At 23.1% G+C, this 64279-nt stretch overlaps 1 protein-coding gene and 1 pseudogene across 6 annotated transcripts; both read left to right on the top strand.

Annotated features, from left to right (window-relative positions):
* The first annotated feature begins 367 nt into the window (after nt 1–367).
* Nucleotides 368–36314, top strand: lig (ubiquitin-associated protein-like lingerer). Of its 6 annotated transcripts, none has more exons than XM_011505546.1 (15): nt 368–489; nt 4374–4545; nt 7319–7679; nt 8864–9124; nt 11582–11769; nt 13805–14017; nt 15649–15969; nt 17985–18401; nt 19354–19569; nt 20059–20257; nt 21545–21750; nt 22540–22749; nt 24767–24886; nt 27712–27984; nt 35793–36314. In XM_011505546.1, the coding sequence occupies exons 2-15, from the start codon at nt 4426–4428 to the stop codon at nt 36039–36041; spliced, it is 3354 nt and encodes a 1117-aa protein (XP_011503848.1). In that variant the 5' UTR covers nt 368–489; nt 4374–4425; the 3' UTR covers nt 36042–36314. The 6 variants fall into 6 exon arrangements, with proteins under 6 accessions (XP_011503848.1, XP_011503847.1, XP_011503851.1 ...); XM_011505545.1 differs by having other exon boundaries at nt 21542–21750; nt 35793–36313; XM_011505549.1 differs by lacking the exon at nt 35793–36314 and adding an exon at nt 34799–34837 and having other exon boundaries at nt 21542–21750.
* An 11704-nt stretch (nt 36315–48018) lies between these two features.
* LOC105366939 (E3 ubiquitin-protein ligase MIB2 pseudogene) lies at nt 48019–49307 on the top strand (annotated as a pseudogene).
* The last annotated feature ends 14972 nt before the right edge of the window (nt 49308–64279 follow it).

A 64279-nucleotide genomic window follows, 5' to 3' on the forward strand; every position in this document is an offset into this window, starting at 1 on the left:
AAATAAGAATTTAAATATAAATATAATTTTGAGAATTTGTATTAATATTATAAAAAAATTTGTCACCCTTTGTAAATTAAACATATATTAGTTATCTATTATTTTATTTTACTTTTATACTTCTATACTTTTATCAGTTCATTTAAATGTATGTAATATAACGATAGAACTATATGTTTAAAAAATATTTATTATGTTTTAAATATTTATTTTAAATAGAGATTTCCATTTCTAATATTTATTTCTTATTTTGTATTTCTGATTACATATTTTTTACGTGAAACTGATAAGTAAGAATTATAGAATATAGGAGTATGGAATGAGGTCACGTGATCAAGTTGCAATTTAAGAGCGCTCTTAATCCTATACTTCGAGAAAATTTTGTTATTTTACAGTTTTAAACGCGGTTGAAAATTGTTAAAACAAGTTTCTAAAAGAAGTATTTGTATTAGCGTCCTTTTCGGATGCTAGACACATTAAGAGTATTTTGTAAGTTATTTCAAAATATCGTTTGAACCTTTTTATTTTTTAAAGTCTGTTGTTGTTTTAACCCAACAATACTTGTCAGGTGTTTCTTAAATTTACAAATGGCGTACTTTATTTTACGTGTTTTCTTTAATAATAATACAGCTTTCTTAAAACTATATCATTTATATATTTTCTACACCATTAGATAATTGATCAAATTTCTTTCTTTTAGAATATTATTTATAACTGTACACTTCATATTTCATAGTTTAATTTTGTTAATACCATATATTCTATTAAATATTTTAATGATAATATTTATTTATTATAGGATTTTGTAATTTTTTGTCGCAAGCTGTTTTTTCCTTTTTTTGTTTTATTAAATCTGGTTTTTTATTACAAATATTTATATCTGATTTTTTTCTAGGTTTTTTTCTTATATTTATATTCTATTATATTTATATACGTACATATATTAAGCTTGATTACACTAAAATCATTCGGAGTTAAATTTTGTTATGTAAAATATAGTTATTTTGTGTAACATAACCTTAGAAAGTTGTAAATATTTGTTTATATATATTTTTTATAATAAACCTGTAATATATTTATTATATTTTTACATTATATTAACCTTTAATTTAAAAGGTTTTTTATGATCTCTTGTGTTTAATGATACTTGCATATGTTGATAAAAATTAGATTTTTTATATTGATAATTTTATAAAAATTATACTATTTATTATATTTTAATTATAAATATAAAACTATTATTTATGTTAAAATTTTATGTATTTATATATTCATATTGATGTCTATGATATATGTTTATATTGAAATTTAATTATAGTTTGAATAAAGTGTTTAAATAATCAAGAAATATATTAAACAAAATAATAGATAATTGGATTATATTCAATATTAAAATGTTTTTCAATTTTCTTTTAAATACAGATAGTAATCAATTTACATTTTAAAAATTATTTTTAAAACGTGAGATGGGCCTTGCTTTAATGAAAAATATTGAATTTTTGGTTTAAATTTAAAAACATTCATTAAATGTTACAAATTGCTATTTTAACTTATTACAATAAATATAAGAATAAGAATATAATATTTTTTTGTAAGTTAATAAAATTTATTATACACAATAAAAAAATTCTATAATTTAATATTATTTTTATAATTTAATCGTTTAATTTGTTTTAGAAATTACTGTAGTTTTGATCATTTATATATAATTAAATAGAGCTGTACTTATAAAAATTTATAAATATTTATAATATTTATAAAAATAATATATTTAATATAAATATACTTATATATTGAATTTAAGTAAAATTTTAAATCCATTAAATACGTAATGCAAATTATTAAGTATAAATATATATTTGAAATAAAAATATAATTAATCTTTTTAAATATATTTTAAAATCACATATAATTAATTTAAGGGTTCCAGATTTATATTCAATTTTGAACTATTTTAGTACATAATTTGGTATGTGTTACTTTTTGTTGCATTCAAATATTATTTTTATTCTTAAGTGAACAGTGTATCACCAAGCTTTAAAGATTAATAATTTTCTACATGGCCAGTAATTACGTACTATATTATAAATATTACTATGTGTAATTTCAATAAAAATATCGATAAAAAGGTATTTAATAATAATGTTCTAATGATTAAATGACAATCCTATTTTTCAAAATAATTAGTGTTAAAATTGTATAATTAATAAAATTTTGATAACAAATATATAAAGTAATTAAGAAATTTTATTTGAACATACAATTATAGTTCTAATCTCATGGGAATATAGATCTAAATATTTTATAAATTATAACTTGTAAAATATAGTATATAATTTTTGAAACATTAATTTATTTATTGTGAAATTTATTGTTTTAAATAGTCATCAGACTTTTACTTATCTAACAGAAAAAAAATATCATCAAAAAAGAAAATCTATATCATCTGTAAGAAAAATGCAACTATTCTTTGTTTTAATACTGAATTAGGTCAGCTATTGATCACAAACCAAATGACTTACTTTTAATATTGTCTTTAAATGTTAATATGAATATTTACAATACTATGCAATTAATTTAACAAATTATTTGAAATATGTATCATTTTATTTTGTCATATAATTACTTTCCATATTAATGTAAATTTCTATTTTTTATTAAAAAAATTTGTTAAGATAAAATAATTATTGTTTTTTTTTTTTTAATACTGTGTGTACTTATTAAATTTTGGAAATATTATAAATTGAAATAATATATTATTGATATAGTTTTAAAAATATTAATTATTTTTAGATAACATAATTATTTATATAATTTAACTTACATGTTTCAAATTTTTTAATTGATGTAATTTTCCTGTACTTTATTTATTCAGTCGCTTTCCTTTTCTATATTATTTATAGTAACAATTTATGGTTTTTTTTAACATATTTGTTAAATGTTGTCGATAGGTATCTATTTATAAAAGTTAGTACTGCAAACAAAATTAATTTTGTCATGCAAACTTTTGGATTCAGTCATCAAAATTTTTAGTAATATTTTAGACTAAATTTTTTCATATATATTTTATATTCAAAATTATTTATAACAATAAATCAGGTGTATAATATCATCATATGATTGCAATCCATTTTTAATAATTACTAAGTTAAATGATTAACTAAATTGTGCAGGATTTTATGAATGATTAGTTCAGGTATTAATAATAATTGATATTTATACTAATTCTGTAGTTGACTTGATTTCTTGAGTTTATAATTCAATAGAAGATACAAATTAAGTTTGTTTGAGCTTATTTACTGTTTGTTTCATGACAGTTTCATCTTGTTACGTTTATTTTTTCAAGTTCTTTTGTTTTTTTTTTTTTATGCTCCCTTGTCAAAAGTAGTTATTTCATCAAAATAGTGGGGGAAGTGTTTAATATTTAGTATTTTTAAGAATTTTCTAATAAATAAATTTTAACTAAAAAATACTTTATATACATAAATACTTTAAAGGTTTTTAAATATATATATATACATTTTGAAATCAAATTCATTAAAGCTTGGCAAAAATTTTTTTAAATTGTTTTTTGTTTCATGAAATTTAAAAAAATTTATAAATGAAAAATTTATTAAAAATTTTCCAAGTTTTTATGAATTTTTCATATTCATTTTGTATAATAAACAAAATTAGAAGTCCATATAATCAATTATAGATAATTTTATTTTAAAACTTTATTCATATACATAGATAAATGAGTACTTTTGAAGAGAATTTAAATACTAAAAACGTTTATTTACAACACAAAAAAGTATGAAATATATATGAGTATTCTGAAGGTAACTTTAATAACTGAAAGAAGTCATTTCAATTAATTAATGTTTGTCATTTATGCATCGTAAATGGTGAATAAAATACTTTATTTCAATTCTGAAGCATCAGAAAAGGATGTCTCAAAAATAATCAATATGAAACAAAAAAGCAATAGCAAAAATATTTTCAGAATTATACATTTATATATATATATATATATATATATATAATTTAATTTTATAAATCTTAATGTAAGTTATGAATAAAATAATTTTAAAAATCACATTAAAGGCTTCTAAAATCAATGTCGTTAATATTAAATTTTATAATTATTAATATTAACCTAACTATTAACTTAAGTTCTTATAAATATTTTTGAATATAGCCTATATTTTTTACGAAGAAAATCGATTTATTTTTAAATCATCACTAAAATTAACTGTATTTGTGTGTAAAAATAGAATACAATATTTATGTTTGTATGATTTTTATTAGCAATAAAATATTGCTGTTAATTAATTACATGCAGAGATTAAATAATACTTCTGATTAATTATTTTTTGTCTTTTTTGTTTCAGACTGTATATAAAAGGTGTACATAGTTTAAAAATCTTAGATTTACTTTAAAAAATGAGTTCTTGTAATAGATCTTTATCTGCTACTAAAAGTAATTCAAAAACTAAATCATTACAAGGAAAAGCAGATCATCAAATTAAATCTTCAGATTTATTAAAGTGCGATAAATTTCAGGTAATATAATATATGCCTCATTTGTAGAAGAATTTTAAAACTCTGATTTATCATATCAGTTGTTAACGTCCATGTAAGAATATTTATATCATAACGTTGGACTAATTTTTGGAAAATCTGTATAATATTGAATCCATACGCGTAATAGATCTGGCTAAAGGTGAGATCAATACTTATGAATAAGGTGTATGTGCAAAGATTAATGTGCAAGTGGTTACCAAAGTAAATCATAAAATGAGAATTAAAGTATGCATAATTTTAGTTTCTCTAACAAAGTTCTTGATTTTAATTACAAGATGATTACTTATAACTTTAATTTGAATTACGATGTAATAAGATCTCACTGATACTGTACAAAACCAATTATCAGAAATTATTTGTTTTACACCCAAAAAAGGATTGTCATGTGTATTGTAATATCTATTCTCATGCAAATAAGTTCTTTCTATTTTTTTCATGGCAGACTACGGATCTGATTATAATTTTTTTTTTTTTAATAACATTAGTTCATATTACTTTAGAATTAAAAATAAATTTGAACCATTTTTGCACTTTATTTATACATACTTGCTTTTCTTTTTCTGTTTCTGAAAATCTTAATTTATATATCGATACAATTGCCATTTATATAATTTTATATACATAGAATACAAACTCTTATTTATAATTTTATATTGACTAAATCGTTAAGCCCAATAATTTGTCAAAATATAATATTAAATATTCTATATATACATATTTATTAAATCTATGTTTTTAAAGAAAACAACTTCTATTTCTTTGATTTTTATTTTGAATCTTAAGACGTTAGTGTTTCTTTTTTTCTTTTATGTATCTGCAACTAATAATACTACTTAAAAAAAGAATTCATTATTCAAATAAGTAGTTAACCTTTTATTAATGATTTCAATAAAAATAATTTAGAGTAACAACATGAGGTAATCTTTTAACATTTTCAGTTTTAATATCAAATTTATGTAACAATATATATATATATATTTATATATATTGTTACATAAATTTATATATATAATAAATATAATAAATATATAACATACAACTAAATACGAAATTTAACTCTTATTTCAATTTTTTAATAAGCAAATACATATAACAAATATTTGTATAAATAAGTAACATAAAATAATAAATTTCCCAATTTTAACGTTAAACATTATATAAATTTATTAAATATAAAAAATGGGTATTTCAAACTAAATATTTTTATTTAGATATTTCTATTCACTCTTTTATTTAGATTAGGTGAACTTAATAAATATTTATCATTAATGTCGTTTTCAATTTTGAAAAATTTACTTTATATTTTCAAATCTTTATTAATAATGAAATTCTTTAGTTTATTTGATACATTAAGATTTCTTTAGTCAGATTATATAATGCTTTGTCAAATATTTACCGGTTTAATAAAAAAATTTTCTTTTATAGCAAAGCAGCTATCATTTACAAATTGCGAGAATGTCATCCATTATTTTACCATTATATCTCGTTTCCGTTTAAAAATCAAATAACTTTGAATATGTATAACATTATTTTTTATTTTATTAGTTTTGAATAAATAATTAATGTAATTATTGTGTATACATTGCGTACTTATTCATAAATTGTTTTTTGACAAATTTTATATTATCACTTTTTATATCACGTACCGTGTATTATTGATAATATAATGTAATTAATACTATGTGATGGTTTGGCTGTTTATCGAATGTACTTAATTCATAATATCATAGTATTTTGATAATATTCTAATCTAGTATACAGCATTAGATATTTATTGATCGATTTAAAACTTTTTTTTACTAAATGTTATTACGAATGGAATTTAATATAATTTATAATGTAAATGAAACTTAAACGTAGAAATACAATAAAATATAATTATTTCAGTTTTCTATTGAATTCTTTTTTTTTGTATTTAATACAAGTAATTATTAAATATGATTGTAAAGTATTTTGTATTAATAAATCTTGATATACGAAATATTAAAATGTCACGTTAAAATAAGTATTTACTTCACCTAATGCTTCCATGAAGTAAAATAAAATCATCAATCTCTTTACACATCGATAGTATCTAATATACCTCTGAATACCCCATTAGCGAATGGAGACTTGAAAAGAAATGCAGGAAGCTTTACAAAAAACGAGTTAACTATTCATTGAATTTCGTTCTTAAATTACATATACGTCTTTAAGTTACTATTTTAAATAAGAATTTTTTTAATTAAAAAGACGAATTGAGTAAACCTATTAGAAAGTATAAATAGATATTTCCGTAAGTTAAGAGAACTAGTAAAAAAAAAGTTCTCCATAATATTTGAATAAAGGAGAAAATATTCGGTAGAAATAGAAAAAATCATTTTTATTTCGGTACAGAATTGTTAGTGTTGAATTATGGGTTATATAATTATGCTTAAAAAGAAATTAGAAATATTAAGGGAAATAAAGAGCATTTTGCAACAAGGAAAGAATGTATCCTGGAAAAAATGGAAATAATTTTTGGGCGATACTTTAAAGATGAAGCCATTTAACAATTTGAAATTTTTTATAAATAAGTAAAAATAATATATGTAGTCTTTTTTCTTTATTTTCAGTTATATTTTCGATTATTTCTTAATTAAATCCTGCATTTATAAAAATGTAGAATGAATCTAATAGTTAATCAATTAGATTCAGATGATTCAATCAAATATTCAATATGTATTTATTAAACTATTATATTGTAAACATTTTTCAATTAATTTTTTCGCAGCATAAGTCGGATCAATTGCGACAAACAAATATAATTGATAACCGTATAAACAGTAAAGAAGATGTTGCTTGGCAAGAACGTATTAAGCAAGTTATGGATTTAACTCGTCGATCCGAAGATGAAGTCATTATGGCATTACACGATAGTGATGGAGATTTAAATCGAGCTGTAAATGATCTTCTTGAGGGAGTTAGTCCTGAATGGGAAGTTAAAAAAAAAAAAGCCCGACCAACAGGAGGATCTAAGCAAAATTCTGAACAATCTGTTGTTTCTGATAATCTAGATTGGGAAGATAAACGGTGTTTTAACAGTGATGGGACAACTCGTATACGTGGACGTGTCAGTCATATTAATCGTGGTTGTAAGTATGAAAAAATAAAATATTAATGAAATTACTTTTTAATTATTTATTTAGATATTGTATAGTATTACAGGTTCATATGTATAATTTCTTATTTGATTTATTGAACAATTATTACTGTCTTAACTAATTTTAATTTCAACAGTAATAATTAATTTGAACTGCATTACTAAAGTCTATATCAATATATTTTGATTTTTAATATTTGTTTATAATGTAAAAAAATATTAGGCAATGTTTTATCAAAATTATTCACGCATTTATTGAAAAACCAATAAATAATTTCATTGCAATATCAATTATTTTATTTGTTAAATAATAGATGATCGAAAAAGATATAAATAAATAGATAATTAACTTACCAGAAAAATATTTTCAAAATTAAGGAACCTTAAGATTGATTATATTAGACCTATAAATATATGGAATGTTTATATATTATTTAAAAACTAATTAAAAATATTTGAGTTACAATGTGTACAAACAGTACAAAAGTATTGATGAAAGCATTTTCGAATTTAAATTCTTTGTTTTTACACTTATTACAAAAATTATATCATGTTATAAATATTTTCGAAGCATTGAATGGAATACTACTTAAATAAAAACTAGGAAATATTTCAAATAAATCGTTGTTTTAAATTAAATTTATTGTAATTTGTTTTGATTCCATTCAAATGATAATTTAAATATTCAACAATTTACTTAATTTTCTGAATAAAAAAATCACACATTAAAAAATAAAAAATGTTTAATGTACTAGATGCATTAACAACTTAATATTTATCATATTTCTGTTTAACGTAGATCAAACGTTTATATGTACAAAAACTATATCATAGTATCTATCAATTTGATATTTAGAGATTTTTTCATGGTATTTAAAACATCGTATATGAGATTACTGTTTCAAATTTATAATTAAAGATTATTCGTTTTTCATGTTAAATTTATTGCCAAGTTTAATGATAAATAATGTTATATTATAAACTAATACATAATATTGTATATTTAAAAACAAAAATTTCATAGCCACAATGCTTTTTTAATTAGTATAGTAGTTCTTATAATTAGTACAATAATATATATTTGTGTAAACTAAAGTTTTATATAAAAAATAATCATTGTAGTATTACTTGTATGATTAATAAGGATTAAATTATTTCATATAAATATTATTTTAGGGCGACGCCGTGAAAATAAAGAAAATGAAAAAAATATTGAAGAAATCAAATTTGAAACTGCTCATGGTAATAGCAGAAGAGGTCGTGGTATTTCTGGAAGATCTGGACGTGGGGGTAGAGGCGGTGGTCGCGGTTTAGGTCCTCGAACTTTTGCAAATAGAGGAGAATCTATATCTTCTAATTCACATACTTTTAATCGACCAATTGATACGTGGACTGGAAATGAAGAGCATCCAACTAATTTAAAAGAAATAAAAAAGGGTTAGTTATATTTGATAATATTCACATTTATAATAACTATATTAAATTTGTATAACTTGAAATTTAATAAATAGCAAGAAGCTACTTAACATTGGTAGATCTAAATCTATAATTAATCTATAAAGGTTTTACAATATAAAAATATTTACACTACAAAATATTTGGAATTAAATTATACTTTACTATTTTTAAAGCTATAAAATGATTTATAATTAAGTTCGAAAATGACTTTGAAAAAAATTATATCCATTTATTCAACATACTAAATGAATTTAAATATAACAATTATTTTGATGAAAATACTATACAGTATAATACTTCATTTATATTTTGTGATACTAATTAACAATAAAATTATTCTAAATGTTCTTTAATGATAATATAAAAATATAATTTCCTTCATATAATTGAATTAAAATATAAATCTTAAATAAATAATTTAGTTAACTTAATAATATTCAATGTTCTTAAAAAATATATTTAAAATTACATAAGTTAATTATTAATAAATAAAATCTGGTTTAAGTATACATTGTATAAAAAGTATAAGATATATACTTTATGCTGTAGTAAGCATTTTATATACGTAAAACATAATAAAGAAATTTGGTGTAATTTTATTGATATACACCAAATAAACAATAAATTAATTAAAAATTCTTACGCTCTTTATTAATCTTTTTGATATTATTGAATTATTCATACTTTTGATTTTAATTCGAATTTGAATCTATATTATATAGAATAGTACCTATATAAGTAAATATAAAATTTATCAAATATAGTCACTTACCTTGGATCTAACAGATTAAAAACTAAAGATATATATTTTTTAGTTAAAGTAATTAATACACCCATGTTTCCTGTTTTTGCAATTTTATCTAGATCAATTAATTTTAATAATTCATAAGAAATTTTTAACTTTTAATCTTTTATATAGTCATCTGCAGATTTATTCTCGGAATGAATTATAAAAAAATTTTATTTAAAATATTATTGACTTTATTTAACTATATATCTACAGAAATTTTACATTTACGGATAAATATGTAATATATTAAGAATTAAATATATATTGTGATATTTTGTTATTTTTTAATAGATTAATAGCAGACCCTGCTATAAATATTGAATGACCAGTTTAAAATTTCTCTGCAAATTGTATCTAAACTATTTTATAAATATGATGAATATTTTTTTATAAGAAAATTTTCTGTGAATGCTATGTTTAAAAAAATGTCTATATACAACTTTTTAATATTATATTTTAATTTTTTTATATTTATATTTTTCATTTGTCACTATACAAAAAAAAATAAACCACATTGCTTATTTTCTGTACTGATTTTATGATAAATTAAAATGTTTTTCTTTATTTTTTCCTTATTATTAAGATATTAAAAAAAATTTAGATATTAACAGATTTTTAGTTCCAATAATATATATTTTATGATACATACTTTTTGTTGCTAGAGTGTCCGTGTTTATAGTATGATGATTGATATAATTTTTTCTTATTATCTAATATAATAACAATTTTTGCTAAATTCTGGGTTTATTTTTAAACTACCTTATTAAATCACATATTTGTGTTTTTTTAATTAATTTGGCTTTTTATAATTTTCAATTTGATATTGTATTTATATACTTTTTTTTTAAATGATTTAGATTGAATTAATTTATATATCATATTTTATTAATATCTTGACATTGTTCGTTTAATTGTTAATAATTTTAATATTGATGCGTGTAATATTTCTTGGCTTTTAGTAGACCTTCTTTTCTTGTTATGTCTATGCTTAGTCTGCACGAATGTGTTAAGCATGTTAATCTAATTAATAGTCTTATTACTATAATCTTATTTCGAAAATATTTAACGACCAGTTTTGTTTTATATACTGTGAATTAAACAATTTTCAACTTTTTATTTAAAATATGTTTTGATACTCTTTTATTCACCCTTTTTTTAAGGAAAGTCGAGAAAGAATGAAACTACCTTAAATTGAAATAATTTTCAAGTGAAATAATCTTAAATTTATAGAAATAAAAAGTAATTAACCGTTTATTTAGTTTTAAATATAATTTTTTTGATAATGATATTGTTATTCGATTGCATCGGATCGTATAATAAGTATAACTATTGTAATTTAATATTTCAGTTGTTTTCTATTATTAACAAATAAGAATAATTATTAATAAATTACATAATCATACTCACAATGTTATTATATCTATATAAATAATCATGTTTGTAGCATTAAAAAATCTGACCTTAACTGGAAAATAAATATCTATTATAAATTATAAGTTTTATTGCAAAATATACTGTTTTTGTTATATATTAATATATGTATGTATGCATGCTTTAAAATGAATAGGGCATGAAAATTAATATAAAATAAAATAACTATAACTTGAAATCTGATAAACAAAGTTTATGAATCGTAATTTTTATAGATTCATGGAGTACTATAGATACAACTGAAGATTGGGATAGTGAAGAATATACTGGCTCTCTTGCGGATACCAAGGTATTCACACCCAGTACTCTAATAAATGAAAATGTAATTACTTCAGATAAAAAGAAATGTCAGGAAATGTCATCAATTAAAATCGTACAATCTTCGAATTTATTAATACCAAGCGTAAGTAAGAAAAAATCAATATTTTAACTTAAATGAAGTATGATATTTAATTTGAATTATTTAATCTATCTACGGTCATGTATTTTTTCAATTTTGTTAATTCTGCTACTATACGTACTTGTCTAATAGCATTAGAAAAAGCAAGACTTAAAGAATAAAATACTGAAGAAATTAAAGAATTCTAAAGTTGTGTGAAGTCTTTATCTACATTGTTTTTTATTTTTTTCATACTAATTCGCCCTAGTCCCCATAGATTTAGAGTTATTCTTGGATTTATTATAGCAAAAATTTCAATAGCTGAAGAGTCCTTTTTATAAATATGATTGCTACAATATTATTAATATATAAGATACATATTTGATAATCTATTTGCTGATGGATATATTGAATAAAAATATTTGAAATAAACTGTTTTATATATTAACTTAATCGTAACAATAAAAAATCTTTTTTTAAATATTGATATTTTTACATAATGGGTGCCGGAATATATTAAAATTTTATGTTTCTATTTTAATAATTTAAAGCGGGTGCTACTTACTTAAATACCATGTTGAATAGTTGTTTACATGGAGTAATCGTTTGCAGAATACAATGAAACGTCCATTTAAATTAAAATAATCTTTTTGAAGTCTTCTATTTGGTTACATGAAAAAATTAAACCTAGAATTGAAATACACTTACCTTTCTATATGAGAAATAAATATATTGATTGTGTGCGTCAAATTATTATTGATACATGTGCTCATTTTAATTCAGTATTGACATTTGAAAAGTGAACACATAATCGTCATTAAATGTTTGATTAAAATAATTTTGTATAAAATATCGTTATAACAAGATTATAATAACCACTAACTACTACTCGATGATCTAATTATACTGATATTGAAGTTTTTAACCCATTTAAAAATAGTTATATTTATTGTTTCTGAAGATATATAATTCTTAAACTTTACAATAGAAATTTATATCTATTTTTGAATACTTATATATAACATCTCTTGCTACTGTAAAACAAAATATATATATATTATTATTCGTATTATAGAAAAGCTCATATAATTATGCAAATATATTGTAATGCTCTTACAGTCCATAATCCTCAATTGAAAAATAGTTATTAATCACAATTTTTCTGTATACTCTAAACTTTGTTCTTTTTCTTCGAATTTTTTAATGACAACCTATATTGAATAAGGAAGCAGCCTTAGAATGTACTTATTATAACTAAATAACTTCAATATTACATCTGTTTGGATTTACTGTGCACTATTAAGTTACAACTTTCATTTGAGTTATGTATCTAACTATAATTGAAACTTAATTGGCAATGTTTACATAATCTGGTAGAAATAATTATAAAAATAATTAGTTTAATTCATTCATTTAATTCTAGAATGAAAATCCTATCGTGTTATATATATATATATATATATATATATATATATATATATAAATTAATATGTAGCTTATTAATTATTTATAATAAATTTTCGTACATAATGATAAAGGTAATATTTCGATTCAATTTTCTGGTATTTAACAAAGTATACTTTGAAAAATACATTATCCTTATTCTGCTAAGAAATATTTAAAAAATGCATAATATAATTATAAAAATAAATCTATATTAATTGAAGAATTTTAGAACAATAGAATAAATTAAAATGAATAATTTTTTAACTTAAGCAATTAATTTGTTTTAGGAATATATCTTTCATAATAAATTTAAATTATTAATGTACAAGATTAAAACGTCTAATATATTGATTTTATAACGAAAACTAAAATTTTAAATTTTTTGTAAATGATAATATTATAAATATTATATTTATTAAAAAGGTAACATCTTTAAAATTAATTTAATTTTATCTGATAATTATCATTGAAATATATTCTTGATTATTTTCAGAATATTAGTTATAATTATACTGGAACATTGAGTAATAATCAAAAAATTAATTTAATTACCAAAAAATATGTATGATGATTAATAGACACAATTTTAAATAATGATTTTTTCTGCTATCAGGAATCATCAAAATTATTAAATCAAGAAAATATTATTCAAGAGCAGTCTTGTCAGTCACATAAAAACATTGCATCTATTCATCTTCCACATTCACTTGATAACATGAATAGAGGAAGCTTATCAGCTGCACAATCTGAATATTTTACTCAACTGTCCCAACAAAGTAGTGATTGCCTTAATGTTAATTCTGGACATAATACATTTTTAAATGTTGTGAGTAGCTATGTATTAATTATAGTAGTAATGTATATTTAATATAACACTACAATATTACAATTATAATTAGTATAGTAATTTTTTTATTTACTCTGCAATTAAAAAACATTTTTTACTATTTGATACTATGGAAAAAAGAAATTGTTTAACAACAAAGTTTGCAAAAAATAATATTTAAGTAAATAATAATAGTATGTAATAATTATCATTTTTTGAAAATTATTTTATTGTTCATTTTACTTTGTAATCTTATATGTTATATTTAGTGTTAAAATCTGTTTTCTTATTAAACATAATTTAAAGTAAAATTATTACATAATAATTATCGTTAAAAATTATTTAAATAAAACTAACGTTATGTTTATATAATTCCATACATTTATTCCGTAAACTAACTTCATTACAATTTTTTAAGTAAATAGCAAAGGATGACCAGCACTATTTCAATAATAAAAAATTATTTTTCATTCTGATATGAATTATTAATGCACAGAGTATAAGTTGACTAGAAACATTATTGTGAAAATTAATTATTTAATACTATATATAATGTTGAACACAAACAAAATAAGTTGATAAAAATATATATATATATATATATCCAAATACAAAAAATGAAATAAACTCAAATGCAACTTATTTGACAAATAAGATAATAAGAAATAATTAAAACTTATACCTGTACTTTGAAATATGGTTCATTCAGTATAAAGTAATAAAACCAATCCATATTCACTGTAATAATTAGTTTTAATTAGCCAGCTGACAGAATTCTGTCTTCAAATTTAAATTACTTTTATACAAGCATTACACCATTTCCATAACCAAATTCTACTAATACTATTCTTTAAATGCTGTCATAATCTTCCAACTTAATTGTATTTTCAACGAACTCTTTCATTTCCTCAATTTCCTATACTTTGCTAAGATATTAATATCATTATTATTAAAGAAAATAGAAAATTCTATATTCATCTTATCTGCACGCTCGTTACATATTCAGATGCATTTTTAATTCAAAATTTCCATGTATTTTTTCTAAAATATTAAATTATAATATATAAAATTTGAGAAAATAAATCTTAAATCAATTTTATTTATCCAGGTTACTCAGTTATCAATTAAAATTATCTAGCATAAAATAAAACGATTCATTCCGTTGAATAATTAAAAATATTTACACTATGTATGTAGAATAATATATAATTTATTTAAAAAGTATATTAAAAAGAATAGTAGCATTATACATTTATACGATAAATAGATGCATAATCAGATTACTCAAAATTTGTATTATATGATCGATATTTTTAAGTATTGTTTAACAAAAATTAAATTATGATTTCGTAACACAATATCTCAAAACTAAAATATTCTTATTTTTAAAATGGGTGCATTTTAACAATTATAATACAATATATAAAATGATTTTTTTATTTACAAATTTAGTTTTCAGTTCCATTTTAAAAAAATGTATAAAGTTTAAAACATATTTATACTCATATTATAATTTAATATAATCCAACGTCTTATGTTATATCAATTAAAAAAATATATTTTATATTGTATGTATTATTGTTAATAATTGGAATTTGTAATTTAACTTATAAATTTTTTTTATTTTATAGCCGCAAAGACAAATTAAGCATCGACCACGTCTACCACCACCTTCAAAAATACCTTCAACTGCTGTTGAAATGCCGGGTGATGCCTTAAATACAAGTATTGGATTTTTAGATGTTCAATTTGGAGCATTAGAATTTGGCGCTGATGCTAATATCAATGACGGATCAAATCAAGAAAAATTCAATTCTTCTGGATCTAATTCTGGTATTTCTTGCATTGAACAAAACTCTATCACCACAAAAACTGTTGTAAATTCACTAAACTCACTATCTGTCGAAGCTGTAAAAGTTTCTTGTCAAAAATTTAATCCAACATCAAAATTGGTATGTAATTGTTTATTTATTATATCATTTATATTTGAACAACATATTGTTTTGATTTTAAATAGAATTATTGCTAATATCATTTTTAATGTGTTTACCCATTTAGTTTTATATACATTTATTTAAATATATATTTTATAAAAAACAATATAGTTGTTAATTATAATAATTATTGTTTATTACTTGATTCTTAAATATCATTTGCATTACACTTATAGATGTATTTAATTCTGAATTAAATGAAATAGGGCTTATGGCAGCAAAAAATAGATAATTTTTACTAATATTGTTCTTTAGTATTATATATTAAATATATTTCGTAATTAATAAATTATATTTTAATATTATTTACCTTTTGTAAGCATACAACACTGATTATATCTATTTAATATTTTTAAGTCTTCCTACTGATCCTTATCCTGGTAGGAAGTATGAACGATAGAGAATAAGTTTGTGTATTAATAGTTTTATTAATTCGAAAAAGTAAAACAAGCTCTGAAAACATGAAAATGAATTACCACAATACTCGTGGTTAAATAAATTTTATTAATTGGAATAATGTTCTATTTCATTAATTTATTGAAATAAAATGTATTTTATCATTGATAAGTAAAAGCGTAGATACAATGAAAAACTAATAAATATACGCAAGATGTGGAGAAAATCGTCTGACATATTAAATTATACCTAGTTCAATTTAAAATTAATTGTTATATTTCAATATTAATTAAAGTATAATTATAAATTGTGCGTATGTGTGTTGTATACAATACACGACTACTTCTATAAAATAAAATTGTATGCTTTTTTTGACATTACTAAGTCATAAATGTTTATAATAGATCGTGATTTACTTACTATAGAATACAAATAATAATAAAACCGTCTGTTTCATTATGGAAGGAAAGTGAATAAAATAATAAAGAACGCGTTTGCTTTAATAAATTTTATTGCAATTGCATTTTTATATGCCATATTTTAAATTATTGCGTTTTATTTTATATTATAATTTTGATTATTAAAATTCTATTATTATGTTGTAATATTATAGATATTAATTGTTAGTATAGTATATAATCATAGGTATGCAAAATATATTCATTTTTATCATATTTTTGTTACGTATACCATGTTTTATTTTATAATTAAAGATATAATTAACATTTTTATAATTAAATTTTAATTTTAAATACTTATATTACGTAGTAAATAAACAATATGTAAGTTGCATTAATTGTGATTTTTAATTCTTTTTTTTTTATTATTTGTTTAGAACATAGACACTAATGCAATAAATTAAGGTCTTCATTTGTAATTAAATTAATTTTAAAAATAAAATTATTTCAGTTTAATACCTACCTACTTTTTAATTAAAGGATATCCTTTTTAGCAGCTTTGAACAATCTTGCAAATATCGTGATGTGAACATATTGGATGAAACAAGAAGTGGTTTAATTAAGCGATAAATGGGAATTTATAATACTTCATTAAATCTTATTACATTAAGAATTTTTAATTAATCTAATAATAATTAATAATCCTATGTTACTTAATGAAAAAAACTGATTAGAAACTCTAATAATTTTTTGTATAGTAATTAAATTTCTAGAAAATTTACCTTTGTATAGCCTTTACAGTTCTTATTTATATTGTAAAAATCTTAAATTATTCTCCTATGCTTGATTTTTTCCGTGATATTTTACAACCTAGAATCTAGAACCTAGGGAATTAGAACAATTATCTCGGGTAGAATGGAAATGTTTAGAATTATTGCATTTAATAATAAATAATTTTAAAATATTAAAATCTTTCATATTGTCACACAATATCAACAATTTAGTCAAAGATGGTGTGAAAAAAAATGTAGATAATATGAATTGTACTATCTCATGAACTACTTATATATTTTTATATATTAATAAATTAAATATTTATATATTTCTTAATTATTATTTTAAGTATTTATAATATGAATGCATTTCAAATTATTCAATTTATTTAATTCTATGTTGTAGTTGCTTAGTGATAATCAGAATATAGCAAATGAGCACTCAATAAATTCCCAAAGTGGGTTTACGAGTCGAAATACACCAACTCAATCTATGGATATGCAGAAACAGGATCTTAATTCACAAACATCTCTTAGTAACTCTACATTTGACGTAACTGTGACATATCAGTCATCAAAACCGTCATATCCAACTTCAGTTACAGCGTGCAATTATAATGCATATTCTTGTAATGTACAAGCCAATCCAACATCTTTTACCTGCCCGACAACTAGTTGTAATTCAAATAACTTTTCTGTTATTCCATCTGTTAGTCAAACAGGATATAATTCATCTTATACACAATCATCTATAACTACTTTTAGTCAAACGTCTTCGTGTAATACTTCTGGTATTTACAATCAAACACCAACTACTAGTCAGGTGCTGTATCAAAAATCAATACAAATTATATATATCCATAATAAATCAAAAAATAGTATATATATATATATTTATAAAACTCTTTGTATTTATATAAATTATCATTTATTCATAACCATTATATAGACAATCATTATTATAAAAAGCTTGAAATTTTTAATTTTTTCAAAATATATCTAATATTTATAATCTTTAACAATGTATTTTTAATTGAATATAATTTTTTGAAAAATATAAGACAAATATATGTAATTGATAACAAATCATAACATCCATTGATTCGAATTTAGATCTTATAATTCCCAGTATTATAAGTACATGTTTAAAGCTATTATGAATGTCTTTAATGAAACTATTTTAATGAAATTGAAAATTGGAAATTCGTTTACAGATAAATTAAAATTTGGTTATCATTTTCAATTTATTTAAACAAATAGTTTTAAAATTAAAAAATTGCAATTTAAAGAATGATTAATATTTATTGTTTGAAAAGTAAAATTCTTACTAAAAATTGTTGGAATTAAATCAACAAAATGAAATATATTACGATATTTTTCCTATTATGAACAAAAATTAAAATTTAATTCTTTGTAGTTGAACCTTATAATTATATTAATTATGCGTTTAGTATATAATACAATAATATAGATGTTTATAGAATTAAAGTTAATTTAGTTCCGTGCAATTTTTAAAACTAAATTACAGCGTCTAATAACTTCGCTTATCAATATAAAGTACCTAAAACCACTGATAAATCGTTTTAAAAATGACATCGTACAAAATTAGCTTTATTTTACAAAATTTGTAAGAGTTTATTGTATTTTTATTGTATTAAACTTATATTCCTCATTCACTGTATTATTTTTGCAATATAATTATCTATAAGATTATTAATCATCTTTTACTAAATTTATTAAATAAAAATAGGAAATTTTAATTAACACTTTTACAGGGGTATCAATCAACCTCTGGATTTACGACACCAATTTCACAATATCAATCACAATCTGCATCTACTAATACTTCTAGTAACAACTCTTATATAAATACTGTATACCCAAATTCTTCTACGTTCCAATCTACAGCGCAACCTTATCAACCGTCCAATACAACATTCACATCATCGATAAGCCAAGGAACTAGCGTATATTCTAATACAGTTCAATCGGTAATTTGTTATTATTAAAATTAAATATATTGTCTTAAATAATTATTTATGGTTTACAATTTCATATTTACAATATTTTTGTACCTAAAATCAAAATACTAAAATATGTGTATATAAATGTTTGATCCACTATTTTATTTAGTTTTTAAAAATCTTGGTTGCAAAGTAGAGTAATATTTTTAATGTTTTAATAATATTGTTTTTGTTATAAAAATATTTTGCAATATTTGTGTACATTAAATTAAGTTCGTGAATATAACGATTCAGCAAAAACGTTACATATTCATACATTAATAATTTAAAAAAATATAATTTAATGGTCATTAGAATATTATTTTGAATAAATGAAAAATTATAAGTTTTTACTATAAAATCAGATTGAAAATTTTTTTTAAAAATCTTCAAATAGTAATTAAAATTATATTGATTATAATTAACAATGTTATAAATTAAATATATATATATATATATATATAAAATTTTGTGTAGGTTTATTCAAATGCGTATCCCAGTTATGGTTGTCAAAATCAAGCTGTATCTCAAGATCATAAACCTAGTACAAATAAGGAGTTATCATTTGAAAGTAATACAACAACTAGTAGTACGTCTTTAGTTACAACGACCTGTACATTAAGTCTTACTTCTAGTTCTGTAAATACATCACAGACTAAGACGACAATGTCGAATGGTAATGAAATATTTTATTGTTTATTTTCTGAAAAGTAGCTGTTTTGATTTTATATATAAATAAATGTTAAAATGTATATGCGTACACATAAAATAATATAATATTTTATCGAAATAGAAATAGTTTTTATTATTAATTGAAAGCTAAAATTACAAATCAATTAAAAAAGAATAATGCTATTTAAATGTTCATAAATACAAATCTTATATTACATCAATATATTTATATCCATTAAACAAGTTTATTTATATTTGTATAAAACTTAAATTAAATAATTATAATATTAAAATCAATAAATTCATACAATAGTGTTTAGAAGTAGATTAAGTCCACCAGTTTACTGGTGGGAGAAAAGTGGGTGAGATATGTGGATAAATGGCAGGGGTAGCGCTTCTATTCAGTATTTATCACATCTGCTTTTTGTGCTTGTTTATTGCGTTTATTATATAACTATACTATAATAATTCTGCGTTGATGATGCGAATCGTTATGATCTTGCCGTTCATTGGTAGTTTCCACGTGGTGGTAGCATGCACTACAGGTCGAGGTAGGAGGTTGTAAATCTCCGGGTCCTCTTGACGCGGTGCGCTTGGTGGTAGATGTTTACACGGAGAAGTGTGAGGTCGTAAATCTCTGGATATTTCTTCGTGTAGTGACGCGTTGGTTACTCGCTTGTGGTCTCCTTGAAAAAGTGCTCATTGGCATCTCAATCCTTGAGAAACTCTACCGAGTGATAGGTGGTTATGGTACCTTGAGCTGCTGTACGATAGCACATTAACTTGAATAACAACTATCTAGAGAGCTTCCTTTTTCCTTAACGACCCCACTGTTAGAGCGCCTATATCTTCTGCAGTAACCTCCATAAAAGATCACCTCTTCTATGGCATCTAAGATATACCGTCTTCCTTCCATGGCGTCCCCCCAAAGGGAGCGCCTGTGTTTCTGAGTGATTAGCTCATGGCTGAATACCTCTGACTGGCCCCGTGCTTGCTTTATCTATGTACTCGACAAGACAGTTAAAGCTGACCACAATGGAGGCGATTGTGGTGCTACAAGCAGTGGATGTAACTATGGCTAACACTCTTGGGCTTTCCCCAGATATTTGGGCCACTCGGATTTTGCCAGATGTCTAATAACTTGGGAAGGGTTCTTGCAATTTCGAGCATATAGTATTAACAAGTACTTTATAAATACACTACACAATTAAATAAAATATACTGTTAGCTACATATAATCTGATGAAATTTTAATTTAAAATATATATAGATTTATTTTAATTTTCAGCAGTGCCAAAAAGTTCGGTTAATGGTTTAGTACCAAATAATAATAATAGTTCAAGTAGTATCTCTGGTTCAGGTACGTCGGGAAATATTGCACCAATTCTCAGTCATCAATATATTATGGGACAAAGTGTACCATATGCAACATTTCAACAACCTCATATGTATAGTTACGAAGATTTACAATTAATGCAACAGCGACTGCCTCACATGGTTTGTTTTATATATTTTTCTTCAAATATTTATCGATGTTTAAATGTGATTGTATTCAATTAAATTAATTAACAAAATTTAGTAATGTAAAATATCTTTCAATTTTAAAATATATAAATTTGTTGGTATATTAAAAAAAAAATTCATGATAGGGCTAATAAAATTATTTTTAATATATTGAAAGCAAATCATTATTTGTTAATATATTTCTTGAGAGCTTATAGAATGTTATTAAATGGGAAAATTAACCTTTTCCAAGTGCTTTTTCCTTTTTCATCCTCGTTTTATTATTTTTTTCCTTTATTAGATTTAACATAAATAAAAATTAGGTCTATAAATAGAAAAATTAATGATTAGATTGAATTAGGTTCAAAGTTAAATAAATTAAAACAAATAAATTGTAGTTAATTATCTTAAGTGATAATGCTAAAAAATTTAAATGTGTTTGAAATTTCTTATTTGTTACATTTCAGAAAAAAAAAGAAAAAAGAAAAACTATTTTAGACAAATAATTTTGTAGTGTAACGAAAAATTTGAAATAATGGTTAAACCAATCTTAAATTTCGAAATAATGAATATTTGTTGTGATTAAATATATTAATATTTATATTTTTTATATACAATAAATACACTTATTTGTTTATCATTTTATATAGTAACACAAATATTTTTTTATATTTATAATAATTTATTTTCTAGTATACTTGTATACAACAAGAAAAAATATATGTATACAACGATTGAAATTTTATTTTAAAGTTTTTACATATTTTAATATAAAAATTTTAGCCTACAACTGGGTACTATGATGCTGCATTAGGATATCAAACAACAGGGCCAGTAACTAGTCTTGGTAATAGCAGAAATGATGCTTTATCAGGTGTACAAGGTGTTCAGGGCGTTCAACCAGTTCAAGGACAGTATACCAGTATTAATGATGCAAGATTTGCAAGAACAGATAGTAATGCGTCACCTGTTTCATCGACTATGTCTCAACAAGTAAGATAGATGATAGATTGTTAGATTTTTTTATTTATATATTTTATTTATTTGTTTAAATTAAGTTTGTATAAAAGGATTTCTTATGGTCCACGCTGCATTAGATGTTTTATTTTTATTTTCTTGTTTTGAAATTTTCTAAAATAAACGGTTTTCAATATTTATATTTTTTCATATTTTATTAGCACTGTTTATACAAATATCAATTGCAAATGTTAATAAATCATTGTTGTGGTACAATATTCAAAATTTATCACCGAGCTATTGTAGATGTTGAATGAATTATTGAATTGAATTACTGACTCAAAATTCAGAAATATTTAATTAATGACATGACTTCATTTTTATTTATTTCAAGGCTTTAATAATTCGATTCTTTTTTGTTTAGTTCAACAAATACATATTTGATTTGCTGAGTAGATTAATAAATTTATTCTATTTGTAATCTTCCTGTAATGTTTTTGAGTGAACAACGAATTATACATTTATAAAAGAAACATTCTTAATTCTTTAAAAAAAATTAATTTATATAGAATAATGTGTGTATATATATATATATATTTTTAGACATTTTTAGATGAAGTTACCATTTTTGTCATTAACAAATTAAAATAAATTTATGTGTTCAAATGAAAAAAATTAATTTTAAAGTGGTAATAATTTTGGTTACAGTCAATCAAAAAAGCAATATATTAGTGATATTTTAGAAATAAAATTATGGAGTAAAAGTTATTGAAAATCTGTCAATATTTTCATATAGAATAATAATTAGCAAGAATTTTCTTTATTTGGTATTAAATATGTAAATTAATCTTATAAACGTATCTTGTAATTTATATACAATGTTTTATGAGCTTATGGAAGCAAATAATTATTGTCATTATTTAAAATATTTAAATTCTATCAGTACCATTAAATTTTTAAAAGATATTGCGATGATATAATCAAACTCAACTACGTTGAAAATAAAAATCAATTGTCACTTATGACATACCACATTATTATTTATTTTAACGTAGCATAGTGGTTACGAAAAATTTAAACATTGGTAACATTCTGTTTTAATTATGCTAATTATAAAAAATCCATATTTAGTCGAAGAGAAATTAAAATAATATAAACAATATTAAGAAATATGATAAGGAATAAAAAATAATGAATTTTTATCTATCTATTTAAAATAATATCAAATTACATTGATATAAAAAATTATATGTAAATGCAATATATTGAGTAATGTAAAGAACAACCGGTATTATGGTAATATAGTATAACAATAAGGTATTAAGTAGAAATCTCGTTTTTGAGTGAAATAAAATTTAAAAAATTTGAATAAAGAATTTTATCACTTGCTCTTACAAGAATATCAATATATTTATATATTAATTCAATAAAATTGAATTAAATACTGGTTAACTTAAACGATAATGTTGAAATTGCAATTATATAATATTTAATGAATGTACATATATATTAAGGTTTCATCATTAATAAATAATGATGACATAATAATCAATTTATAAATAAATAGGTATTTGCATCTTTTATAAATCGTGGAATTAAGTGGTATGTTTTAAACTGGATGATCAATCAAACGATAAGTAGAAAATACTAAAAGAGATTAATAATACATCATATAATTTTAATTTAATATTTTACCGGTTCCATATATGATTACTTAAAATGAATAGTGTCTATAGTTATAGTGTATAGTATTTATGGTCTATAGTAATAGTGTCTAGTGTGGGTTTTATTCTATCCATTATTAAATTAATGGCTAACTTAACCTAATGAGCAGTATTGGCGAAAAGTTAGGTAGTCTCTTGAAACTTGTGATTTTTGAACCTAGGATAGCATTTGTAACACATTCCAAAATTTACAAATAATAATTATATATATTAATTATAATATTATATTATAAAAGTACCTTTTTGATGATTATTCGTCGATTAAAATTTTAAAAATACTTATTTTAAGTAATTTAAAGATAAATTATTTGAGTTTATTGTTTATTCAGACTGCAACACAGCATCAACAACCATTGATGAATCCAATCCCACCTGGATATGCTTATTTTTACGGAGGTGGCATTATGCCTGCTAGTGGTTTTCAATATGGTACTCCAGCAATATATCCTGTAAGTGCATTGGTTTTATATATTTATTATAAAAATCTGTAATTTAGCATTATTAAAGTTTTTTTAATGAATTACAAATAGTATAAATAATACTTTTTATAAAAATGGTGTGCTATAATTCATTATGATTATATGGGAAAGCTTTATTTCATTAGATTTTTTAATACGAAACATTTTTTCAATTTAAAATAATAAATTTTATATTAAGTTATAATGTTGAAGATGTTAATTATATCAATTATAGATTTCAATTTTCTACATAGAGATTAATACTCTTATGGAAATTAGGGGAGTACTAAATCAAATTATAAATCATAATATTCTTCGTTTTTAATAAGTTTTTTGTATTGATTTTATGTATATTTAAATATCATTTGTAATATTTTTTTTTAATCATCGAACTATATAAATTAAAGAAAAATATATTAAAAAATGATTATGTTAGTATATAAAAAATAAAGTTTTACAATGTATCATATGTAAATGAATTATTAATGGGATAGAATATAGTAATTAATTCCAAAAATAAAGGTAAAAGTATAAAAAAATTAATTTTTTAAGAATAATTAATAAAATTATATGTTTTAAAATCTATAACTGATTTTATTAAAATTGCAACAATACTTTTTAAATACTATTAATTTTTTAAAATAAAAATATTTAAAAAGTTTGATGTTTTCCAATCGTAGGCAATATAATGATAAACATAATTTTGATAATAATTTTATTAAATTCAATTACTAATATTTCATTGCTTTTGCATAAAAAATTTTTTTAGTCAGCAGTTGATTGTTGCACAATAAATATAATAATTAGTAAAAAGAATAAAGAATTTTATGGAAAAATTAAAATATACTATTTTACGAATTATTGAAATAAATTTTCATGCCATTTATTTAACAGCTTATTATATTACGATTAGTTAGCTTTTAGTTTTGTCTTTGTTATAAATAGGGATAACGTAAGAAGTGAACGTTACAGTATGTATTTATACAAACATCCCACGTCATAATGCATAATCGAATAGGCTCTATTATCTTAAAAGTTTAAATCTCTTTTATAATGTTAATACAATCTTTTAGAAGATTGCAATCAATAAATCAATAAAAGTTAATTAAAAATTGTACAACTTAGCAAATCAATTTTTTACAAAATTAATTTAGACATTAACTTCGAAACTACTTATCTTAAAATACTTGTTCAGCTTGTGTTTATAGTCATATAATATTTCTATAATTTAAATTTTTTAGAACTTTACTTTGTTTGAATGGCCGCTTATTTAATAGTTCACTTGCTTTATTTCATAAAAATGTAGAGTAACAAGGGTTTTTAAGCTTAATTTTTTATTGATAAATTATAATATTGTTCAGGATTGGAGCACTTTTCAAGAAAATTAATTCGCCGAAATTTATAATCGTTGTAGCTCGCGAAATCGTAAACATTGATTCCGAAATTTCTCGATCATTTTAAAGCTTTTGCTTACAAACGTTCTGCAATGTTTCTCCAATCGTATAAAGCTTGCTGTCCTAGAATTCTCGAAACTTCTACAGCTTTAGTTTCGAAGCCCTGTACAATTCTCCGCATAGCAACACCGGCCGTATGTTCTGATAATCAAACTCGTTCGAATATTTAAAGCAAGCACGTGTCAAAACGCACGCACTTGCTTGAGTTAACTAAGAGGAGACTGATGTATTGCAAGACAGCACTACTTTATTACTGCATTCTGGATTAAGGAGCCGCAACTTGTGTACTAAGACGTCATTGTGTCTGGAGCTACATTCTGGATTAAGGCGCCAATGTCCACTAAATCTCTATAAGTACCATAGCACGCACTATCAAGATACACTGATGTATTGAACCATTTTATATTATTCATCAAGAGAAGACTCGCTTTTAAAACACCATACGTGACGCTATACAAGGATTATATTATGACGATGTACAAGTGTCAAAGATTTATGAGCTTTCACTTCTCAGTGTAGTAATTTTCCACCTAGCACACTACACCAAGAGGACCCGGAGATTTACAACCTCCAACCTTGACTTGTAGTGCATGCTACCTCCACGTGAAAAAAAATACTAAAGAACGGTAAAATCTGAACGATTCTCACAACCAACGCTGAATCATAATTATGTATTTATAAAATAAAATTCAATAAATAGCACGAAAAGCAATTGTGTTGATTACTGAATTGAAGCATTAACCTCTTTTTATTCACACTGTTCCACCAGTAAAATGGTGGATATGATCTAATCCAACCATCTTGGTCCTTCGACCACCAAGTGACTGGAATTCCGAACAAATATAAACAATTATTAGAATAAAATTATATTAATATTTAAAAGGAACGCCATATATTAATTTTTATCATTTCGGATATATAAATCTTATTGATTTTTTTCAAATTTTTGATTTTTTTAATCACATTTAAAAGCTTTTGATAAGATTTACCAACGATTATGTGAATCAAATCTGTTAATAGCTTTATTTTATATCCTATATAGATTATTTATGCTATCAAAATCTATAAAAAATTTGCAACATACAAAAAAATAAAAATGCAAAAGATTTTGTAATTTATTAAGAATAAAAATTAGTCGACATTTTATTGTAATATTCAATACAATCTATATATACATATAGATATTAATTCATTATTGTCATTATGATTTAATTATCATTTTGAGCTGCGTATTTATTAATTAAAAAATAATAGTACGTAAATTAATCTATATGTAAGAAGATTATTCATATATCTAAAAGGTATATAAATATTTTTGCGAATTTTTAAAAATTTTATGTTATTAATATTATTTATTTTTAGCAAATTGCAACCGCTGGAAATGCTGCAACTTCAAGTGGTGGATATAATACAAAACCCGGAAATTATGGTTCGGGATATGGAAGTGGAACTAACTATGATGCATTAAGTAATTCTGGACCATCTGGAGACTATAAAAATACCGCAACTGGATTTTCTACTACTCAGACTAGTAAAACTGGTTCGTCAAGTGGGAATACAAGCACAGCTGGTACCTCGACTGATATAAATACAACAATGTACACAAAAGGTCATGTTGCACTTAACAAAGTAAATGTAAGTATAACTTAATGCAAATTAGTTGTAATAGTTAAATATTAAAAAATAATATTACATGTAAAAATAAACGATTACAAGTGTTAAATAATCTAAAATTGTTGAATATAAAAAGATACTTTCATACAAAAAATAATAAATTTTTAAACATTAATTTTTATTAATATGGTTATTTTTTGATATGATAAAAATTATAGATTTCCAATATTTTCTACAATAAAATCTATACATTATCTTTATTAAAGAGTTTCATTTTATTTGACATTGATATAATAATCAAAACATTTTTACAATACATTTAATTATTTCGAATTATAAAATTTATTATTCATTTCTTATTTTCTTTAAATATTTTGTTTTGTATAAATTACTAAATAACATATTAAATTTTAATTAATTACGTTTAATTAATAACGTTTTTCTAATACAGCGACAAAAAGTATATGCTGTTTATGGTTATACTATCTAATTATTCTTATTTTAAGCAGTCATATTTTTTTAATTCATTCCAGAATAGCTTTGAAATAAAAAATTTAACATAGTATTCAACCTTAAATTCCGACAAATTAGTGTCAACTAAGTGAACTAATTATATTATAAAATAGTGCCTTATCCGTACTTTATATATTATCTTAATATATATTCTATTTAAATTTATTGCTTTTAAGTTAATAATCTCTTATCCAAGACAATTTTTTTTTTAATTTTTTGTGACGAATGTAAGAATTCAAAGAGAGAAATGATTGTTAATGATAAGTTCCTTCAAAAGCCTCATATTCATTTACGGTAAATATTAAAAAATTATATGAATGATGTCAGTAACTCACAACTTTATGCGTTTATATATTATATAAAAAAAATTCCAAACCAATAGAAAACAAATTCTTATTCTATCGTGTACACCGCTGTAATTTGCTCATGCATTTTTAAGATAAAATCTTATAGAAAGTGTATTGAAATCTATATATATTGCTAATTTATGATATTTTACTATATTCTGTATAAGTTTTTCATTCTACATTTTTCTTTTACTATGTATTCTGCTTTTTCAAAGATTACTTTATATTCCTTATACTTTTAAAAATTATTTTTTATTGAAAAATATTTTAAATATTTTGATTAAATACCAATATAAATGGTTCATTGAAATTAAATTTTTTGAGAATATTAACATATATAATATTATATTTTGTGTAAATTTATTAATTTAATAAAATTGTTTTATGAGAATGTGAATCAAATTAGTCAATTAATTTTAAGAGTAAAGAAATTAGGAGCTTTAAACATTTTTCAAAATTTTAAATAAATTTTTAATAAAAAATATAAAAATTTCACAAAATAATTGCACTATAATCCGATTTTATATTTTCAATTTAAATTCAATTCGATTTATTATTGATATTACACGTTAGTATTATAGTTAATATTATTCAATGTGAATAATTAGATTAAATTTTAATTTACAAAATAACATTTTAATACGAATATTCTAATATAGAAGTAGGAACATTTACTTTGTTACTTTATTCTTTTAGAAGACTCATGATTTTGTTATCAATATTATCTTCTCTATTTTATATGTTAATAATGTTATCATTATTCGGAAGTGCAATTTTCACTGTTTGATTATTTGTTTTCAACTTAAATAATGTGGTTGAAATGATATATTAGAGTTTTAATATTAAAAGTCTTCGATATTTTTTTATTGTATAAATATACTTAATTAGTACTATAAATTAAATAAAAATTGATAAACATTCACAGAACAAGAAGTATTTTTAATCATTTTAAAGGAATTGGCATATTGTCACTTCAAGCAACAAAGAAATAATAAATACCGTCATTGCTGCAATATCCGAATGTATGACAATAATACAACATAATATATTTTTAATGATCTTTAAAATATATATTGTGACTATATGTATTTCTAATGACAATAAATCTAATGATAATAACCTCCATTGTTCGTGTTATAATAAGAATGGTATCGTTGCAAAAGATTCGTAAAATTATTCTAATAAAAACTCTTCAGCTTGCATAATCCAACTTAAACTTTTAAATATAATTCTTCGATACCTTCTCCATTACATCTGACGTAATTTATATTTATTTTATAGTATCTACTAATTAACATTTCGGAATTTATTTTTTTTTTTTTTGCAAATAACTAAACTTATTTACATTTAATTTATTTAAGTATATTTAGATTATTTTTACTAATAGCTGAATTCAATGTTTGCAGTAATGCTCTCATTCGAATTTTTTTCATTTTAACATTATCTTATATAAATAAACTTAATATTAATATATAAATAAACTTAAAATTATCATTAAAATACATTTTTATATAAATATATAAATGATAGTATTTTTTTATTTATATATATTTAGTAGTTATATTTCTGTATTGTATTTAAAACTTCACTTTCAATAATCTAGTTCTTTTTAATCCAGTTTGTAGAAATCAATTTATTAATAAGTATAACCGTTAATACATTATAATTGTCTTAAATTGAACTAATAGATCTAGTATGAAAGAAGAAGAGACAAATACGACTTAGTAAAATATATTTGAGCCAAAAAGTTACTTTACTTAATTCTCCAATTTGTTAATTTCTATGAGTATAATATATTTTGTAATTATATGGATTTAATTAATTTTAATAACTTCTTTATATTTTTTATATATTCTACAGTTTTAAAAATATTTCTTTATTTAAATTTTATTTAGTAGTTCAAACAGTTTTGAAAATTATATTAATAAACAAATATAAACATCTATCATAATAATTATCATATGTATTCCGACACAGCTCATGTATTGTTATAATACACGGTGCAAGATATTTAAAACATGTTTTTACTGTAATAATTATTTTTATTATATAATTAACATAATTATGATTTATTAAATAATTTATAATAGTTCATTAGTAATGTTTTTGAAATGCATACAATGATTTTAAAAAATTAATTAGTTAAGTTAAGAATTAAGAAACTGATTTAAGAATTTTATTTTTATTAACACAAATTAATAACAAAAATAACTTAATCTTTTATTATCATTGTCATAAATGAACGATTAACATGTTAAGCATCCAGAAATGACAATAAACTTAAAATAAATGTAAAATTATATATAATTACTTATGTAAATAAATTGGCATCCACAATTTTAGTGATAATTTTTTTTTACAACAAGAACATAGTACAAAATCAATTTTTATTAAAAAGTTTACTAATAATAAAAATATATTAAGTGTAATTCAATAATTCTAGGTATTAAAATAATTGTCATGAGACAATCAATGGAATAATTTGTATGAAACGATTGATATTTTGAAAAAATGTAGATAAGAAAACATTAATATATTAAAAATAAAAATTTGAACTATAAAATGTTTAAATTAAAATACTTAGTTTTCTTTATTGATATCAAGTTATGAATAATTAAGTGATATAAATTAATTTGGAGTTCCTCCCATTTTTTAACTTAATGTTTTTATTTTATCATGTTTAACACTGGTGTTTATGCTTTCTAATCGAATGTATTGCTCATTCATTTGTATGATTAATAAAAACTATATTTTTTGATGAATACTGCATTATAAATATAAAATTCATATAATAACAATCAAATTTTTTAAAAATAATGTAAACTGTAATTATGTAATCGGTACATTAATATAGCAGTTTTTTTTTAATGTTGAGATCGTGTTATTTGTATCATATATCATAGTATTTTATTTTTAATTAACAGATTTTTACATTAACATAATTTTCTATTTTTATTATTTTTTTTAAATATTTGAGAATATTTCACCGACTTCGAATCTTTCAGATTACATTCAAGAATTGTTTGGATTTAAACTCCTGTAACATCTTGTTTTTGATGAATTTTAAATATATATTTAAAATTTATATTTTATTACAATGTATATTTTGTACTATTACCTTAATCTTAAATTTATATATTTTTCATTTTGAAAAATCATTGAAAATACAGGTATTAAAAAAATCGTCTATGCATATACATAAATATCAGTAGGATATAAATGATTTCAAGGTTAGAATAATTTGTAACACTACAATGTAGCACTTAAAAAGCAGCGTATTTTGATGAAAGGTATTAAAAAAAAAAATATTTTTATTAATTCTAAATATATAATTTTCTCTAAGTACCGAAATTACTTATATAGATTTTATAAATTATGTATTTAATTACATTATAAATTGAAAATTTGTTTGCAATAAACGAAACTAATGCATCCGACATAATTTTTCATCAGTTGCAAATAATGTTTATATATAAATACGATTATAAAGTATTTATATGAAAACTTAAAATACTATTTTATTCTACATTAAAAAGTCTCTTATTATCATTTATTAATAATTTTATGATACCATTATCAAATTTTTTTATGCAAAATGAAGTACAGCGTGAAAATAGCAAGTCTTAGGAAAAATTCATTATAACGTACTTTTGAAGAAAATAAAACATGACTAAACGTGCAAAATTAGCATATAATGTCTATACCAGAGCAGCAAAAATTATACATCATAACTAAGAAAATTGAATTTTTAAATTTTGTATAATGGTTTATCAAGCACTATTAAAATTATTTTTAAAGAGTTACGAGGTGTGAACGACATGGAACGTAAATATACACAAATCTAAATGTGTGTAGTCCTGACACGATGGATTAAAGGTATAGTTTTTAAATCTTGATATTGTTATTTATAATTCTTAAGAAGACTGCTTTAAAAATAAATGCTTTTTTGTTCTGAAAATTCAAGTAATCTTTTATAGCTTCTATTGAAATTGTATGAACGTATTTTGAAGTGTTTAAAACTTTTGACAATATAAAAAAATTAATTTTTATAACAAAAAACAATGTTTTTTCTTCGTTATTTTCAAAAACCTATTATAAGGTTATTATAAATAATCTGTTTCTTCTAGGTTATATACGGAAGGATTTAATTTGATTAAATTGAGCTACTTTACATTTTTCAAGCAGTATATATTTTATCGGCTCAATGTCGATATTTTGACAACAAATATTCAAAAAAATTAATTTTAGTTTATGTATTATATGATATATGTATTGGTATTCCAATAAAAATTGTATTGATACAAAATAAATTATTATATTTACACCTATTACCAGTATGCAGTTGACAGAAACCATTTCGAATTATACAGATAATAAGAATGAAGAAAATTGTTATTATATGTTCTTTAGTTATAATTTTTTATAAAGTATAAGTACATTATTTAATTGAAAAGTATTATACAAGATATCAGATTGTACATTTATTTATATATTTATGAATTGCATTATACATTTTGTAAAATATTTTTAAAATGAATGATTGACGTTAATAAAATTTTGTAAATAGTTATTGGTTCTTATGTATCGAAAAATTGTTTTTAAAGAAAACCATGAAGAAACATCTATATTTATTAATAAAGAATGATGCTGAATTTAACTATAATGCGTAGTATATAGTACAATAAATAATACAAGTCCATAAATTACATGATTACATTGAATTCCAATATTCAAATTAAGTAATTATATATATATATATATATATATATATATATATATATATATATACTGGTGTTAAAAGGAACGCTGTGATTGTGTTGTTAACTTTAAACTAAAACATATTCAATTGAATTACGGATCTAATGAAAATAGATTATAACACTGAATTTGACAAATTTATCAATTTATACTAATTGATTGAAGTACAAATTATATCAATAACTTATCAATGATTTATAAAAATTGATAGTTTATATGTACCATTTCGACAAACCTAAATAGCGCATATACTAAATTGGGCTGCACTATCAAAGTTGATAAAAGATTGAAATATTCATAGTAACAATTGAAGGTGTTATTTACAAACAGTCATACCATAATAATTTACAAAACTTAAGAAAATGTCATTTACCAAATATTATTAATTGTAATCAAATCATTGAAAAGTTTAGAGTATAAGCAAGAATGTTAACATTTTAATCACTGGGACACATTGTAAAAGGTATCTATATTTATATGATTAGAATGAAATTTAAAAATTAATACAAAAGTATAAAATATTAATTTATAATTTTCAAATAGTAATGATTATTAAAATAGTTAAATTTAAATAGAAATATTTTTAAATTAACTGTTCATCAAATTTTTACTATTTAAAATATGGATATATGATACGTTTTAATGATGATTTCGAAGGTAGGTAGCAATCATTTTTTAAAAATATAGCATACCAAAGTTGAATTTTATTTGCAAATTAGTGGCTGTTTATAAAAATAATAGCAATGAAATATTTATTAACTATCAATCTCAAATTATAGTATAGTATTAAATAGATATTTTTCATGTTTACCAAGTTGTAGTTATAAATATACATTTCGATAAATTATAAAAAACACATTTATATGTCAAGCTTCAAACAATAGCATTTTATCTAATTTTTTACTAAAAGGATTATAAAAACTCTAATGTTGACATTACCACAAATGTTGGCGAATCTTATTAAAGGAGTTTTGACCATTGAACTCATCGGCCAATTATTTATTTTTCTATCGCTACATAATCTTTAGATACATATTAAGTTAGTGTTTAATACATAAATATCAATATTAGCATAGTTTTATAAAAGGGTACAGTATATGCCTGTTGTAGGATATTTGTATTCAGGCTCAGATCATTCACGTAACCTTAATTATATAAATTTATAATTAATGTTATAATTCTATGCATTTAATATTGAAATATTTCTATCAATGTAGACACGCATACGGACTTAGCCCACTAAAATGGTCAAAAAAAAAAAAACGGTCAACACATCTTCAATTTACCTGAAGCGAGTACAACCTTGACGAGTATGTCATAAGAGGTATGGAAAGAAAATGAAACCATATACGTCTAAGCCTAGAATATTTACTACAAATTCGGAAGGAGTCATCTTTATTAATGCTACATAAAAAATAAAAAAAGATCAATCTATTGAAACTTACATATTTCACATAAAAATATATATTACATTTAACAAAAGTGTCAAAACTTATTACAGTATCAAGTGCACCCATCAGTACATATCGGATTTTCACATGAAGTATTTACAATTTAACTCAGCGCGTCTTAGATGTTTTTATGCACGATTATCAACTGTTCGAGCTTTTTTATAATTTAACCCCACTTTCATTCTTTTGAAATACGACTATTGTTATTTAACTTTTACCCTATTATATATAGAATTAAAATATTGAATCAAAGTAAATTTTAATTAAAAATTAAAGGATCTGCGCAGAATTTTCTTTTAATGATGAACAAATAAATATTAAAAATACCATCTAATACAATCCGGTAAAATATATATTAAAATTACCTAGGAGATAATTACTTTTTATAAAAGACTTAATAATATAAATACTGCACTTAATTTTGCTTTTAAATAATTAAATATTTTAATATTATTATATATATTATTATAATATTATTATAATTTTAGTACTAAAATTATTATTTCTTAGCTTGATAAATTATGAAATACGAAGTGTGCCTATTTTTAAATACTATATAATAAAATAATTTTTAAATTAAAAAAAAAATTTTTTCCAAGTTTGTAATTAATAAATTATTTATATTGTAAAATGAAACATTATCACTGTCAAAATGATTTTTTGTTAACAAGTTATATTTTTAAGGGACTACTTATTAATAAATTCATAAATAAATTATAATAAATTATGTTATATCTAATAAAAAATATTTTATGTGCAGTCTTATGAAAAACAAGCATTTCATTCAGCAACACCGCCACCTTTTGGATTAACAAATAACCAAAATGCAAGTGTTATTAGTGGATACGGAGCCGCTCATTTATTTATTCCTACGGTGCCTCATCAACTACATCAACCAGTGCATCAGGATAGTGGTAATAGTACAGGACAAAGATCAAATAATAATTCACAGAATAAAGCACAAATAAAACCTGGCTACAGTGCAAGTTACTGGGCTGGTGGCAATTAAATGGATAGATTTTTAGTTAACTAAAAAATGTGCACTATTATTCTTTATGGTGAAAACGTGAATAAATACTATGTTGGATATTCAACAATATCTTATTTTATACATAAATAATTAGTTGTTATGTAAGAACAGTAATGTGAAATAATGAACAATTGATACAATTCATACTAGGGATTTAAAAAGCGAACAAAATGAAACAGTGAAATATAATAAAAATATATTTACTTTGTTTCTTATTTGCATTTGAACTACAGTGTCTTTTTAATAAAACATAAATTGCACTATATACGAAACTATAACAAATTTATTATTCTGATCTAATATTTTTCAGTTGTAATTTTGTTTACCTTTAATGAGTTAAAATTAAAATACACTTAAATATAATTAAATAAATTTAATGCTAATTAGATTATAATAAAATATTGCGGTTTTTTTATTTGCCTATAATTTTTAAATATAAACATTACCTAATTTCAGCAGTACCTCATAAAGTATAATATTGAATACAAGTTATTGAAAACTTAAACAAACTTCAGTAGTAATGCAGCAAAATCTTTTAAATCGTAACTTTACGTAAGGTAAATATAAAAGGACCGATTACATTCTATATTAAATTTCAGATAGTTCAATATAAAAATTATAAAATATTATTCGATCGTACTTTAAAGTGTCTTAAAATGAGTTGCAATTATTAAGTTTATGAAACTTGTAATTACATTTCAATAGTCTTTCAATTATAATGAGTAATATTAAAATGTTTAGCTATCAGGCATATTACATAATACATTTTAACTATAAATATTAAATTTAAAATATATTTATCGCCGTGAGAATATAATTTAATAAATGAGTTGGAAGTACATTATAAAATAATAAGTGTAAATAAAGTAATATAAGAAAGTCTTTTGAAATCAGCGATTGTAACTGTTACAATAATAAATTCAAAATTATATTATTATTATTGTTATAATATATTATATTTTGTTTAATTTATATATGGAAAAAGTATTGAGAGATGCTATATCTATTGAAATAAGTAATGAAATCAATTTAGTACAAACTATAGAAAACTTAAAAAAGGTATTTTAAAAAAATTTCATTAAAACAGGGATGCATTAAAAAGTATTTATATATCTTAAATATTAATAATATTAATTAAAAATCTAAATTTTTATTATATTATAATTTTAAAAATTCATTGTTATTCAATACAGAATAGAAAAATATTTTGACCAATATTATTTTGTAAAAAATTGAAGAACTTGTAAATATAATTTAAAATATTTATTTAATAGACAATATAAGGTATAGGAAAAAATCTATTGCAGTTCTATAACTTATACCATTATTTTGATGATGTTTTATGACAATTATTTCAATAATTATCTTTAGAAAATATGTAGTAAACGTGTCGCAATTAATGACAAAAACTGTTTTTATTCTAAATGTACTTCAAATGTATATCTAATAGAATCAAAAAAGGTACAATAGTAAATTAATGTTTACGAATCACTCCTCTAGGTATCTAAAAGATCGTAAGTAAACAACATACCAATAGCGATGCTAATTCTGTATCATAAATATATTTATGCTCTAGATTAACTGATATTTGAAATTGTTATGTCAACATTGAATTCATTTACGACCGTACACAACATTACAATTAAATAGCAGTATATTCAAATTTTAACTAAAGCACAATAAAAATATGAAATTACTATAAAATATAAGCTTCACACTATTATAAAAATATTAGTTATAAGACAATTATTTTCAAAGAAAATGTTAGATTGGATCCTTAAATTAAATTATTTATCAACAAAGGGAAAACTTCTTAATGTATCTAATATATACAATATTAAATAAAAGACGATAAATAAATTAATCATAAAATATAAGCATTGAAATAGATTCTTATACTATCAGAAATGGGAACAATGTTTTACAATAAATTACTAATTAAATCATAATGGAAATTTATATAATATTGTCTACCCTTTAGCAAAACTAATGATCAACTATTTTTTAGAAGTTTTTAATTAAAAGAATTTTTATTTTTAATTAGAAATTACAGAAACATTAGAATACATAGAAAAGATTTGGGAATAAAAAGTATTTGTGATTGAAAAAAATAATTATAAAGTAAGTGCATATCGATATTGAAAGCCTCACCCACATATAAAAATACAATATTTATTTATACATGCCTAGAAATTATTTAATACCAAAATAATTGTAAAGCAGTATTTCAGTAAACTAACATTTTAAATGAAACGCTATAATCAATAATAATAGAACAAATCAACAGCACAAAGAGCTATATACAAATACAAGATCGTAAAACATACAATAATTACAATCGTTATCCGATTGTTTTGTAAATGGCAGATTATTTTAGAACATTCGTTTAATTATCCAAAATTCAGTTTTACCTATAACAACTAATATGTACATTGTAAATAACATAATATTGGTAACGTTTTAATTGAAATTGAGCATTCATAAAAAATATTAATACAGATAGAAGTTAACAAGAATTGAGACTTATTTGAGTATTTGGAAAGAATTAAAATTCATTCTAAAAAATTTTATAGGAATAAAAGATTTTGATTTCTAGAAGAATCTATAAACCAGGTATATTTAATAATTGAAAAAAGTGTTATAGAATAATTTTGGAATAAATCGCAGTTAGAATAGTGTACAAATAGTAAAATAAAGAATGGTATACAAAAGTATAACAATAATATAAGACAAGTAAAATATTTAAACAAATACAATAATTTCTACAGAATTTTTTATTAAAAAGAAAATTTAAGTAATCTTTGATTAATAAGTTACAAAAAAATGGGCATATATATGGTTATTATTTAAATCAGTATTTTTAATATTTAAAATTATAGTAAATTAATCTTAGGAATAGAAAATATAAAATACAAATTTCTATCATTAAAATGTATTTTTAAAAACAAGTTAATAATACTTGGAATATTTTTACATTTTTACGAATAAAGAAAATTAATCATATATTGATATGTTCACTGTTATTTTAATCACATAGTATATTCCATATCTGCAAAAGTAAAAAGCTAATTAAAATATTAGAATGCAATACTAATTATATAAAAAAAACGTTAAATATCTATTTGTACCAACCATTTACCCATTTGTGAGACAATTTTTTTTTTTGATTTACAATAATTTATAAATAACTCAGAATTAGTGATATATTCTATTCAAATAAAATACTTAGAAAAATATTCAAAATAATAACAACGTGTTAAATATTATGTTAGAATTAAATGAAATATATATGTACAATGTGATAATAATTCATTAATATTTTTAAATTTAAATTATGATTTTTTTACATTGTGATCAATATCAGTAAAATGAAATCAAATAATGACAGTGGAAATACATATAAATGATGCTAATAAGAAAGTAAATACTAATTACACTTTAGTAGTGTATAGCAGACTTCATTTATTAGATATTAATATAATAAATTAATAGAACTTGTATTAGTTGACAATAATGGAATAAAAACCTTCAATAGATGTGAAATGTTTACACATTAAAAACTATATAAATTACATTTTAAGTACAAAAAAAATTAAAAGAACTACAAATAAATATTTATTTGTATAAACATAACTTAATTTAACTAGATTATTAAATAAAAATATGTAATTACGTTCCTTATAACTAAAAATTTCCTTAATATTGTTTGTTTTATATACAAAAAATATTAACCATGAATTTTTACGTTTTCATGTGTAAAATATTTCATTTTCACTTTTATATTCTATTCAACATTTTATACGTTAATATATTCAAGTAATAAAGCCAATATAATATAATAATTATAATTTAAAAATTTAATAATTTTTATATCTTTATATCAATTTATCAAAACTATAAAACAAATACAACATTTATATAAAATTTTAAACAAATTAATTAAAAATATAATTTAATAATTTTGAAGTTGAATAAATTTACATTAATAGCTGCTGTTATATATTGGAATATATGTATATATTTTGTTTATTAAACTAAATAAATTATTCGTTGTAGTAATTTAAATAGTGGTTATTTATATTTACTAACAACCATATAAATATTCATACATATATGACGAATTTATTATTATGCGTATCTAAATATATCCATAATTATATCCAATAATTTCTTATTTTTTAAAAACAAATAAGGTTAATAATAGTTTCAACTTGTAAGGTTCATAAAGATTCGATTTATTATTAGTTAAATCATTTTTATAGCTTAAATAGTTATTATTAGTTAAATAGTTGTGAATATTACTTATCTAATTTATTATTTTCTAATATATTTTACTTGTATTAATTTTTTATACACATTGGTGATTTTTATAAAAAAATTTCTATAGTTAAAATAGAATATAATATAATGAATTCTATATTATAATTATAATAAAAAATTCTATAGATAAAATAGAATATAATAGAATAAAATAGAAAATTAAAACTTCTAATTAGTTATTTCATTCAAACATTCATGAAAAGTGATATATATATATATTTGACAACTTTGTTTAGATTATTTAGTAAATACATCAGTCGTCAAGTTTACAAGTCGTACTATATCAATAAATACCACGAGTTATTTGAAATATCTTTATCAGAATTCATTTTAAATAAATGATAATTTTTTTAATATTAGTTGAATTTTTATTTTAAATACCAAAATAGTTAAGGATTCAAATTTTTTAAATTGTATGATGAATTATAATTATTCATATGCTTGTATTGCTATAAGATTTATATTTGAATTATTTAAATTATTTGATTTCAATATAAAGGGTATATTCTACTATCTGCTACACTGAACAGTATCTATTATTGGAGATCTGCAAATCCAATACATATTGGTTTTTCAGATGATCTTTGCCTCTGAAAAAGTTTAAAAAAATAATATTAATATTTTAAAAATAGTATAACTACAGTGAAATAATTATTATGTATATATAATAAATTAATAACACTATAATTAAGATTTTAAATCACTGATGATTTTTTATACATAAAATATACAATTTTATTTTAAAATGTCTTTATAAAATATTAAATTGAACATGAAATTAAAATTAATAATTTAGAAAATTAAATAAAATATATTTCATGATCTCATGAATTATAAAACACTTGAACAGTGGACAAGTGAAAACAAATGGAAACAGTAGGATTTGGTAGATTCTGAGTATATTTCCTGTCAGTGTCCGGTTTTCACTGTGAAATTTTCAGTGAAATTTAATTATTAAAATTTAAATTAAAATTAATAGTTTATTATTTATTTTTAAACTTTTATTAACATTGTTTTTATTTATTTCATTATATTTATATATCATTTCATTCATCGTTCAAAATTTTCTTTAAATATATTTTTATATTTTATTTTAGAAAATTTTGATTTAATTATTTATTTAATATAATCTATATCTTAAACATTAAACTAAGTAAATAAATACATATAGTTCATATTTAATACTAGTTAAATTTATCGTTTTTATGATGTTACATGATAATACATTATATTAAACAAAATAATTAAAAACTTTTATATTTATAATGACTCCTCAATTTGCAAAAGTTATTTATATAGCGAACTATTTATATATATTAAATAATAATGGAACGTAGCAACCAAATTTTATTATAGGATTAATTACGTATAAAATAAAGATAATATATAAATGATATCAACTCATTTTAAGAAATATTTTTAGAAATAAGTAGCAAGGAATCTATAAAATCCAATAAACATTAATATTAGCAATTATATAATATTCAAAGAATTTATAAAGTCAAATAAACATTAATATTAGTAATTGCATAATATTCACTGATTTTGTATACATATTTATCATATTTCAATAGTACTTCATACATTAGATTTGTGTGCACTGATCTATATAATTTTTGTGAAAAATTCTTCATTTTTGTACTATGTTCTAATATCTATATTTGTATTTCTTTTTGTAATCACCCTGATTTAGATTTTTATCACATTTCATAAAATCGTTAAGAATTTTTGTAAACACTAGTGATACGTCTGTTTATTTTTTCACTAAACATAAAAAATATATCTTCATCTCGAGAAATTGTACAAAAATCATTAGATACTATTAAGTTTTAATTAATGATTTATTCTACGAATTTAAAAATTATCAATATAAAATAAATAGTGATATTCTCAAGCATTGATGATTATAAAAAAATTCTGAAAAAAAATTTACAGATCTTCGAAGTTTGTATAATTCAAAGATAAAATTAAATATATATGAAACATTCCCATTTTAGTTTGCACACAAATGATTTAAACCATAAGATAAAATAATACTTAATAACAATTTTCAAATCAGCAATTACAATATTAAATATTTATTTATCCTTATATATTTAGTATATAGTTTAGAATACTAGAAAAATTTATTATTTATTATTTATTATTAATTATTTAAATATTATAAATTTCTTTTCCTTTTTTCTTTCTACAAAATGATTTGTAAAAATAAATTTCATTACATCAATCTGTTGAATTAATCATTGTATCAAGTATTATAATGGTATTAAAAACTTTCATGATTCAGTCATTCCGGTTACAATGAAAATTGTAAAGTTCTATATTTATTTATAAAATGCATCCTATGGCAAGTTTTTTAAATTGCTCTTATATTAATAGATAAGAGTTGCTTTCTACTAATAGGTAAGAGTTGCTTTATACTAATAGATAAGAATTCTTCCTTATTTTATAATTTCAATAGAGGTTTTTGTCAATTTCAATATATATGACTATTTATTTTAAGCAAAATTATACACATTAATTAAATATATTATAACTTTCCATGATTTATTTATATATTATAATGATATTAACTTTAGTATTCAATTTATTTAATAACAACTTATTATACTAAAATAAATAAAATAAGAAATAAAAATAAATAATTTTTACAAAATGATGTTGCGGATGCATTAACGTGTAATATATTATATAACTAATAATGTTATCATTACATGGACATATAACTCCGATTTTCAATTCGAATTATGTAGACTTTAAAAAATAACATATTATCTATAATCTTAAGTATAGTTTTTTTTAATTGTTTGTACAAGAAGATTAGTGTTATTTACATTATTTTGATTTGTTAAATTTTATGAAATATAATATTCTAAAAATTATATAAATATTTTAGTAATACTGTTATATATTGCTCGCTCCTGAAAATATCCAACTATGTAATATACAATGACTCAGAAATTTTTAAAAGCATTAGAAATTACCTTATTTTAAAACTTGAGTTTTTATTCTATTATTTAAATAATTACTGAAGCTTTGCTAATACACTACAATTTTTACACATCTACAATATTAGATATGGACTTTTATAATTAAATTAAATGATATTTATTTTTTATTAATTATTATTTATTATTCATGTATTAAATATATAAATTTAATATATTAATCAATTTTTTATACATATGCATTTTATAAATTAAACATATCTCATTAATCATCTATTATTATAAATAACGAAATACTAATTATATACATGTTGAAAGAAAGTGAATAAAAGTAAATGAAGAAAATTTTATTAAATCAGATTTTATAATACATACTCGTTCTTCTACTGCAATTTTTCTACTTTTCCATAAAAATTCACATACTGCAATAACACATGCAACACCCATACCACCCATTAAAACAACAAAAACACCTCCGACATTAGCCAAGCCTAATTCGCTTGCAGTTGAACTACTTTTGGAAGTATCGTCCTATAACAGAGAATAAAATTAATTAAAATATAGTTTAAGATTTTTTTCGAAAAAATATTTTTTAGTAAAAATTATAATTAATGAATTATTCTAGTTAATATTTATCAATATTATCAAGAGATTAGAACATTTTTCATTGAAATGAACAAAATTAAAGTTTATTGTCAAATATTAATTGTATATTCGTAAGAATCACGTATAATTGTATATTACTCTACTATTGATCTTTATTCATCTTATTGAATTCAATATTAACTAATCATAAATGACTTTTATTTAATATATTGAAAAAATTAATTTATCTCAAATTTTATTTATAATAATTAAATAATAATTTATTGAAATTTACAGAAAAAATTGCCTTCTATTATTACATATAAAAGTAATCTAGATTTAACACAATTAAAAAATAATGTATAAATATAAGTTTATCAAAAAGACAACAATTTGTGTGTATATAATCTATACCAAAATATTTTAAATATTTAAAAATATCCTTATATTTATAATTTGTAACTTAAGTTTATTAAATATACAATATAAAGCTTATGGGACAAATGCATTAATATCGCTAACAAATACAAAAATAATAAAGAACGTAAATAAAACGATTGATAAAAACTCAATATAATAATTCATATATAATGTTGTCAAATAAACTACAAAAAAATTATACAGAAAGTAGTTATCTTAAATTATATAAATTGTTGATCTAAAAATCAAAATTATGTAAGTAGTAGTATTATTAATGTCTTGAATTTTTCTAGTACAAATGTATAAAAATGGATAATGAGATATCCGAATTTATGAAAATCATGAAATTGGTATTGTAGGTATTAAATGCTATTTCTTTTATCATTATTTAAATTTATTTATTCGATTATTTGTATATTAACATTTAATATTATAGGATAGAGAAAAGGATAAATATAGATTTTTAATGCATAATTTAAGAGAGATGATAATAATTACAATTATAATAAATGTATTATATATAATATTTAAAGCATTTATAGTATTATATATAATATTTAAAGCATTTAAATTTATATATAATATATAAATATAATATCTGAGAAAAATAATTTATTGATTTTAACATTTCATAAAAATATCAATTTTATATAAAATATACAATTCTTGTGTAATTTTATCCACAATGATTAATAGTATTTAATTAGCTTCAATTTAAATAAAATGCATTTCGTGATAAAAATAATACTAATAATAGAATTATATTCTACTTTATTATCGCCAATATATATATATATATATATATATGCGTAAGTCGGTAATGTGTAAATGTATAAGCGTTTATACAAGTGTATGCAACTTTGTAAATGTGTATCAAAATAAAATAAGACCTCCTTAGAGATTACTAAATCCAGATCTAAAAAACAAAGAATATATAATTTCAAATTAAATAATTGAAAATATACCTTACTTTCTGTACTATTGTAAAGTTACTTCGCAAAGCTTTTTCAAACTAGTAAAAATATTCCAAGAATTAAATGTTATATAATAAGTTAATAAGTTTAAATTATGAAATGAAAAAACAAAGAAATTTATACTTTTTCAATACTGTTAAATAAATTATTGTTTGTGCTATAGTTTTTCTATAATTTCACATTTTTGCTTTTATAAGTCAAATTTACCTAACTTTATTTGTTTAACGAACTTTTTTTATCGGTTAAATGCAGTAATGATGTTTATCGGATTCGTAAATTGTTTTGTGCATAATAAATTATTATGGAACAGAAAAATATTTATAGTAAAATATAAAATATTTTTTTCAAAATAAAAATTTTGCCTTTTTATCACACTGTTCGATTTTTAAAGGTTTCATTTATGGCTCGAATTACCAATTCAATAGTTCAGTGGATTAGTCTCTCGGCAAGATAACTTCAAAGGAAATAATAAGTGATAAGGCTGAAAAATATCGTGTATTTAGTAAAACAATGTTTATTATTGTAAATCATTATAATAATATTGCACTTTGATGTAGAGAGAAATAATTCTATTGAAGTAGTGAGGGTGTATTCTTGTATTATTGAATTATTGTAGATTCTGTGGATATGACTGTCTTGAAGTTGAGGTAATGCTGATGTTGTAAATATCAGCTGATGTAGTCAGTCAATCATGCTTGTGAGGCAACATGAGAAGATGGTGTTTGAATTAAGTACGCTTGATGTATGAATAACTATACTTGATATGGTGTAAGATGTTTAATGGAATCTGTTAAGTAATCGAGTGTCTCTAATTATGTAAGGGGACAGTAGAAGAATCTAGTCACAGGTACGAGTAATTAATGGTAAGATTTCTAACTCGTGAAGGATTTAATAATCTGTATTTATAGTCTATTAGTCGATCTGTTGTTGTCCTTTGTGTCAATGTGCTTAAGGCATAGCGACTCTTACGTCAGCTGTTGATGGCCTGTACGATTCCGAAGTGCTCTTCTCTTCTAAGCTATCAAGAATACACTTACAGAATTCTTGTTGCTAATATTAATTGAAGAAACTCTCATCTATTCGTTGTACAATATATATTCATTTCGATATAGATAGATCACTGACTATTTATTATATTTATTATATTCAATAAAAGGAAAGACACTACACTCAAAAGGCAGTGTTGAATTATTGCATTGCCCCTTCCACTTGCCAGCAAGTCTCCATCCACCATCACAGGGAGGCTTTTAGTCTGATCCCAGGCACTAATATAATATTGGTGATAATTCTACATTTTATAAAGCTTTAAAAATAAAAAAAAATTATTGTGATTAATAAATGTTTAGGAAAGAAATATCTAATTGATTTAATGTAAGTTATATATATTCAATAAGTTCTTCATGCAATTTGAATATATTTTTCCAAAACTTTATATTATTTATATATTCTTAACTAACCTTTTAACACTATAAATTTTATTGATTATAAAATCACTACTTAAATAAACATTTATATATTAAATATTTAATAAAATTATTATAGAAAAGAATTTTTATTTATAGGTAGAAATGACTGGTTTAACTGGTATTATTAAATTTGATAATCAAGGATTCCGTTCGGATTTTGTATTAGATGTTATAGAATTGAATACAAAAGATGGATTAAAAAAAATTGGTAGTTGGAATAGTACAAAAGGAATCAATTTTACTAGAAGCTATGGTGAAATATATACTCAAATAGTAGATAGTTTGCACAATAAAACTTTTACTGTAACTACTATTTTGGTAAGAAACATTAAACAAAATTTTATTTGGGATTCATGATAATTATTGAATTAAAAATGTATCACATATATATAATCATAGGCTTAATAAATACACATAAACTATAGTAATTTCATTTAATAATAATGTTGAGATTATTTGTTATCTAATAGATATCTTCTATAATGCTAATATCATACTCTTGGTTTATTATGCAATAATTACAGCTTTATACATAAAAAATATTTCTTTTTATATTGAGCCATATTGTTTTTTCTTACTCTTATTAATAATTATCAGTTAATATTTTAGTTTATCACGGAAAGATTATTGCAAATTGATGGCAAGCCATAAATTGCATTAAATATTTATTTTTTGCAGATAGAATAGTGTCAGTGACTTTATAAATACGATCTTTTTAATGATATCAAATTTATAATTACCCATAAGAAAAAGAAAATAAACGAAACTGTATAAACGATAGGAAATGAACGATGTCCATTTTACATGCTTGTAAAAACTAATATTATTGAATACGCGGACAACAAGAAATTTATTTAGTGCATATGTTAAAACAATAGTAATTGTACAGAATGTCTAAATATAATTGCCGTTATGGTACCGAAACAATACGTGTGTAAATAGACAGATGTATTATACTTTAATATGGTTGTTTGAGAATGCGAGACCTTTTCCTTTTTTTTCAATGCAATAAAACATCGTAAAAATTGTATTGCAATTTCAAAACTTTCTTGCTCGAAATTATCAAGCACTAGTGTCATAAAACATCTGGAAAAACAATACAATAAACACGGGAAGAACCCATAGTTAGACATCTGCAATTTCGTTCCGCTCGGTAACTACATCAAGCATTACTGCATGCGGGACTTCCTTCCCATCCCGCTGTCAATAAGTTGCAATGCTGTCACCAGATGTGTCAGCGACACTCCCCTCCATTACGCAGCCTTTGGGTAATGAAAATTGATATGTGCTTGACCCGCAATCGCGAGCCTTAGTTACATTTTGCGAAATGGAAAATAAATATAATGAGCGACCAAGATTCCCTTCGAATCATTGCTTTGCGTTCTTACAATTATCGTAATTTATTATTATATGGATTTTTTTTCTCTTTTGCTTACTGCAAATAAACCGCAACTTTCACTAATGTTTTTCACTCGATTGATTTTCTCGATTTGTCATTATTATACACAATTTGACGAATACGTAGAGTTTTTAAATTTTATTCATTCGATTATAAATTTACTCGCTATAACTATGTACTACGTGGAAGATATCTTTTAAAATATTATAATTAGTATATAATTAACGACTTGGAATGCAAAATAAAATAAAAAAAAATTTTCATAACTTTTTTTTTTTTTTAAATCTGCCTTAAATTTTATTATAAAAAATACCATGCATTTTACAATAAGTCTACAAAAAAATATCAGACTTTCAGATCATATTAGTTATTTATTAGTATAAAAGATTTCAAGCAATTTAAAAAAGTGCAGAGCTTAATTACCGTCGACAAATTGTCGATGGAGGGACTCGTTTCACGGCCCAACCGAATTTGCAAAGAATATTTGAAGTCCGCGTTAATTTCTCAAGAAGATAAAAATCCAATGGTAGACCAAGAATATTCATCCTCATTGTTCAATAATTTTAATTCTTTATGGTACCGGTACCACGGCCCCCATAAAAGCGAGGCCTTGCCGTCCAAGTGCAATCCAACTGCAGTTAATATGAAATTAACGATTGCAAAGAAAGCAGTCGAGCCAATCGTTTGCTAATTCTCGTACATTGATTTCGGCCATTCAGCAATCAGCCGGAGATAATGGAGCTCCTGCTGACCCGAGGTGCGACCATCGACGCGGTGAACAATGGCAAATGCAGCGCCCTTCACGTGGCCGTCAACAAGCAGCACTCGGAATGCGTGCGTACACTCCTGCGTCATGGCTGCAACGTCAACCTCCAGGACTCGTACGGCGACACGACCCTCCACGACGCAATCGGCAAGGACGCCCTCGATATCGTCGATGCCCTCTGTGCTAACGAGATCCTCGACTTCACGCTGCGCAACAAACGTGGCTTCAACGTCCTTCATCACGCGGCCCTCAAGGGCAACGCACAGTGAGTTGCAATTGTCCTGCGATAAATTGCACTTAAAGTTTAAATCTTTTATCTAATGAGAAGTCGGCGCTAATATCGATGACAGTGCATCACGTGATTTATTAGCGAGCAATAATCATCGCGTTATCGATCACTTGCCTCTAGCCCATGGCTTAAATAAACACTGCGTATAAAAGTTTTCAGTGCACGTACTATATATATATATATATATATATATATATATATATATATATAAGTATAAAAATATAATAATGCTAATTGCAAATATTATTACTTGGCAAATACAATTTTATAGCGTGTAATATATATACTACCAAATACTTATTTAGCTTGTCGTGCATTATAAATTGTATTTATTCCATTTTTTGAATCCGTATCATTTTGCTTTACCCTTCGATATTCAATAATGGAAACGATAAATGCCTATATTATTTAGTGGCTCATAATTAAAAATGATGGTTGGTAAAAGATGATGGCCTGCAGCGGAATCGTCGAATAATCGAACGGCACTCCAGCTAATTACTTAACAGCAAATCCACCACATACCATTACTCACATACACTACTTTCAATCCATCCATAAACGACTCGTTTGGCGACTACGATAATGCACTGCGACTTTAGCCGCCAAATACGGTGAAACGAGGTGTTGAAATCACCCACACCGTCGATACAATTACGCGTCAACTGCTTCATTCCTTCATTTATTATCAGCGTCAGCTCAAAGAGGAAAGAGAAAGATTTCAGCAGTTAGAATAATTATTTGCTGATATTCTTTCGGTCCACTGGTCCATTGACATTACTGCATTCATTTATTCGCATTTCCTTCGCACTTTGTCAATTTTTAGAGCGAATGGCATGATTTGTCCGCAAGAAAAAATATTTTAATGAGCGCACAGACTATATTGAGGAGCGAGTCGTCCTATCATTATACTTTTGATGAACTAAAGAAGTTAAGAAAGCTTCTTAATAAAACAAACTCCATGTAGACCGGCAATCCAGCAATTCAATTACTTTAAATGATTAAATTTCATCAACATGAAGTCAGTCGGACTTTTTAAAACGAATTTCTCTTTCTTTCTTTCTCTCTCTCTCTCTCTCTCTCTCTCTCTCTCTATATATATATATATATATATATATCGATAAGAGCCAGACATATAAAATAATGCCACTTCTCATTCGATTGAAGAAGTCAAGCAAACTTCACCTTTGAATCCTTCTCTATGCCGTTACGAATTCTGCACAAGAAATTGCTTGAGTCGTAAAGCCGAGCACACTTTTCGGAATTCGCTACTGAACTTCAGTGAACACTAGGCACTTCGCTAAGGACTAGACTAATTTGGCCTTGTAAGTTTTTCTCACCAAATTGTGTTCAAGCATTTCCATGAAATTGATCGAGTTAATTACTTCTTTAGAGCATTGTTAGATTATCTCGTTATTCTTGTAATTCTTATAAACGAGAACAAAAAAAGAAGAAAAAACAAGAAAGGAAATGCATCTTTAGTTGTCTATGAATCATACACGAAATTAACAACTTTAATATTTATACGTGGAAGGACTAAAAATCGATTACTTTCCAATTAATGATCAAAATTATAGAATTTGCATATTTTAAATACAGTAGATGGTAATGTTCATTTTTGCTTTTGTTTTTGTTAATAGCTATTATCAAAATCAATATATAAACTTTAGCAATCACAAATTTCTTTATTAAATGATAAGTTCATTAAAGAAATTAACAAAAGAAATTAAACTAATAAGATTGCGTAACTTCGACTATAACAGTAACCATAAAAATAAATAACTTGACAAGCATTATTGTAGTTATAATTAGTTTGATTAAATTTTATTTATTTTATTTATCCATGCACATGATTATGAATATTGTTTTAAATTATATGCGACCGTGATATCTTTAAATACTCAATCAAACGATGAAATTAACGTAATTAATGTTTGTTAAGAATGTTGTTAATTACAAATATATAAATAATACGTGAAGTTAATTTTTTTTTTTATATATTGAAAATAATTTAATTATGAACCTGTCCTAAAGTGAGTAGATAAAAAATAAAAGAATCTTAAATAAAGTCATCTAAATGACTTATATTTACTCTTTTTATGAATTTTTAATAATTCTATGGCAAACATGCAACTTCAGATATATTATTACTGAAATAAAGGTTTATATAAATAGTTAAGCTATAAAATATTTAATTCATATATCAATTATTTAAGGAGCTTATAGATTTATCTCGGTATCGATCGAGCCATTTAATGAAATACTTATAAATTTTTTATGCTTATAAGAAATTACATTCAAACATTTTTTAATTTGATTTATAAACTCGCCTTTCCAAAGACCGATAGCAAGATTTTCAATTAATTAATCAGCACATATTAATTTTATGATCAATTAATTTGTTGAATAATACAAACATAAAACTAAACTAACTTGAATAAAACTAAAATTTAACAAAGACTATTTGCAATGGATTTAGACTACCTAAATCATTTAGTCTGTTCAACAATACTTAGATTTCTAAGTATTTCTAAGATTGTTGAACGTCTATTCAATATACTTTCAAATCAATATAATAGATAATAATCTGAAAGAATTTGTAATTTTGAAGCGCATCATCGATTACACAAAAGATTTATACGTATTTAAGATTAATATTTATAAAATTGTTATAACTTAACAGCAATAGTGAATGTAAGAGGCGAAAATAAGAAAAATTAGTTAATCAAATAGATGTAATAGACTAGTTTCAGTAAAATAGCGCAGTGTCCGGAAATACACAAATTTATTTAAAAATTACAACTTAAATAAATATTTGATAAAATTTATAAATACAGAAATATATATACAATCGAATCATAAGAATAAACCAAAAAATATATACACAGGTATGAAATAAAATATCATTAATTTTAAGTTTATTTAAAATTTAATGTGGAATATAAAGTATTTTACAGATTTCAGTGATTTTTAAAATAGATGAGCCAAGTATAATATTCTGTAATATTGATTACATAAAATATTGCACTTTTCATGAATATAAATCGGATATATAATTTAATATTTGTACCATTGAATTTTATATAAAACAATACAACTATGAAGAATTTAGTATTTTAAATAATGAATTTTTAAAGAAACTGTGGATTAACAAAGTTCTTATTAATTTAAGATAAGTCTAAGAAGCCAAATTTTTATCAAATATTTATAAATATATTTAATATACATATTGTATATTACGAATAAATCCTGACGGGTTGATTATTATTCAAAATATTTAAAAAAATCAATTCGATGCAATTATTTATGTATGATGAAAATTTTTTGAAAATATATAATTTGATTAAAAATTATAATTGATGTTAATTTTACATTTGATAATTTTACTTTGATTTTAATAAATAAAATGAATTTAAATTTTATTTGTATCATCTGACTTAATAGATTTCATTGGAAAATATGATCATCGATCTTTGAAAAAAAAATTAAAATATACCTTTATAAATTACTTTTCAAGTATCAGATTACTGAACTACTTTATATATATATATATATATATATATATATATATATATATATATAGATATATATACAATAAACGCGTAAAAAGCATAAAAAACAATTATAATTATGATTTTATTTATTGTAATTATGATATTGTACCGATGAAACAGAATATTAATATTCGTTACGTAAAATATTCGTTACATTGAAAATATACATATTAATGTAATAATAGTCAATTATTGTCAAAATATTTTGTCAAATTATTTTTTTGTAGTAAAAGAGTTTTAAAAAATTATTATTCATTCGAATAAAATCGACTATTTTCTTGAATATTATTGAACATTATCATATCATATAAACACTTTCCTTATTTCTAATAATTGGCGTAATATTATGATGATGAAATATTATGTTATGAATTCTTTGTTTGTCTACTTTATTTTCTTACAACATGTTGTTTATAATTTTCGTTGACAATTAATTATAATAGAATTGTATAAGCTTACAGTCATATCATAATATTTAGCCTTACTTTTATACAAATTTTATTCGTAAAATTTGTAAAATTATATGAAGGTGTTTACGAAAATTTTACTTAAATAATAAATATATAAAGATATATTTAGAATATTATTGCAATCTTATTATAGAGCTTTTATGAAATTCAATTTAGAATTACGCACTTACGAAATCTGTTATATCTCTTACATAAAAGGCAATTATTAGTAATATTTGAACAGATGGAGTCGATTGTATGAAAATAATGTACATTTTTGAAGAATTTTTACTGAAATCTTTTTAATGTTATCTACTGTACATAGGCTGAAACAGTACCGACATATTATTTGATTAGTGTTTATTCGAAGCAATTTATCACTCTATATTTTCTTAACGAATTAAGAGTAAATAAGTAATATCAAATAAGGTATTTTTTAAGATAGTTTATATTATAAAAGAAAAAAAATTTATAATCAAAATAGTTGAAGTTGTAGATTGATCCTCATCATGTTCAGTTACAGTCTATTCCTTTGTATCCTTATTGGATTTGCCTTTATGGCTTGTATGGCGTATGCCGAAGTACGTATTTTTATTCGTAATATTTGTACAAGTCATAATTGAAATTTGTTCTAACGATTAATCGAATATTATTAGTAACTATAAATTACAGAAATTTGATACTAAAATCAATAGAGTATTGTATATTTACAATAATAGAATACGATACTTTTCAAATCAATTTTTAATATTTTTCTCTTCTAAAATATAAAATAAAATATAAAATATAAAATAAAATATAAATTAACGTAACTTCAATAAACTGAAAGCTATAATAAACAAAAAAAAAAAACAACAACTAGTTATACATCGATTATACATTTATTAAAAAAAATGTATAACTTTATTTCATTTATTTAATGTTTTGATATATTCGGATATTTTATTATTTATTTATACCAAAATTACATTCAGAGTATTTTAAAAATCTTTTTAGCAATAAAATAATTGATATAAATCTACTGTTTTTAATAAAAAAGATATGTAAGAAAGAAAAAATCACCATAAAGATTTTTTTCTTCAGTAGTTTATCATTATACTACTATATATTTGAATAAAAAAAAATAGAATTGAAAAACTAATAATAATTTAATAATTTATATGTGTAATAGTTTAAAAACATAATCGAATCAAAAATAATTTCTGATTATATATAAAATAAAATTGAATATTGCAATACAGTTTAAATTAAATATAATGTACGAAACATATGCTTTATGATTCCTATATGTTCTGTTACAATGATTTATTAGCCCAATTATTTTTTTTTCGTTTGATTCTGCTTCATCTAAGGACCGTAAGAATATTAACTTAAAAATAAAATAATTTTTCCCTGTTTTCTACTTGCTGATAAATTGACAGATAATTAGTGCAGTTATTTAGATATTGCTTTAAAAAATTATAAAAAACGTTTTTCATTAAATCAGCTAAATCTTCTATGCAAGATGATTTAAATTTGATGATTAATATACATGGTTGTAAATTATGATAAAAAACTTACAATCAATATGTGGAAAGTCACTGATAAATTATGAAATCATATAATATTCGATATTAATTATATATATTATTTAAAGTATAATAGTAATCTTGTTTTAGAGTGCTCCATATTGCATGTGGAAAGAATCCAGCAAAAAACTTACTGGAAATGCTCAATTTGAAGGTTATAGCGTAGATCTTATACAAGAAATATCACGTATATTAAGATTTAATTACACCATTCAATTAGTACCAGATATTCGCTATGGCTCGTTTAATAGAGAAACGAAAGAATGGGATGGCATGATTAAAGAACTTCTTGATCAAAAAGCCGATTTAGCAATAGCAGATCTTACAATAACTTATGATCGTGAACAAGCTGTAGATTTTACAATGCCATTTATGAATTTAGGTAAGATTTCTATTTTGTTTTCGAAAATTACGTTTGTACATAATGTACCAAATAATTTAAATACGTAAATTTTAACATTTTATAGAATGAAGAATTTTAATTTCATATTTTATATTTTATATTTATAATTCGATATTTTACACTAAAATGTTAATATACTTATTGATTTGAAAATAATTCTAAAAAATAATAGAACATATGAAATGAAAGTAAACTGTCATAAAATAATAATTCAATTGTTAATTTGTATTTAATTAAAAAGGTAATTAAAAGTGTCTGTTTAGAATTAACTAAGAAAAACCACTAGGTTGTGTGGGAGAATGCGTGGACAAGTGGAAGGGTTAATTCACTGATGCAATAATTAACACATATATATTTTGTTGCTGTTTATTCCATTTCCTTTCCAATTTAGGAATTATTATTCTTGAAGAGATTATAAATGAACCTTTATTAATCTTAATAATGAATGTGGCGTTGAGGTGCACTTCTATTGGAGAACCAGAAGGTTGTGAAGTTTCTGATCCTCTGGACGTAATGGCCTAGATAGTGATTTACTATGAAAAAGGATAGATTATAAAACTATCGTCACTTCTTGAATATTGCCTATTGAGAATTATGACTGTTTCGTGCTCTGAAACGAACACTACAGTTCTTGTCTACGTCATGATTCTGGCACGTGTTGCAGTTGCCTCTAAATATTGAGCCGTGTGGATGAGCACGAGCCTGAGATAGAGGTTAGAGGAAATGTGTGCACTGATCGGCGCTAATTGCTGGTCTTGCGAAGTGAGCATGCGCGGGAAACTTCTGAACACTAATTGCTTTCGGTCCGTCTATGAGTAGGCCGTGAAGCGAAGAATCAAACACTAATATACGACTTACTTGGAAGTTGTAGTGTGATATTCTTTGTTTCTCCTCACAGGCATGAATGGGAAGCTTCCTTGCACGAGCTGCTTGCACTTCTGTAGATGAACTTTTCTTTGTCTCTCTTACTGAGATGACAGGAATCTCGCTCCTTGGGCTATAACTGCTTGACGAGATTAAACGTAACTGGATAATGAATCACAGAATTTGAAAGCTATTTTACAAGACTCAGCTGATCGACTTTTCTCTGTTCCTCCTTCTTGAGAATAAGTCGTAACTCTTCATGAGAATAAGAATGAATGGTGAGAGAGCCCTGGTACATTGTAATTGTCCTTCTTAAATAGTTCACTGACCCAGTTCCACAAGGGCCCCCTTCTTCTTTCTTGTGTCCAATCAGAGCGCGACTTTAGGTAGCATGATTGATCATGCACGCTTTCATTTCCACATCCTTCCGGGTTTAGTCTTGAACATGCTAAATCGGGAAGTGTCTGAAGGTGGGGATCGTCTACTATTGGTCGTCTCTCCCTTCTCTGGGACTTAGCGATATGAGAGGTCCTCTAGAGGCAATACAATGGTCGATTGGCTAACGCGACCGATAAGATTCGCCGTAGTTGAGAATAATGTAAGCATTATCTTAAGATACCGAATGCGCACGTACGCCGATTGCTTGTTGTCGCACGTGCGAGGTTTTGGATTGCAGTGAAATTCAGGCAATGTTTTGTATTCGATAGTTAACGTACATCTGACACTCATTTCAGAATCTCCGCTTTCTTGGCAGTAAACAACAAGATCGTTTAACCGCACCGGAAAATCATGAGCACGTTTTGATATGCGAGAATAAATAAAATAACTATCCACGAGTGATTTCCAGATGTACTGACCTTTTCGAGTATCCGACGACCGTGGTTATTTTGTGGTAAGAAAAATTTTCTCTTAATCTCGAGCAGTGTCTCGTTAAAAAAATAAACAAATGCACATGTAGTTGTAAATAATTTGAAAATATAATATTAAATGATACGAACTTTGATTTTCTTATAAAAACTAACAGCTTAAATTAAAACTGATTATATATTAAAGCTTATACTATAAATATATATAACGTACAATAAGTAAATGAGGCTGACAAATGTACTTCAAATATACATTCTAAGATTATATTTCAAGACTTCTAAGATAATTTTGAAATGATTATATGATAATTAATAATCTTACTCTGAAAAATGCTGCAGTGCTTCCACCTTTTAAAGCACCATATTTAATTTTAGTTTGCTTTGCTAAATCTTCTGCGCTTTCAATTGGTGAATCCATCCGTTCCACTGTTAAAAAAGCTGCTAAATTTGCAGTATACGATGAAATCATAATTAACGTAAAAAACCACCACATACCAGCAACCATACGTGTAGAGATTGCTCTAGAAATTGACATAAAATATATTAATAACTAAACTATTGATAATAATAAATTAATTTTCCCATACATCAAATACTAAATTTTTAATATACAATAAAAGCTTATATATAAAAGTTAATAGACTTATATTATTAAAAATTGATAGAATAATATATATACTATTTAATTTTTTAATAAAAATGACAGGCTATATCTAATTTCGAGAACTAGAACGGAAATAAGAGATTAAAATTATGCAGGTACTAGATTAAAAATAATAATTAAGAAATATTTGTATGATAAAAGTAAATATTTTGAGAAAATTAAAATAAACTGCTTAACTTATTCAAATTAATGTACTGGTTATAGAAAAATATAATACACTTTTTCAGGAAATGCAAAAGAATACATTTATTTTCTTGTACAATAATGTAATAAGAATTTCAAGTCTTAACAAAATATATTACAATGAAAAAAATTGTAGGATGATGTTTAAAAAAGAACTATGAAACATCGAATGTTGATGTTAGTGCATAAATTATTTTTTATTAATGTTTAATAAGTATTTATAATATAATATTTAAATTGATGAATTATCTATGGACTTATATACCTAAGTTACTAAATTACAAATACCTGAATAAAGACCTTCAATACGATTCTAACAATTTGAATTTCAATTCAAACTATTTTTTAATACAAATACTACTATATGTCTTCCTGCGAGTATGGGATATATTAGCACATGCTTCTTAATAAAAGAATTACAAATATTAAGGAGTACTTCATATTTTACAATTTAATAAATTAACAAAAAGCATCAATTGATTTAATATTATTTTAAGTTATAATCATAATATTTTAAATGCTTCTTATCAGTTTATTAATTTATTTTTAAATGTTACGTGCAGGATATGCTATTTAAATTTTTTAAATTTTTCAATAAATCCAGTAAAATATATTACACTATATCATTTTTTATTCCACATTAATATTTTTGTATTAAATGTTATACGAATAAAGGATAAAAGAAATTTTATTTACATTCTCTAAAACTTCATAGCTAATTGTTTTTGTGAAATATACTACGAATAGCGATATAAAACTTTATAACTAATGGTTCAATAGATTTTTGAAAGATAATTATAGTAAAGATTTTTAAAAAAAGTTTAAATTCTTCAATGAAATAACATCAGATGGACGCGAATAGAGTAAAACTTATACCTCGATTTTATATATGGTATAAATAAAAAATGAGATCGCCGTTGTAAAATAAGTTTCTAAATACAGCATTAAGAGAGATAAAAATTTCAGATATCTTATCAGAAATTTTATCGTCAAATTATTAATATAAAACCAATTTAAAAAATCATTATTAAAAGAAAAGATCATTGACATTTTTACATAAATACATAAAAGTAGCATTTCAAAAACAATAGAATATATAATAGAATAAATCGAAAATGATTTAAGGCGTTCAATGATCTTCTAATAGTAGTAAAAAATATAAATACTATTTATCAATTACTAAACTATATATTATTTATAAAATTTATTATTCAATGTAAAAATATTTATGGTAAGCATATGGTATTAGCAATAATAATATATGATCATGTGGTTAAATAATCTGGAAAATGAATGTGAATGTGCATAAAAATTGCTATTATAAATGAGAATTAATTATAAAAATGAATTCAAAGTAGATAAAATTCTCTTAGAATAATTAGTACATTGAGTATTCCCCGAAAATATAAGGAATTTTATAATAAAAGTACTTGTTCAAATATTTAATCTGGTCCCGTTATTTGTAATTATAATGTTGAATAACAGCATTTATATATGTAAAAGTACGAATAGTGATGAAAAAAGCACTACATATAAACAAAATAGAATATAAGCAAAGAAAATGCCAACATGAAGGTTCAAATATCGAAAAATTTATGATTTACATGGAATCAATAAAAATGATTATGTCTTTAATGAATATGTCTTTACTAACAGTCTATACTAAATGTACTTAGTATAGGAAAATGAGCAATCATCTACAAAATTACTATGTTCGAATAAACCAAAAATTAGATGAACTTTAAATAATTATAGAGATATGTTGCCTACATCTAGTAATTTTGCTATACATTGACATCGCAAGTTATTTGTGCTTGCCTCGTCATTTATCATTGCATTTTATCTTATTTGCATCTGACAATACGACTAAAACAAATCTGAAAAAGCTTTTTTTCATACACATATACGTACATATTATATAACATATACTTTCTCACAGCCACTAGGCTTGTAGATAGTCTCATAATATAAAACTTGTCCTTTCACAATAAAAAATATAAAACTCTACTTCTATTTAATTATATACATATACTGTAGAAGGTAGATAGGGATAATAGAAATATCATTAAATATAGATATTGATATTTGCTTACTAAATCAATAAATATAATGGTAGTCTATATAAGATAAAGAAATATATTGTCATATAATTAATTAAATATACTAACCTAGGTGCAATATCTGACCCTTGTTGCATTAGGGAGCCAATTGTAAACCATAATGAATTTAAAAGCGTATATTCATTTTCCAATAATATTGTCTGATTATTGGAAGTATGAGAATTTTCCCATTCATATGGACTAAATCTAAGAAATAAGATATTATTATAATGTAAATTAAATTCGTCAAAAATAATTTTTATAATATAAATAGATGGTAGAAGATATCCTAACCTTAAAAAATGTAAAAGATTCAATTTATTAAATTATGTATAAACTTTAGAATTATTGAATAAAAACGTTGTATTTGTTAAAGTTTTCACTGTGCCGGTTGTTTATTTTACTTTCGTAATATGTTTTATTTAAAGTTCTTATAATTATGTAACTAATATAATAAATACAGATATCTTAACATATTGCAAAACTATTAATTACTAACCTTGCCAAAATGAATAGAAGCACTGAAACTCCTAAATAAGCTGTCGCCATATAGATCCATACATCCAAACTTAATGGACTTAGAAAAGAAAACAAATTGGGTGGTTGCTTCACAGGTTTTCTATAAAGTATGCTTATACCTAAGAATTAGTTATAAAAAAAATTAATATATGTAATTTATTAAAATTATAGGTATCAAACATTTTTTAAAGATGAATAAATAAGAACAAAATGATCTATTTTTTATTTAATTTTAGTTTCTTTCTATTGAAACATTCTAAACTAAACTTAAACAAACTTATTATTTTCCTTACATATAAACAAAATTCTTGTGATATAGAAGATTATATATTATTATGAATAGAAAGTATTTTATAATGTTTTATTTTAAAATCAAAATATACGTATTATGAATTAATAAAGAATATTTAATAATTTATTTATGTAATAAATTGTTTTTGTTATTTTCAATAAGTATATTTTATGATACGTTAATGGATTCACTTTAAGTTCTTATACACTCATATGAACTTATACGATTAATATTATAAGGTATCTCGATTTAAGATCAAAAGTTAATTCTTCAATAGTCTTACACAGTTAAGTATATTTAGATTTTACATTTTTTCATAATTCTCAGACTCTTGCTACTGTTGATAAAATTTACCTAATTTTTATAAAGAATTTCTACTTTTGAAAGTAACTTTTCATAAATAAGTCTAATTATGTTAATTTCTAAAAATTACTGTACAAATGTGTCCGATGATCCGGCTTGTTTCAGTTTAACCATGGTGTGGTTATCCGGGTCGAAGGACCAAATTGTTTAGAATTAACTAAAAGACTACGAGATGTTATCAATGAAAAAATGTGTGGGCAAGTGGAAGGAATAGCGTATTGATTAACTATTTAACACATCTATTTTTTAGTGCTGTTTATTCCATCTATTTTTCAAATACATGGATGATTCCTTTTCATGAAGTCAATAGATGAACTCGTGTTGCTCTGTGGCGGTTAGCACGTGGCGCTAATGTGCACTTCGGTTGGAGGTAAGAGGTTGTGAGGTTCCTAATCTTCATGACGTGGTGCCCCTTGATGGTAGGTTACCATGAGAAAGGAGAAGTTGTAATCTTATACCACTTCTTCGAGTAGTGCCACGTGATGAAGCTGCTACTGTGAGCTACTGCTAAGTGTGAATCGTGCGCTTTGGCACGAGTTGCAAATTTCTCTAAATAAGTGAGTCGTGTTCCTGGGCACGAGCCTTAAAATAGAGGAAGGAATCGACACGGTATTCCACTGAATGGTCCGAAGTAGGCTTCATGCATGTTGAGTATGAGCGAAAATCTCCTTGGGCACAGACTGGCTACTAGAGAGACCTTGTAGGCGAAAAATTGAGAAGATTACTAACGAAACTTCACTTCAGACTCAGCTGATACGAGCTTTCTTTCCCTTTCTTCTTGAGGACTTCAACGTGAGTGTTTGAATCTAATGGTTGTCCTTCTTAAATAGTTCACTGACCGTTGTGTCTACTTGGGATTCCTTCCCTTTTCTTGTATCTTCAGTCAAGAATCTCATTCTTTTCGTGGCTCTCAAGTCAAGAAGGGCTCCTGATACCATTGCCATCGATGACTCTGGCGGCTACATGGCAGACTTAAAAAAGGGGGAGGAGCAAATACATGCCGAGAGGTCTCAAAGTTTGGGTGAAGCGACCGCCTCAGGAAATGCCTTACGTCTGGCTTTTGACAGATGTTTTATAACTTGTTTTGCCAAATGTTTTATGGCACTGGAAAAAGTTCTCACAATCTCGAACAATTACTATGGAAGAAAAAATAGGATAGGAAAAATAAATTATAATTTATCGTATTTTACTAGAAATTAATCAGTTGTCGTAAATAACATTTTAATTTGTATCTCTCTTTCAATTAATTTCAAAGAGTAACGCTTAATCCAAGTAGAAAGATGTATATAATGTAACAAAATAAGAAATATTACATGAATGATTATATATATATATATATATATATATATATCATAAAGAGGTAAATGACTCTGTATGAAACGGGTTGACTTCTTGAATCGTACTGCTTTGATAGCTTTAATTTACCGTCCGCCCAGCGGATGCTTGGGAATGAGTTAAGTGGAAGGGCTGTAGAAATACAGTATACGTTTACTTCAAAATATGGTTGCAGTTACACTATTGTTTGGTTGGATTTATATATTATGGAAAGGAATACACTATATTTAATCACGTCCTTGCACTTGCCTATAAATGATCTGGCGTTGAATAAGTTGTCTCCTCGAGATGCTCCTTGAGATGTCGATGTTGTTCTCCTGTATAGGATGTGTGGCCTCAATACAATGAAAGTGGCTTCTGCTAATGTTGCCATGATTAGGAATAATATTCTCACACTCCTGGGTAGGACGTGTGGCCTTGAAAGTGTAAGGAAATACCTTGAGAGTATGCTTGTTGTAGCAATGTAGTTTCTCGTAATGCAGTCAGCACCCTTGAATGCTTGTAAAAAAGGCACATTTCGCAATTAAAATGTATGTCCACTTGGATGTCTTCATTGCGTGAGAACTGGTGTGTTGGAATGACTGGTGTGTGGTAGAAAAAGCTAGCTGAATAACTTAAAGACTCATAACTGTTGACCGGCGGATTCACAATGAACTACTGAGCGTAGCGTGCTGCCCTTAGGTATCCGCGCTACAACTTACTTAGCTGGTAACAAAGTATAGCTGTTGCGGTAACGGAATCCTACATAAGGTGCAGAAGAAAATATTCAAGAATTCTGTGAGAAAACAAGGCGTAAGAAATTTGGAGAATTCCAAGCGACGCTATCGCGCGAAGACCATAGAAAACATTGCAGGGCATTTGAAACCAAAGCATAACAAATACTCGTTAATTCTCGTACCCAAATGTTTACAGAAACTTGAGAACTAGAGGAACTAGCGATCCCGAGACCCAGCGGTCTTGAAAATGACTTCAATCTCGAAGAATATCAGTTATAAAATAATTAAAGATACAAAGTACGAGTTTTACATAAGCATTATTCTTAAAAAATTTCTATAGGCAATATTCAAATATATATAAGTAATGTATATATTTTATTTATATTTACAAATTATATCAAGCTAGATATTATCTTAAAAATCAAATTAATTAAAGCATTTTGTTTTTCTTTTGTTGTATCTCAAGTAACTTAATAATAAAGAAATAAATAAATTTGACTATGTAAAATAATTCCTCTTTACTAATAAATATCTGGATATAATTTAATTATACTAATGTTAAGTTTTATTTCTCTTATAATATAAATTTATTCTTTATTATGCAGATTATTATTAGTATATACAAATATTTTATGTATAAATGTTTCTTGTATATATTTATATTATTTGTTAATAATTCTAAAGCATAAGGTGGAAATATCTAATGCTGTTTTACTTGATAACTTTGCAATTGTATTTGTTTTCTTACATGTATATACTAAACAGTGGTAATTGATGAATATAATGAACCAACGCGATATTTCATTTTAAATTAAAGGATAAAATGATATTCTCGTCATTTGATAGAAATTTATTTCTTTTCATATGTATTTCTTTTATCGGTTAATGCTGTTATAGTAGATTACAAAACAAAAAACAAGAAATCAATAAAACGCTGAAAATGTAATGATTCAATAAATATTTTAATAATATTATTAGAATGATTCTTTAATTTTTTCTTGACTTTTTAATTTTTTTCATATAATAAAATGTCTACATATAGGTATTAAAATAATTTATCAGTATTCAATAGTTTTATTATTTCAATCCGTTTAATTATTTTTTTCATAATGAAAAAGACACAATGACCAGTTGTTCGAGATTAAGAGAAAATTTTTCTTACCACAAAATAACCACGG

This window comes from Ceratosolen solmsi, unplaced genomic scaffold (genome assembly GCF_000503995.2).
Source record: "Ceratosolen solmsi marchali unplaced genomic scaffold, CerSol_1.0 scaffold65, whole genome shotgun sequence".
In the NCBI taxonomy this organism is placed as follows: Eukaryota; Metazoa; Arthropoda; class Insecta; order Hymenoptera; family Agaonidae; genus Ceratosolen; species Ceratosolen solmsi.

What these genes read in the sequence shown, in the direction of transcription:
- lig (XM_011505545.1), top strand. Translation starts at nt 4,426, where the DNA reads ATGAGTTCTTGTAATAGATCTTTATCTGCTACTAAAAGTAATTCAAAA. An exon ending in TTAATCCAACATCAAAATTG is followed by an intron (nt 15,970 to 17,984) that starts GTATGTAATTGT and finishes TCTATGTTGTAG; the next exon opens with TTGCTTAGTGATAATCAGAA. An exon ending in CATCGACTATGTCTCAACAA is followed by an intron (nt 22,750 to 24,766) that starts GTAAGATAGATG and finishes TTGTTTATTCAG; the next exon opens with ACTGCAACACAGCATCAACA.